Consider the following 72,089-nt stretch of genomic DNA (forward strand, 5'->3'; position numbering starts at 1 on the left):
GATGGATATGATGACCTTTGCTTAATAATATTGTATATTTATTTTAGGATTCATAAATACTTCTGTGCCTTTACCTATTGGAAGTGATCCAGTAATGAATTACAAACATAGTGGGGAAGGTTGTAATATTTCTATTTGAACAGTTCTATTTGAACACCTTAAATAATAAATATGGAACAATCTGAGAGGAGATGTAGTGTTCGGTTAAAGAGGTCAGAAGTCAGATATGTTCAACCTGAAGTGAGGTTCAAACAGAACAGTACGGTGGCTGGGAAGTGCAATGTAAATTTACAAAGGATGAAATACTTTTACAAAGTTGGAGACAAATTTACATTTTGGAAAACATTATTTAATTTTTTTAAAGTTGTGTTTTGGGGCTTTTTTGCCTTTATTGACAGGACAGCTGTGGAAAGACAGGACATGTGGGGAGTAGAGCGTAGGGAAAGACATGCAGGACATGGTCGCGGCCAGGAGTCAAACCAGCGACCTCTGCGACGAGGACTATAGCCTCTGTACGTGAGGCGCTTAGACAACTAGGCCCCCAGCGCCCCTTTGGAAAACATTTTTAACATTTTATAAAACAACATTACATTAACAAATCACTTTTACCAAAGCCGAAACAAATTTACATCAAAGAAAACCAATCTAAAAAATCAGGAACACTTTAACAAGCGGTGAGACAATTTTACAAGTGACGGCACCAATGATCAAATAAAAGACGTCTGTAATATGAAAATGTGCAACAGCCAAAGAATTTATTTATATTTGACATTGACAACCCTGTTTCCACTAAAATATTTTGATTCAGACTGATAAGAGAACACCTCAAAATGTGCTCCTGCCATTCATAGCTTTATCTGATTTGGAATTTCAAAATAAAAAACATTGGAAATATAGTATATACATAGAGTCTTATCCTGTCCTGATGTTGGGTCTTTGTTAATAGTTTAACATCGAGTGCGGTCTAGGCTTGCTATGTTTGTAAAAGTGTTTTGAGATAGTGTGATTGTTCTGATTTGGTTTCATAGAAATAAAGATAGATAGATAGATAGATAGATAGACAGATAGATAGATAGATAGATAGATAGATAGATAGATAGATAGATAGATAGATAGATAGATAGATAGATAGATAGATAGATATACAGTAGATAGATAGTTAGATAGTTAGATAGATAGATAGATAGATAGATAGATAGATAGATAGATAGATAGATAGATAGATAGATAGATAGATAGATAGATAGAAAAAGTAATGCTGGCTGAAGAGATTTTTTCAGAGATTACTTCACTGTCAAAAAGTCAATTGGTGTTAGTAAGGTTATTAAATGCAACACCTAAGTGCTCCTCGGCCTGCAGCGCACTGATCAGCTGTTTGGGTCTGCAGGCATCAAAAGGGACAAAAATACAACAAAACTATTAAACATTAGTGACGCTTACGGCAGCGTTTATTGTGGACAAACATGGACACCTTTGTGAGCCGGAGTTTACAGAGGGGGAACGAGTCTCAGTGGACTGAAGGAACTAACTGGAGAACAGGACAGATCCCAAGTTAACTGATGGTGCAGGTGTAAAAACTGTGAGCCCATGCCTACTGAGCGATGGAGCTACTTATGTCACAAGGGGGACTTGGTGACAGCAATATGTCAAGACCTTTCTGGATCAGAGAATATCAGCGTCTCACATATGGCTACAGTGTGCGTCACTCACCTTACTGAACGTTGCTGTTATACAGACTTTCAACACTTTTCAGAAGTTAAATTTAATAAACAGAAGAGCAGAATGGCAGAGTTTGTTGCATAAAATCATGACAAACTGTGAGGCACATATACTGTATCTCTATAACTTTTACATTATAACTTGTAGTATTCTAGTACTTGTAGTGTTGCTATTCTGAACATTTTTTTCCATCATCGCAATGGAGTGGAGCTCATGGCCAACACCTGCAGGTCAGAGCTACATAAAGGTATCAGGTGGGTTCTGAATGTCATTTGGGCTGATGTGTTTATGGCCTACGTTACTGTATCTGGACATTCATCAATCTGTATTGCATTATTGTTGGCTACGCAGAAGTGCCTTTGCTGCCTTCGTCGTCACTATCGTTGATTATTCATTCACACTTGCTAAAATACTTGTAGTGCATAAAGTTGTACAGAGAGATTAATTTTGTATAACACTTGCTCAAAGACATGAATACTGATCTTTATCCATGTAAAAGAGGCAACTCTGTTAGTGTGAAATAAGCCTCAGGTCACAGAGAGGATTGGATATTTTAGTGCAGGACTTGCTGTGATTGCAGTGTTGAGTGAAGCTTATGAAGGTCAGTGACCCCATCCAGCCTCCGTCCCTGCCTAATAGCTCCTCTGTAGGCCCTGCTGCTCTGCCTCTGGCTCATACAAGGGCTTCACACTGTAGCACTTTGCTTTCATCAGCAGAAAAAGCGTGGTTACTTGCTGTTCGAGCCACAGCAGGTCAGAGGTTGCAAAGTACAGCAGATGGGGGTAATACAATCAATAGTGCTGCGAGGCACTCAAAAAAACATGATACAGGAAAACTGCAATGATGAAGGTAAATTGAAAAGTATTTTTCAACATTTTATTTATTTATTCATTTATTTTTTTTTGCCTGCTGCGTTTCTGCTCCAGGTGCTAAACCAATAGTTGCAAGTTAAACCTTCATATTAGTTGATACTTTCAAATTGAAATTTTCGTGCAAAACAACAATATTCGGCAATTACATTAAGTGATGCTGTATTCAGTCAAAGTTTGTCTCTCCTTCATGAATTGTTTCTTTAAGTTCCAGTTCTCTCCATTTTACTCTTTGGAAAAGTGGGATGAAGATTTTTTTTAGATGTAACCTAAAGTCCTGTGCTATCTCCTGCTATTGTATCCTATTACCCATCTCTCTTACCGATCTTCCAGCTGTGTAGGATGCTTGATTCTGATTGGTCAAACATCTGTGGACAAACAGCATTTGCAGAAGCATGCGCAGGCTGTCTATTAGCATACTGTTCTTAATAAGAGACTCAGTGTCTTGCAAAAAAAAGTTACAAACTTGATGCGTATGACAATGTGATGCTGGTGTGAGTTCAATCAGGAGAGACACAGTTTGAATATTAAAGGTTATTTATTACAACTTAATGAATATTGCAACTTGACAGAAATCTTTGGCCTAAGGACTCTATGGGGATAATTTTGTGAGCGTAGGATGTGTAAATTTGGCAGCAAAGGAAATCCCCCTAGAGTCCAGACACTGGTGGTGGTGGTTGATAAATTCTAGGAATTGAAGACTTGCGGAGACCAGGTGGAGATGGGGAGGTGCGCACCTTCAATGCAAGGAGGAACAAGCTGGAGAGAGAGACACATTTAAAAAGAGAGCAGAAAGTTGATGGGCTGACAATAAGGGCGTGCCACTGAGCCATGCGATGACAGCCGCTGCTGATTAACCAATGACAGCTCCGGAGTGTGCAGCAGGAAGCAGTCGAGCTATTGAACAAGGGAGAGGAGAGTTAAACAACTGCTTTGATTGCTTTTATAGTCTACCTGTCTGAACTTTCGCTAGAGTTACATTTATTTATGATTCCTATACTGACGTGAAACTTCCCTGGATGCTCAACATTACTATTAGTCCATGTGGCTGGCTGCTCTTCTGATGCGTCTTGTTTAAAAGAACACACAGGCAGGTGAAATATGAAGGAGGAAATAGAAAAGGCAGTGGTCTAAGTTGGTGAGCGGATTAAAAACTTTGTTTCCCGTCAACAGATAGAGGCACAGTGCAGAGTCTGCAGTCAGACCTCTTGGTGTCCTCGGCTCTTGGTGTAATTACCTTACACAAGATCATCATTTTGTTGTCAAAGCCCAGGATGCCAGGATTACATCATATCTTGTGCCTGGGTAAGGCACATTCAATTTTCTCTGGCTGCAGTAGAATAACTCTGTCTGCTCACCAGGCTCCATTGGCTTACAAAGACTGCTGAGGCCTGCGCTGCCCCAGGAGGTCCACTATCACAGGAAACCCAGGGAGTCTCAGCAGGATTCTGCAGACTCAATGATCAGCACACCTGGAGCTCACCTGTCACAATGCTCTGAGTGTGTGTGTGTGTGTGTGTGTGTGTGTGTGTGTGTGTGTGTGTGTGTGTGTGTGTGTGTGTGTGTGTGTGTTCGAAAGAGTATGAGAAACACGTCGGATACAGTTGTTTGTTTTAAAATGTATCTGCAATAATAAACTACTTATATGACCAATATTATGAAGAGAGAGGGTTGCAGCTCTTGGTACACAAGGGCAGCGAGGAGAAGCAAATGTTTTCTTTGAAGAACTGTGGCTTAATGGGGCTGGTTTAAAAAAGTAAGGTATAAAACACAAAACAGCAGAACCCCCAGAGTCAATAAAAGTGAAGAAAATAAATAAAATAAATACGGAAGAACACATAAAATGTTCAGTGTATCTTTATTTTATTAAATGCTATGAAACAGCTTTGAACTTTGTTCAAGACAGCATGAAATGTTGCTCAGAGGGTGTGCAAAAGTTCACATTAGGAAATAGTGAGGTGTTTTTGCTGGTTGATGTAATAAGAGTTTATTTCTAGGGATAGAGATTACCTGATCAAGCCGAATTCAAACGGAAGACTCTTTTTGTAGCGAGATCTTATGTCCAGATGGAAAGCAGCCCTTTGCTTTACAGATCTTAACTGTATGAGCACAACAGGTTGAGTTGGTGTTGACTACAATCTTACCTGCATTCCTCAGGTTCCTAGAGTGGTACAGGTTATTGATAGATGGCATGTTGGAGCCAATCATCTTCCCTGCAGGGTGCCCTCATCCTTGGCAGTGGCAAGATCAGCAGACAGTGAGGTGATAATGGATGAATCTATGATGCCTTTGATTGACTTTTTTAAGGATGTTCATCTCCCATCTAATGCAATTAACCTATCAAGGGAGTGAAAGGGTGATAGGGACGTTCAGGTCTTGGTTTTTTCTGTAATCCTCTGAATTGGTCAATCTCCAAATTGTAGGTGAACTCACCCCCCCCCAAGAGATGAAGTCAAGGAAGGGTGCAAACTTCAGGAACTTCATAGACTGATAACTGGAGGTGCTGCTGAAAGTGTACACACAGAACAGTAGGGGACAGAGAATGCAGCCATGAAGGTATTACTGATGGCTGAGGAGTCGATGTTTCCTCCGTCTCTCTTGCTGCCTCCTGTCAAACATAAGGTCTGGATCACAGACTTCATGTTTGACAAGTTAAGATGGAAGAGCTTGTCCTGCAGCTGACTGTGCCACATCACATTATTACACTACTTCTCTTTCATATTGCTGTGTTAAATACTTGATTCTGATAGGTCAAAAAAAAGGAGTGAGGGATGTTAAGACACACAAAAAACTCAGTGAAAGAAATCAACCAAACTGAAAAAAAAAACACAAACCCCAAAAGGTTACGAGGAAGAGGACCTTGCACAGGTGTTGCCTATGTTTTCTGCATCCATCAAGAATGCCGACACAAAAACACATATTTTAAGACTTTTAACCATAAAGGGAAATGTTAATTTTAATCTGATTCATAATAGTACAGAAGTTTAGTATTAAGGCTTTAACATAAACAAAAATGGGATTTTCTATGTTTATTTGACCCTAAAGAAAGCGCTGCCCACTATACATTACCCCAAGGGTTCCCAAAGTCTGGGTCGGGACCCCCTGGGTGGTCGTAAGACACAAATAGGGGATGGTGAGATGTCTTCCAGATTTTTCTTTAGGTTATCTAAAATATTTTTAATTATTGTTATTATTATTATTATTATTATTATGTATTTTTGTTTATTTAACTTGTTTTCTTATGTTTATCTTACTTTTTATTTGTATTTCTAATTATTATTATTATTGTTTTTGTATTTTTTTTGTATTTTTTTTTTCTTTGTTGGTTTTGTATTACTTTGTATTACTTGATAACTTGTGGTGAAGTGGAAATACTAAAAAATTGCAAAAAAAAATAAGTTCAATGACAATAGTACATTTTACCCAATATAGTGAAAAATATCAACTAAAATAGTAGCTAACCTTGAAATAAAACCTTGAAAATAGAAAATGTAATGAGTTTTCTGCCTTTCTTTTTGACAGATGACTCCTAAGTTTAGGGTTAGTGAACAGTTAATTATCAAAAGCATCAGTAGCAGCAGGTTAATTCACAACGGAACAGGAAACAGCCACATGCTCATATAGGTAGGCTAATTTTGAACATAAAATCACTTTGAGGGAAAGTGGAGGTCGTGAGTCTTTGTCACCTATATTTTGGGGGTCCCGGGCTGAAAAGTTTGGGAGCCCCTGCATTACCCCATATGTATATGGCCACTTTTGCACATTAACTCCTTCATTGTTCAAAATTTACTTTCACAAACATCTCACACTGTGAGTCGCAAGGTCGGATCTGCGGTCACAACTCAAAACATTTAAGTGGGTTTAGCTGTGGAGGTTTCCCTGGGTAACCATATAAGAATGTGAGGAGTAGTAATCAGAATTCTCTGTTTCTCTGTTAATAACACTACAGCATGCACAATAGTAGGAAACCTAAAACAGGCAACTAAAACCAGAGTGTATGGCAACTAATCTCTGCTCAGAGATTACAGATGTATATTAGATTTAAGCTAACTCTTGTACAAGGCATCAAATGGAAACTTTTTCTTCAACATAGTCTCTTTATGAATAAACATGAACATCACCACCACACCCACTCACAGCAGTGATTTTTCCAGACTATTACCTGTTGCTTTTATACATCTGCTCACCCCTTATTGGACAAGAGATTTGGACATTTTTGTTTAGCATCAAAGGCCTTGAAATTTTCAGGAGGGCAGTGCAAGCATATGTAGAAAGCAAGACAATAATGCTGCACTTTAAATTGTGTTTTCTGTTTGAGGCTTCTTGCAGGGTAAGTTCATCAAATAAATAAAGAATATAAATTCCAATACAAGAGTGGTAACAAAGGAGGTATAACTGCAAGTTCTAATTAACCCTTGCTGCAGCATTTTGCTACAATCTCTGCTCCACATCACACCCCTCTCCTCTCATGTGTCTTCTCTTCCAATACCTGGATGAGAATCTTTAAGCATACCTGATCCATCCTTAGCTATCTTCTGCAGAAAAGTCCAAAGATCCAGCCTTATCCAAGGGGGGCATCTGAGCAAGAGGTTAACCCTCCTTTACCATGTGGAAAAGAATTCCTCCAAAGTGTTGAGGGATCAACGGTTAGACAGAGGGTACATCCAGTAAAAACCCCTCTGTCCAAAGGTAGAGAACAATGACCTGTCCCGTTTAATCCCAAAGCATTTCAGATTCCGAAACTTGCCCCCACAAAATTAAATCTACATAGCGGTTTAATTAGTTTTCTGTTAGTTTAGTACATCTTCTGCTGAGCAAATGATGGAGTTTTTTAAAAGTAGTAATTATCATGATTTATTTATCCTTGCTTGCTTGCCTTACTCGTTTTGCATATCACATTTTGTTGGTTCACTGCCTGGCTCTACTGTACCTGAACGTCAATGGAAGATTGGCCCCAGCAGCCAGCAGCTCCCTGTTTCCCCTCATCTTCATAATCATAAGGCATCCTGGGTGGGGTGCCGCAGCTGTACCACTATTGTGCAAATGGGGCTCCACATCAGTGTGTGAGGATAGCGGTCGGGCGGGACGGGTGGTAGGTGGGCGGTTGGCTGATTATATTACTCGGTAAGCCTTCTGTGCTCGAGCTTCCTATCGCAGACTGAAAAGGAGAGTGGAGGGACCTTTGAAAACAGCAGCCTTGAGAATTACAGAAATTGGATCAAATTTTGAAAAATTGCTCTGCATTCGAACGCCCCACAACCCCAACTCACCTTCCCCCACTTTTTCATTCACTACCCCCGACTATCAGCCCCACTGGTAAACAACCTAATAGAAAAAAGACTGAGGGAATATGAAATGCAGCTGCCCTCTGTACAAATACTTGCAAGCACATGTTCACACACTGTTGCACACCACAAAATACTCCACTGAAAATAAATAATGGAACTGGAAGCTGGATATTATGTATCTCTTCTAGTGAGAGCTGCAGGAAAACATTGATGTTTCTATCTTTCAATGCAGCCATAATTCTACAGCAGAACAATAAAGGTGATTTGAACAATCCTTGAAGATTAATCCTGTGATTGTTTTGATTTTCTCACTATGACCTACTTTGTTTAATGTCCCATTACGAACACAAAATAACAAACTTGGATTCAGACAGAATCTAGGTTGGTTATTTTCCGAATCACTCAGTTGGTTAGTAATGAAAGGTCAGTCTTTAACAACAACTGTAATCATTGAGAAAGTTGTTTCCTATAGCAGCAGGTCACTGGATGGTGACCTGACTCATAAGGGAGAAACTTGTACATTAGTTTCGTTCCATGGTGGATTGATACATGAATGCTTGGTTATGGACCTCTGAACCACTGCCCATTACTCCCATTTTTGAAGTTATAAGTTGTGTGATTCAGACCTATAAGTAGAGGAAATGCTTGTTTTTTGTGCTCAGGCTAACGAAAACATAAAATAATCAAGAAATGGAGACATTGGTGGGCGAAGTGGACACAGCAGCTAGTTGTATGTCCAAATTATCTTACAATCCTCTAAAAGAGGTCATATTCTCCTCATCAGTGTGGTACATGTTAAGTGAACCAATGCAAGCCACCAGCCAGTGGGTCACTTACAATTGGTTGGACCAGATCAGCCTCTTCCACACTGAATGGTCCAACAAGAACAAAATAATTGGTAATTGGAGGGAATATAGCAATAAAGTTATGATCCAAGGCCTCTTAACCTCACTGCTTTTCATTCAACCTTTGCTGTGTCTCTTCTGCTGCAGCCTTGACTCTGTGAGACTCTCATCTCTAGAAGAAGCAAGACAGAAACAGCATGTTTGGGGTATGGAGCTAAAATAAACAGCAGTGTGGGTGTTTATGTAAATGAGGGGACACGTCACCTGGTGCAAAAGTGACCCACAAGGAATGAAATGACCCTCTGTTTTAAAGTATACAAGTGGTATTTACTTGATTGAAATTGAAGTGTTATCTGTTTATCACTATGGTACAGGTCTGAAGTATTTACATTGATACCTTTTACAATACAAATAGTTCCAAGGGCAACTAAGAGTGCAAATAGTAGTAAGCATGTGCTTTAGTGATGGGAAGTTCAGCTCTTTTCAGAGAGCCGGCTCTTTTAACTCGGCTCCCAAAGAAGAGCAGGCTCTTTCAACCCCCGAACGGCTCTTAATCTAGGATCTTTGAGCCATATAGTTTTAGGGTTAGTGTTATGATTAGGGTTATGATTATGGTTAGGGTTAGGGTTAGGGTTAGGATTAGGGTTAGGGTTAGGATTAGGGTTAGGGTTAGGGTTAGGGTTAGCGGTTAGGGTTAGGATTGGGGTTAGGGTTAGGGTTATGATTATGGTTAGGGTTAGGGTTAGGATTAGGGTTAGGGTTAGGGTTAGGGTTGTGATTAGGGTTAGGGTTAGGGTTAGGGTTAGGGTTATGATTAGGGTTAGGGTTATGATTAAGGTTAGGGTTATGATTATGGTTAGGGTTAGGGTTAGGATTAGGGTTAGGGTTAGGGTTAGGGGTTAGGGTTAGGATTGGGGTTAGGGTTAGGGTTATGATTATGGTTAGGGTTAGGGTTAGGGTTAGGGTTGTGATTAGGGTTAGGATTAGGGTTAGGGTTATGATTAGGGTTAGGGTTATGATTAGGGTTAGGAGTAGGGTTAGGGTTAAGATTAGGGTTAGGGTTATGATTATGGTTAGGGTTAGGATTAGGGTTAGGGTTATGATTAGGGTTAGGGTTAGGGTTAGGGTTAGGGTTATGATTAGGGTTAGGGTTATGATTAAGGTTAGGGTTATGATTACGGTAAGGGTTAGGGTTATGATTAGGGTTAGGGTTAGGGTTATGATTAGGGTTAGGGTTATGATTAGGGTTAGGGTTATGATTAGGGTTAGGGTTATGATTACGGTTAGGGTTAGGGTTATGATTAGGGTTAGGGTTATGATTAGGGTTATGATTATGGTTAGGGTTAGGGTTAGGGTTATGATTAGGGTTAGGGTTATGATTAGGGTTAGGGTTATGATTAGGGTTAGGTTTATGATTAGGGTTAGGGTTATGATTAGGGTTAGGGTTATGATTACGGTTAGGGTTAGGGTTAGGGTTATGATTAGGGTTAGGGTTATGATTAGGGTTAGGGTTATGATTAGGGTTAGGATTAAGATTAGGATTAGGGTTGTGATTAGGGTTAGGGTTATGATTAGGGTTAGGGTTATTGTAGGATTAGGGTTATGATTAAGGTTAGGGTTAGAACCAGAACTAAATTTAAGGAAACAGCCAGAACCAAACTCAAGCAAACAGAACCAGAACTGAACCAGAACTGAACCAGAACCGAACTAGAACTGAACCAGAACTGAACTAGAACTGAACTCTACCAGAACCGAACCAGAACCAAACTCAGGCAAACAGAACCAGAACCAGAACCAAACTCAAGCAAACACAACCAGAACCAAACTCAAGCAAACAGAACCAGAACTGAACCAGAACCAAACCAGAACCGAACTAGAACCAAGCCAGAACCGAACTAGAACCAAACTAGAACCAAACCAGAACCAAACAGAACTGAACCAGAACCGAACTCAAGCAAACAGAACCAGAACCAAACTTAAGCAAACAGAACCAGAACAGAAACACAACCGAACCAAAACCAAACTAGAACCAAACAGGAGCTGAACCAGAACTGAACCAGAACCTAACCAGAACTGAAACAGAAACGAACCAGAACCGAACCAGAACCAAACTCAAGCAAACAGAACCAGAACCAAACTCAAGCAAACCAAACCAGAACCGATCCAGAACCGAACTAGAACCGAACCAGAACTGAGCCAGAATCGAACCAGAACCGAACTCAAGCAAACAGAACCAGAACCAGAACTAAACTCAAGCAAACAGAATCAGAACCAAACTCAAGCGAACAGAACCAGGACCAAGTCAAGCAAACAGAACCAAAACCAAACTGAAGCAAACAGAACCAACTCAAGCAAACAGAACCAAAACCTGAACCAAACTCAAGCAAACAGAACAAGAAACAAACTCAAGCAAACAGAACCAGAACCAGACTGAAGTAAACATTATTAATGTCCTCAGGTTGGCATTGAGAAAAATCAGATGCCTCAGCTTGGATGGGCTGATCCGATTTCTCCTCTCAGAATATGCTTTGTCTTTGAGAAGAAACCTAACCCTCTCAGAAGGAACAGATGAAGCCATGATACACAGCCTCCCCTCCATCACCTGTATCCTATATCCTCACATGTGATTGGCCGCATGGCCGCCATGCTGACCAATCAAAACAAAGTTCTGCTGTGAGCAGAGCTGGGGCTGAGCACTGTGAGAGCTAAGCAGCGAAACCAAAAATTCTGGGAGCTCTCCCTTGATGCGAGCCGGCTCTTCTGATTCACTATGATTAACCTGTGTTACAATTATGAGTGGGTCCTTGGACAATTTTCTCACCTGTAAGGGGTCCCTGGCTCCAAAAAGTTTGAGAACCCCTGATTTAGACAAAATAACCTGGTTTTGTAGCCTAGTTATTAATTAGGCATAATTATTGAGCATTGTTAATGCTTCCAGTGACATAAATGTAGGCACAGCTTCTAGGTGTTACTTTTACACAGCCTTGCAGTCATGAAACTATCCAAAAGCTATACCCTTACAGAAAACTTTTGAGGCTAGCTGTTAGCAGCCCATTAAAGCTATTAGCAGTTAGCTATTGTTACATTACCTCGATGTTTCAGTGTTATGTATAGCTTTTGGTTTCAAAACTTCATGGGAGCTCTTTACAGCACAAGGTTTCAGCAACAGTTGAGTGTGTTTTCAAATCCACCTTGTACCTACCCTTATTTAGCGTTGTCAGCAAACTGGCAAGTACGAATAGCTACGTTGTTGCCATTGTTGTCCCAAAACAAACAAAAAAAAAACTTCCCCCAGTTTTCTGTTGTCTTTATCCTTGGGAAAACAAAATAGCTGTGATTTTCCTTCAGAGCCACAACAACACTTTAGAGTGAATTTACGAGCCATACCGAATCAACAAAGTGCAGATTGGGTGAAAAAGCAGAGTGGTGAAAGCTGCCTGGAAGGCTAGTCTTTTAACACTGTTCTTACAGGAAAGCAGAGTGTGTTGTCAGGTTCAGACCGGGTCTTATGAAGTTCCCGAAACAAGCTGTTCAGAGACTCTGGAAAACACGTCCAGGGATTACGCCAACATCTGTGTATCTCTTGTAATGAAACTTTGCAGAGGTTTAGTAAGGACATCCAATATTGTAACTTTATATGTATCTATTAAAATAGCCTGATATGTCTCCTTTAAATTTCAGGTCAGAATATCACAAAATAAATATCATTGGTTATCAGTTGGTGAGTTTCTGTTGATGCATTAAAGCTGAACCTTCTGAACTCATTGACCTGTCAAGCATTTTGCGTGGGTAGAGAACATTTACAGTCTAAATTACTGCAACACACCCACAACTATTTTTACCAGCTCAATTGAAGAAAAGGTCATCACTGGTGGCCCAACCTGGTAAACAGGTTTGTTGGCCAACAAACAATAAGTACAGGTAGAAGTTCCCATAATAAATAACAATGCATAGTGACCTAAGTTGCTTTTGTACCAAACTCAAAAGACTGTCAACTTATAATACAATTCAACTCACTGATTCAGAGTAGTCAATCATTTCCCTTTCCTTATTTTGTAAATGACATGAGAAGCTGGAAGAAGTTATTTCACTGTGATGCCTTACCAGCATATTATAAAAGTATTAGAAGCAAAATAAACACTCATCACACATCAGGGAGAACATCAGCAGCAACATCAGAGAATCTGAGAATCACATTCACTTTAATACCGTGTCATTAGCTAAACAGCTTCCTATAAACTATCCGGCCTCTTGCAGTTTTTGCACATTGTGTTTATTATCTTTTATTGTACTAATTATCATTATGAGCTTATTATCCAAAGTAATGCCCTTCAAGCACCACTTTAAGTACAGTGTTACCAACATTTCTGTATGATGGCTGGATGCTAAGCCAAGGGTTATCAGTTAAGTTTTACAATAAGCTGCAGATGTAAAATACTTCTCATACTAAATTTTGAGGCCAAAGTCTCGGTAGTGTTCATCTTTTTACAAACATAACATGATCAGGAAATACAGATTACTCAAGCTTTGAAGTTGAGTTGACCAACCAAGGAGGAAACCTCACTTATATTCTTAACTGTAACTTGAATCTCTTTGTGAGGTGTCAGACTAGAGCTGTAAGTCCCTCAAATGATCAGATAATCTCGGCCTCACATCAGTATCAGTCATGGTTCCGGTCCAGAGGCTCATAGTGGCTGGAGTAGGGCAGTGAGGTTAAATTGGCTAAAAACTTCCACAGCCTGAGTCCAACCTTAGTCCTTGGTTTTAGTCTCCATCATCTCTTAAGAGAAATATATGCTTCATCAGCTACTAAATGCTCTGCTTTGTTCACTCTCAACTCAGAATCAATTTCAAAATCCTCCTCTACACATTCAAGGCCATCCACAACCTCTCCCCCCCGTATCTGTCTGATCTCCTCCACATTGTCACCCCCTCTCGCTCCCTCAGGTCGTCCTCCTCACTCACAGCTCTCTGTGCCCCCTGCCCGTCTCAGCACCATCGGGAGCAGAGCTTTCAGTCGCTCTGCTCCCCAACTCTGGAACTCACTCCCACCAGACATCCGTAACTCTGACTCACTACCACTGTTCAAATCCAAACTTAAAACCAGTCCCTCTAGGAAGTTGCGATTTCGCGATCGCAACTATCAACGCAAATTCAACCAATCAGCACGATTTTTTCGCGGCCTTGCAATTTTATACAATCACCGCAAGTTTCCAGCAAATTTGACCAATTACCTTAACCTCAGCCCCTGTACGTCAACGGTTTCATCATCAATTTCACTTCCTTGGAACATAAACGTAAGTCCTCACTACTGTGGGAAAAAGAAAAGAAAATCGCAACTTTCACCGCAATTTTTTCAAAAAGCTGTCGCAAATTCAGGCTTTTTGGGCCGCAACAATTACAAAAAAATCCCGCGAAATCCTGGAGGGACTGTAAAACCCACCTGTTTCAAATGGCATTCCCTGTCTAACTTCACTGCCTCATTTTAACTTGGTGTAACTCTGCTTTTTTTTTTTTTTTTTTTTTTTTTATCACTTTGTCTTTATTTATTGTGTTTTAATCTGCCTGTAAAGTGACCTTAAGTGTTTTCAAAGGCGCTTCTAAATAAAATGTATTATTATTATTATTACTCTGCTTGCCTTTGATGCAGAGCAGGTATAGTCCATTAGGTTTATCAGAGGTTATTTTTAAAAAGTTGCTGCCTTACAGACAGTGTTACTTATAAAAAACAAAACATAGATTTGGATATTCTATGTAGTAGAGGGATAGCTGCTGAAACAGGTCCCAAAGCTGCTCAATGCAGTGTGAATGAGCTAGATTTTGAAAAGATTGAATCAAAAAAAGCTCAACCCCCTCTGGCATTGTTCGAAAGCCACGCCTCCAAAAAAGACCCAGACGCACATTGGTAGACAACAGCTGGAGGTTGAGTTGAGAGGAGTTAACGATGGAAAGAGGGCTGTGTTTCATCATTCATATTATTTGTATCCAAAGAACTCTTTCTCAGGTGAGAAAACTCCTTATGTTACTTCAATGAAAGTAATCAACAAACAGGGCTTTGGTTAAAACCATAGACTGTTTTGAAGCCGATCGTCAGCGGGAGCCTTAGTGGAAATGTTGAACTCAACCTGACTTCTGTCGAGCTAGTGTGAGGTAAAGAGGCAGGCTTTGAGCCTCCTCGCAAACAGCTATAGTGTTCCTGCCTGTCAATCAAGTCAGTCATGTCCTTAGATGGGCAAAAATCCTAATCTTAATATCTTCTGAACTGTTGAGTTCTAAAAAAATTCACCCCCCGTACAGTGTGTGCCAATAGAGGAATTAGCTATTCAGACTAAAGCCGTTTTTTGAACCAGGCTGTAAACATGTTTATTATTGCTGCAAAGATCTTTTTTGAATTGGTGTGTATGTAGATTTGGGTGTTTCTGCAGCCAGCCTCAAGCGGATACTAAATGAATTGCAGTTTATAACACTTCTGAATGGGGTTCATATTCTGAGACAGGAGGTTGCTGCTTGGTATTCCTTTGGTAGAAAGAACTGATAGATTCATGCAGATATGTACAAATGGAATATCAGTCCCTCCAGGATTTTGCGGGATTTTTTGTAATTGTTGCGGCCCAAAAAGCCTAATTTTGCAACAGCTTTTTGAAAAAATTGCGGTGAAAGTTGCGATTTTCTTTTCTTTTTCCCACAGTAACATCTCAGGGGCAAGTAAATACGCTAAATTACAGTAGTTTTTAGAAAACATTCTTGATGTGGCCACTGACGGTATTTTGATTCTCCTGATTCACAGAAAAATGCCATGAAAGGACTGTATGGCACATTTACAATGGTCCCTGAATGCACCTCGCAGTGACAGAGGCACAGACAGTCAGTTCACGGCACTCTGAAATGAATCTGCATCTTTGATGACAAGGAGTTGATCCAAACTTACTAAATGTGTCTGATGTATCATCAAACTGGAATAAATCAAGCTATAGACGCTGAGCTTTTTACGGTAATGGCAGCAACAACGTCAAACGTAAAATATTAAAGAGACGTCCCCTGGTTGTGTCTTTGTCACTAACGCACACCGGGGGTAAAAATCGTCAATGAAGATGAGACAGATGCATGGAGGCGGGGAGAGCTGGTTCATAAAGCACACCTGCTACAGGTAGGTGACCAAGCGAACACTGTGCCCCTCAATATATAAATAACAACGTTGTCATCGTCACTTGTCCTGCCTGCTGTCCTCGCTCTTCACCCGTTCTCTCTGCATGTTTTGTTGTTTAGAAGTGCCGATCAAGTGAGGACTTACATTTATGTTCCAGGAAGTTTAATTGATGATGAAACCGTTGACATACAGGGGCTGAGGTTAAGGTAATTGGTCAAATTCACAGGAAAGTTGCAGTGATGTATAAAACTGCAAGGCCGCGAAAAAATCACGCTGATTGTTTGAATTTGCATGGATTGTTGCGATCGCGAAATCGCAACTTCCTGGAGGGACTGGAATATGTGTAGAGAAGTGGCTTGATTGGCTTAATTGTTTGAGCACTGTTGGTACTTCCTGCATTGGAAATGCAAAAGGATTGTCAACAATCATAACCAAAAGTGTTTCAACAATGGATAACCTACTCCAGCCAGTCTCATCTGACTTGACATTATGAGCACCATATTAGAAACAGTAATTTGAACCATTGTTGATATTGAAGTAATAGCTGATGCACAATTCATACTTCCGTTTACTTCTTTGTGCATTGTGTCACATACATGAGTAATAAAGAAGAAACTGTAGAAACAACCACATGCAGAGCATTAAACTCTTAAGAAGGGCTCTGCATACAGTCACAGTACAACTGCAGAGTCTCCTCCATAGTCCATTGGCCAGTGGATAGTCTAACGTCCCCACTGACAGCCACTCCTTGTGAAGACCACTGAAGAATGATGCCTCCAATCGAGCACCAAATTGGAAACAGAGCAGGAGAGAATATTGAAGCTATTGCCTGGATGGCAACACATTGATTCAGTACAGTGAGGAGGCAAAAGAGACAGCTCTCTCTGAGTCTCAGTCCCCACGGAGAGACAAGAGTACTTCTAAGCCATCCCATTGGAAATCAATACGTGTTTATTATCACGTGGAATGTAGGAGTTGTTTTAATATTGGGATATGGATGGGGGCTGTGGGGATATGATGTATGTAATTCCGTATTGAGTCCACATTATGCTGTTTGCACAACACATAGTTATGGAATCAAAACTGTTACTGTTGCGTGAAGCAGTCATTGTCCTGATCTCTGGCAGGATGTGTTTTTTTAGATGATCGTCATTAGCATGCCATAATCAAAAGACATAAGAACACAAATCTGCTTTTTATTTTTATTCCATGTCATGTGGTTAGGAATAAATCCACTTGATTATTTAACCGTGGCAGTGAAAAATCATCTGTATTACATACGAGTCAGCATATGCCTTTTAATAGAGGTCTAAGGTGGTCTAAAATGACAAACCTCAACCCTGATGCCCCGGTGCCCTCATGTCCGAAAGAAACTGCGCTATAAAGTGTCCTCTTGGATTCAGCTGTAGTCTATTAAATGTTAAAAAATGTCATCTCTGGTGCCCTTTCAGTGGAAAACGCATGACAAAGTGCCCTCTGGATGCCCCTCAAAAACATTAAAAAGTACCATTTGTTATGTTAATTATGTATTATAATCAATAATATAGAAATATATCAATAGTTTATTTTTTTTTTCCTTTTTTAGAATTCAATTTCCACTACAATTGGTCACAAAAATATTCACCACAATGCAGGGAACTAAGTGTTAGATATTCAAAATTGATTTGCGGAACACCCCCAGACCCTACTCATGTGACCGCTTCATCAATACATTGAAAGTTACTAACCATAGACCTTTCTGGAGTCCCTAGGTTCCTCTGAGTTGTTGCCATAGACGGCCTGCTTCTGTGGATGTTCCAGACTCCAGCTGATACGGATGCGCCGGACAACAGCGGCAACAGCTACTCCTACTACTACTGTCTTCGATCTCATCACTATCATTGCTCTCTCTTTCTCTCATTCTCCTCTATCCCTCTTTCCAACCACAATTCGGTCAAGGCATATGGCTGTCTAACATGAATCTTGTTCTTTTGAGGTTTCTGCCTGTTAAAAGGAAGTTTTTCCTTGCTGCTGTAACTTGCTAAATATTGCTGATACAACACAGTCTTATCCTGTCTTGATGTTGGGTCTTTGTTAATAATTTATAGAGTAAGGTCCAGACCTGCTATGTTTGTAAAGCGTCTTAAGATAACGTTTGTTATGATTTGGTGCTATACAAATTAAGATTGAGTGATTGATGGATTTAAGTTCACCCTAAATTGTAGGAGTACCAGGGATTTGAAAGGAGGTGCTATTTTTCCCTTTTTTGCCCCTGCTCAAACAGCCTGAGTACGCCTCTGATCCTGATAGATCTCAGCAATATATTTCAAGATCTGTTGGCTGCTGTAATGTCTTAGAAAAACATCAATCTGACCTGTTTACGCCAGATACAATACACACCAGGTCCATGATGCGTCCAAAAGGAGATAGACCTATGATATTCTGTGTCCGATTTATAAAATTGACCCAACAAATTTCAAATTTACTGCAAAAAATTTAAAAAAACCTATTCAGATGGACACACTGTTCCCTTCTTACTGGATTATAATATACCATATAGGGATTACTTATCCTGCTTTTCTTCAGTGTGAGGAAGGTATCCATCTTTTCTTTACTGGTGCTCAAGCTCAACATTTTTTTTATTCCAACTGCAAGCCTTTTTTAGCGGATCCTAAATCAGCATAAAAGCTGCACAGGGCGGATATGTTTTCACGTGTTGATTGTGATCAGAGATCTTTGTATTTACTCATTAAGACAAATAAAATAACAGGGCCATGGTAATTAAATGGAACCTCATATGACTTCAATAAAGCTGGATGCATATAGGACATATGAAACCCTCCTAAGATTTAATTAGGGTGTCATTAGTTTGTTCTATGTTGTTAATGGAAGTTTGCATTATTTCTTTGTAGGTTGATATTGACTGGCGTTCATTTTTTTTCTCAAGGCTAATTAATCATCTTATATTAAGACAGCTGATATTATTAAGCATAAGTTGCTTACGCCTCTGAAAAATAGTTGGCAGTGTCAGTCAAAGCACATGTCTGTAAGACTTAGTCTGAAAGCCTGCCCTGTCAAAATGAATGAGTGTGCATTGACAGTAACTTATGGATTTGATCAAATAAAGTGGGTGAGTCTGCTGCTGCATGCTCCCCGTATTCTACATAAAGTGCAGTTTTTGTGGCAGTCATTCAAGCAAACAGGTCAGTCCCACATCATTAGTTATTCAGAACAGTGTCAAAGCACATAATATTCACATTCTGCAATGCACCACAATTCATGAATGTTTGTGATATTCTACTGAATACATTTGCATAATGTCACAATGACATTCTTCCTACAGCTGTTGTCAGCAAATGATGGATTGCTCAAATGCATGTAGACATGGAGGATTAGGCTTTGAAAAGAGCATTTTGGAGTCAGTATTTTACATGTCTCCCTGGTGCCATCCTCAAAAATGTCTCAGCTGCAGAATGTCCACTGAGCAGGAGCAGTAAGGGAAGGGATCAAACATCGTGAAAGTGAAGTCTGCAATGGTAGTGGAGACATGTCTTCAAGGATGCCTGGTACAACTGCCAATCCCCCAATCACCAGAGGCTGTGATGGCATCCTGACATTTCTGACATTCCCTTTGTGTTGCCTTTTAGGATATGGGCAGCTTTTAGTATGTAACACACTTCAACACACACACACACACGCACAAACGTAGAGGCATGCATGCTGTCACTCTGACAGAAAACTGGAGAGAACAAAAGAGAGAAATCAAAATGTCAAGCTGGAGGGTCACTGTGAAACATGACAGGGAATACTGTCCCTTTAGCGCAGTGGGGCAGCGGCGCCATGATTTTAATAAATGGGTTCTTCGACCCTGCAGAAATATTTATTCTCAGACAAGATGACATTTTATCTCCCTGCCGGTTGCCATGACACAAATGACATTTGATGACATTACTGTTCTCTATTTAAATGTTTCAATTTCAAACGTGCAGGGTTAAATTACCAACCTGAATACCAACTGTGCATCAGCAATGATGGCTTACTCAGGGAGCTCCACTCTAGCCTTCTTTCCCCTCTTGTGTGTGTGTGTGTGTGTGTGTGTGTGTGTGTGTGTGTGTGTGTGTGCCTCCCTGTTTTGGCGAGGTATCATCAGCATATCAACTTACACTCAAAACTAATGTGGCTGATTAAATGATACTGGAGAAGACAGCAACTGGCACCCACCTCATACTTCTAGAGACACATTCAGCCCTGAACTATCACAGACAGCCCGGCCACACGGGAGTGCCCTCATCCTCGCAGGTCGCGCTGTGATGACATCACCTCCAACTGAGGCTGTCACAGTCCTCCTACCGTGATGCTTTCCCTGTGGCACCTCTGTCAACGAGGGATAAAAGCTGTGAATTCTGTATGTGATAGATACACACACAAAAAGTCTTTATACTCTTACATTCAAATAACCCTGTTATTGTTAAACGAGAGCAGGCATCAGACTAACTTTCAGACCATGCTTTGCCTGTAGTTTTTCTTGCTCAGCAACAGAAAATGTGTCCTAAATGGTCAAAAATTGTTGGATTGACACATTTTTGGGACATTTCCAAAGCATTAACTGTCTTTGCCCTGGGAATGACTCATATTTCTGCTGAGGTTTACAAGAGCTCCAGCACAATAACAACCTATAAGGGATGGAAAGAAGATAGAGTTCAGTCAGATATGAAATCACAATCAGAAGACAATTGGTATTCATACATGTTCATACAATTTGCTTATCGTAAGATATCATTTTAGGAAATAAACTATGATGGACATTCATCCACTACTGTCATCTTCCTCTAACCTAAATCAGAGTGGCTGTTTGGCTGAATAAAAATGCCTTGATGAATATTATCATAAGGTATGGGCTATTTGTTGGTCATCACAAAGAATCTAGACTACTGAGTCACCCATATTATTTGACTGTAACATATAATCCTGCTATTCTTCTACTTGAATTGTAACATTGTCATATTCTAAACCACAGATTAAGCACAACTCCCAAGTTGAAGCATTATTTCTACACCGTGTGACCATAGCATCCATATCTACTCTGGTGCCTTGTTTCCACTTATGTGTGTGTACGGAGTCAAGTCAACCAGAAGTCCATTCATTCCTGGAATCCCACTGATGTGTGACGTGCCAAAAAAATTACTTCCCTCCTCAATATTTTGGTCTGGAATTTGCCCTGAGTACATTAAAAAATTGAACTTTAGTCAGGAATCTCCTGGCTGGCTGCTAACTAGTTTACAGGGTATACCTTCAAGTTGGTTGCCAATGACTATTGTCCAGTGAGTTTGTATAGTTTGAAATAAGAAGTTAATCTAGTTTTAATCAATCAATCAATCAATCAATCAATCAATCAATCAATCAATCAATCAATCAATCAATCAATCAATTAATCTTTATTTGTATAGCGCCAAATCACAAAAAGCGTTATCTCCAGACACTTTTACAAACATAGCAGGTCTAGACCATACTCTATGTTAATTATTAACAAAGACCCAAACACCAAGACAGGATAAAACTTGGTCTTATCTCATCTTAATCCACAATAAGCATTGCACCTTGCAGTATTTAGCTAGTTACAGGAGCGAGGAAAAACTTCCTTTTGACAGGCAGAAACCTTGAGCAGAACCAGACTCATTTTAGACAGCCATCTGCCTAAATTGGGGTTGGAAAGAGGGATAGAGGACAATGAGAGAGAGAGAGAGAGAGAGAGAGAGAGAGAGAGAGAGAGAGAGAGAGAGAGAGAGAGAGAGAGAGAGAGAGAGAGAGAGAGAGAGAGAGGGAGTGATGACAGTGATGAGATGAATAGTAGTAGGAGTAATAGTGGTTGCCACTGGAGTCCAGCACATACATATCAGATGGAGTCTGGAACGTCCACAGCAGAAGGACGTCTACGGCAGAGACTCGGAGGAACCTACGAGACAATGGAGCTCAGGGACTCCAGAAAGACCCATGGTCAGTAACTCTCAATGGGAGAGGGAGAGTTAAAGTAAGATAGGATTCCAGTGTGTCAGTGCGCCAGTTCCACCGGCAGTCTAAGCCTATAGCAGCATAACTAAAAGCTGGTCAAAATCTGAGCCAGCTCTAACTATAAGCTTTATCAAAAAGGAAAGTTTTAAGCCTAATCTTAAAAGTAGAGAGGGTGTCGTGAGTACTGCTAAAATAGGGTTAGACTGTACATTATATACAGTCAGCTTGCCTTTGTCGGTTTACATTCAAATAAAGGCAACATCTTTATCAGCCTGATGTGAAACAGTTAGATCGTTCTGACCATGGCTTCAGTCTCAGGTTTCTATCCAGAAATGTGCTTCCTTGTGTCAGACACAAGAGGCATCCATATATATCTATGGACATACATAAGTGGAAACAAGGGGTTAGGTAGGAATGTTTAGCATGCAAACTCTCATTGGCATTCAGGGGTGTTATCCAAAGGCTATATGTAGAGCCCTGCCTCCTAGTGAGCTGAGATCACCAGATATCATCCATATGTAAGAAGGATGCACTGACATTTACATTTAGAAGCCAAAACCAAGATCATTTAATGATCATGCTGAGATTATTGGAATAGTGGTGCTGGAAAGACACAGCGCCTTACATTAAAAATGAAACCTGAGTTGTCTCCATTGAAGTAAATCATGTGTAAATTATGACTTAACTAGTTGTTTTGTGGTATTTTACCTCATGTTTAGATTTGTTTCTTTGTATGCTAATGTTCTGCCTTTGCTCTGCCTCCTCTGCCCTGCTGAAGGTGTGTTGATAACAGATGAATATGAACAGTAAGAGCAGCTCTGACAAATTCGAATGGCTGTGGTAAGAACTGATAACATGCCATTAAAAGGTCTGATAGCATTCGAGGTGGGTGACTAAGTTCAGTTACATTTCCGTTTCCTTCACTGCTTTCTTTAATTCTGTTTAGCGCTGACAATTTGAGTGGCACTCGTTACAAAATACACCAATTTCAAGTCTTAAAGTATGCCTTTGTCTGAAAAATATGTGTGCAGTGACTTAAGAGCTCATTTCAGCAACCTATTCCCCTACTTAGCTCGACCACATTGTTTGTGCCCATATCACATTTGACAGGCTTGTTTTTTTTGTCCTTCCCCCTTCTTGTTAATAACAATATGACTTGTATCCATGGTGCCATGCAGGATGTCAGTTCACTGTTATTTCCTGAGCAGCGAGCAGGACTGATAAACGGCAGTGGTTGCTGAGCGTTTGACAGTTTGCTTATTTTTCTTTTGCTCAGAGGGCCCCTCATCAGCTAATTTCAACATGGCAGCGTCAGAAGCACAAGTCTTTGGGGAAATGTCATTTTTAATTAAATCCCAGGTCCTTTAAGATAAGCAGTTAGGCGTTAATTTCACCTAGGGCGTGACGTTGTCAGGAGCCCAGGAGCATGACGTATGTCTGTCAAGATTAATCATTATGCAAAAACTGCCCTGTATTTTTTTCTCCTCTCCCCTTGTGAATTCAAAAGGAGTCCCTTACTGCCCATCTAACAAAAAAATAAATACAGAAATAAGTTGATTCAATGGCCCAATCAACAGTCCTTATTATGCATGGTTCCCCTGACATTCTGGAATGTTTCTAATGTCAGTCAGACATTTTCCTAAGGGTCTGAACACCTGGAAGACATGTCTAGAAGTGGTAATAGAGCTATAAGGCAATTGAAAACAGATATATGTTAAAGGGTTCTCTAGATAACCCAAAAGCATATATTCTCATGTCAAACAACTGTATTTATCTGTGTGGGCTTCAGTTCTGGCCATATAGATGCTCTTTGCCAAGCATCTTGATAACCTAAAGGCATAAGATGCTGGAAGAAGACCTGAGTTCCTTCATCGGTTTCCTATTTGGGAGTTGTAATATCCTTTCCTTTCAATCCTGTTTCTAGGTTGAAGCCCCTTGAGGGCCTTCTAGTTTGTGTTAATTTCTGCTCCCCTATTAAACAAAGCAGTACTCAAATCTATTTGCCAATCATGTGTAGTTAGGGTGTTCTAACCAAAATCTAATCCTCTGCCTATCCTGCTCAACTTTGAGCCAACAGTCATCCTGGTCAGGTGCAGGAGCCCAGCAAGGGCAGTTGCACCACCTTACCTGGGGCTTTTTCTGCTATGGTCCCAGTTCAGGGGGAATTAACTAAGAATGGATTGTGGCTGCTGATTACACCAAGAATTGCACATAATTTGCCATTGTCCCATGGTCTAATTTACAAAGAATATTATGCTAATGATATACAAGTGGAAATATGGCCACCAAGTTTATATATATAATATACATTCTGAAGATATATACATATATTTTTAGAATGTATATATCTGTAGAATATATATTTCTAGAGAATATACAGTATATTACTATAATAGGCCACCGAGAATTGTACTTCATTTGCCCTCTATAACTGCTCCGTCACAAGGTCTTATTTATAAAGAATAGCTTATTACACTCAATCGATCAATCAAGCTTTATTTATATAGCACCCTTCATTCAAATCCAATGCAATTCAAAGTGCTCTACAGCGATTAAAAACAAGAAAGATTCATTCATTTATTTATTTTAATTTATCTACTCTGTTTTATTGAAATTTTTAGCCTTAGTTTTATTTTCAACTCTTATCCTTTCCCCTTTTTAAATTTATCCATTTGAACTATTCATATTATTAATATTAATCTGATGCTTTAACTTATTTTAATTACACATTGTTGTCAGTGTGCATTATTCTCTATTTTAAAATCCATTTTTATTTTTTAATATGTCTTGCCATTATTTTATTTCTGCTTCTTTGTTTTCAATCACTGTAAAGCACTTTGGGTTGCATTTGACTTGTATGAAAGGTGCTATATAAATAAAGCTTGATTGACTGATATAGTAGGCCTACATATACAGTATAGGCTACATTTGTTGAAATACTGTATGTTGTATCCTGTATTTATTTACATAAAGATTAGACAGAGAAAGGGGGGGAGGTTATTATGTCTAACAAATTGTTGCATATTGTAGGTCTACTAGTCTGAAGAATCATAGACTGAATGATACAGGCAGGGGCGTCGTAGTGGGGGGAAAAGTGGGACTGACTACCTAGGGCCCAAGTGGGGAGGGGGGGCCTTAATGGCCTGAAATAAAATGTGTTTTCTTCTACACTTTTCTTTTGTTTTTTTTATAACTGCAATAAGATAACTAAAATTGTCTGAATAAATGAACAAATATTCAGAATTCCTTTCTGGTATTTCTTTCCGGCTCCATAAGATGTGCGTCTCACACCTAAAGTGGGGAATTGTCATATTTTATAGCATCAAGTGTGGCTAAAACTGATTGGGAGTAAACTGTAGGTTTTTAGAGCTTTATTTGACTTCATGAGGTTAGATTATACCAAATAATTCCCTCTTGTTGTTATTCAACAAGTCACTTGGCTTCAAATAATCTTGTTAACAGAAGTGGACAGTCTAAAGGTCAATATTTTTGCGGTTCCATTTGGAGAAATTGTAAAAAAATATATATATATATTTGTATATACAGATTTGAGTCAGTTAACCAGGATAGTTTTAAGCATATATTTTTGTTTAATGCAAATAAACCAGTGTTATAGCAGCATTATATTTTGTAGGGTTGGCTGTGGTGATGGGGCCCACTGAGATATCTTTTCAGGGGGCCCAGAATTGCTGGCGACGCCTCTGTCTCCAGCTAATGATATAAGTGCAAAAATGGTCCCCAAGTTTACATACATACTTATATTTCATATATAATATATTGATGTGGAATATTACTATAATAGGCCTACATATAGGCAACAATTTTTTTAAATACTGAATGTTGTATCCTGTATTTATTTACATAAAGGGTAGACAGAGAAAGGGGGTTTCATATGTCTAACAAATTGTTGCATATGGTAGGTCAACTAGTCTGAATCATAGACTGAATGATACAGCTCTGAATTAATTTGCTACATGTTGTTCCAGTTCATTTCGCCGAGGCACCGTGCTGAATAGCTTCGGCACTTTTCGCTCATTTCCGCCATTGCATCGTCTTGCATCTTCACATTGCCTCCATTTTGCTCTCATGTGTATAGGTGCGTGCGCAGTGTCAGTGTAAACTGGAAGAGACAACAGGACTGAAAGCGGAGAGACACTGAGAAATCCTTCAGAAATGGACGGGTAAATCTCTCTCTACGATGCTTTTACATTATATTCATCGTTTGTTATTTTAGGCACAGCAGAGCACAGGGTCCGTGAATGCGTCTTGTGTTGTATGGTGTTGTCTGGTTCTGTTCACGGGTTTCCATAGCCACGCGCTCCCTTTCATCAAGGAAGTGTTAGCATGTTAGCATAACTTAGCAGCCGACTGATGTTTATTTCAGTGTCTGCATTGAAGCTGAGCGTTCAGGAAACAACACGCTTACTGTACGCGATGTTTTCCCGAAGAGGCATGTTGTATAATGTCCCATAATGCACTCTTCTTCTCCCCGAGAGTATTCTGCAACAGGAGCTAATGCAGGCTAGTGAAGTTTAGCACACCGTTATGCTAACAAGTGATACAGTAAGGTGGATCCTTTGTGTTGATGTGGAAGAGAACCGGACTCAACTGACCAGACGGGTCACCTACAGGGTCTTAGGATAAGACTTCCCCTCGTTTCAGTAATTGCTCGAACAAAACACTTTGCCCATTCTGAAAGGCTCTGCTGTGATGAATGGCGTCTCGTGTTCCCATTCATAGACGGTGTAAAGTTTAGACTGTGTGCTCGTGTCATCAAAGACTGGCAGGTTGGGTTGACATTGATGAGAAGTAACATGACCTCAACGCTTCCTTGTAGATGTAATGAATCATAAACGAGCCCTTTATGTAGTACACTGTTGGAACAATGTAACAGCACATTATATTCGTGTTGCTCAGTATTGCAAGGAAGGTAACAGACATTAACACATAATGATGTGTTCAACATATTATTAAAATCACAATATACACATTTCAGAATATGTTATTATGATAAAAGTCAAGTGTTGCAGTATAATAAAGCCCTGTAGTGCTTTACACCAGTGGTTCTCAAAGGGGGGTACGTGTACCCCTAGGGGTACGTGACAAATGTAAAAAATAAGTTGCATCACAACAGATTAAAAAATCTGATTTAAAAACTTCATCAACAGCATTTAATTTTTATTTCAATGCAACTTTAAATAGGGCACTATTTCCAAATTGAGCATATTCATTCATAAAATATGTTATTTGCAAAACCGCTTGGACCAGACTGCCTCCACCTTTTGACATCAATTGTTCAGCGAGCGATCACGTACATTTGCATGCTAGTAGAAATTAGGCATGCACCAATCCGATCCTGGTATCAGATATCGGCCAGATCGGACTCGAAAAGCTACATCGGATATCAGGGACAAGTGGCCGATATATAGTGCCGATCCATATGGCAGATCTATTCATCTAAGTTCTATACTTTTATGTGTTTACAACAGCCATGTGCGTCTCCTAGGTCATCAGCGCCGGCCGGTCTGTGCATTTTTGCCTAGTTGAATTGTAATTGTGATATCTGTTGGTTGTGAAGATTAACTCACCAAACTTCTGGTACACATTTATAATCTCTTGAATAATGATACTGTCAGTTTAAAAATGTTTATTTTATTTTGGTTTACAAAGTCAGAAAAGCCTAAAATTGCCAAAACATGATTCTATCCTCACATTAAGGAAAAGAGATTATTAAATCAATACCGAGATCGGATCGGCTAGTATTGGTATCAGCAGATTCCAAAGCCCAGGTATCAGTATCGGTATCGGCACCTAAAAAGTAGGATCGGTGCATCCCTAGTAGAAATGCGGCCAGGAGGATAACAATGGACAGGTGGTTAAAATGCTTCTTGTTACACAGAAATACATCAGTGTGCTCCTTGGGCCATCAGAGGTACTAGCTGCCTCACTCTTGAAAAATATTGAGTAGAGTGGACTAAAAAAGTATTGAACTTGTGTCATCTTTCATTTCAATGTTATTATGACACTGTAAAGCCACATGCATACATTTATTCATATTATTTTCCCATATCCTGAAATTTTTTCTTACCCATACAAGGGGGTAGGCTACTTGGCTGAAATTGTTTTTGAAAGGGGGGTACACAAGCCAAACAAGTTTGAGAACCCCTGCTTTAGACTGTACGATCCAAAATGTATATAATGTATCCATTATGTGGAGTAGTGTTTAATGCCATTGACTTTTCAGTGTCTGCCTTTAGTTTCTACAAATTCTGTGTGTTGTTAAACATGTGATGCATCAGAACACACTAAAAGAGGAGTGTACATGTCAGACAAGGAATGTAACAATACACTCAGCTAAGTACTATTCACAATGATGAGGTTGTAACAGGATTTGTTCACAATTCTGTTCCGATTTTCTCACAGGGATGATTTTGAAGTCATAATGTTTGCCAGGAAAACTGCATATATATTTTTTGACATATGTTATCCTTATTCAATCAATGTAGTATACACTTCCTATTTTGACGTTGTGCACTTACTATGAAAAAACAACATTATGAAGCAAGAAATATCACAAAGCACCCTTCTTTGATGTAATTAAAACAAAAAAGTATGTTTTTCAAGACATAAAATATAATAAAAATGTGTAGTATTTATAAAGAAAATATAAGAATTAACAAATTAGCAGCCTTACATTTTAACCCCCCCCCCCCAGACTGATCTGTAACTATGTCTCTTCTTAAGCATTATCTGTAATCGATCTTTGGAAATGCTAATGGTCAATAAATCAATAAAAAAACATTGTTATTCTAATGTAAAAAAAATGCCAAATACGTTGTTTTTCCCCTAGATTATATTTTCCACAGAAATGAAATGCATATTAGTGACAGTATTGAATTTGGGTATATGTTAATGCGCTGATTATCAACGATCAGGCTCAGAAAAATATTCTGCGTGGACATAGCCTCACAAAGTGAAGACTCATACCGCTAACAGAAAAGTACTTCAGACTCAGTGTGTCCAGTATTCTGTCTACTCGTTCTTATTTAGAAAAAATTGCATGTGTATTCGATCAGGTGTAAGCCGGGAGCGCAACCAGGTCATAATCAATCCAGCAGTAGAAAAGCTCAGACGGCTCTGATGTTGCTGGTCTTCAAACACAGTGTACTAACAATGCCCACCAATCTGTTGGCTTTGTATCCAAAGGTGGGGAAATGTCCTGTTTAAAGCTGTCAACCTTTGTGTCTGTGTGGTTGTTGGCAATAGTAGCATATTGATCCTCTTTAAAAAAGAGCTGGAGACCACCTTTAACAGCCGATTCACATCGAAACATGCTTTAAACCTAAAACACCTCCCTGATACCTGAGTGTAATATGAGACCACGTGATGTTTGTAACACGTGAGGTACAGAAAATGAAAACAAAAATGTACCTACCTTGGACAAAAGAAACACATGGGAGATAGTAGGGGTGGGCAATGAGTTTCGAATATTCTAATATTCGTTCACTTGGTAAAAAACGAAGAGTCGCTGCAAACATTTTCTCATTTTAAAAGTACAATTTTTCAGCGTTTTCACTGGTGCCTGGTTGTAATACAGTATTCCCGCCAGACGTTGGTTATAGAGTGTCTTCAAGCTGTTTGCTAACTACATTGAGCATAAAATGTAAATTGAAAAATACGCGCCACACCGCAGAGTCACAGAAACACCGACAGAAAGATCGAGACAAACGCTGTCACTGCCCTCTACTAGCAGCACCTCGTCCTGCTGCTGGTTAACGCGACTGCCACTCAAACAGGCCATTAACGGGAAAGGCGTGTGTGTGTGTGTGTGTGTGTGTGTGTGTGTCATGATTTGTTTTTTATCTTACAGATTGAACTTGCTTAATACTATAGCAGTTTTGCAACATCCATATGTCTGCTTCTTGTGTATTGGACAGCCTAAATGTAAAGTTATTAAATCTTCCTATTTGAAGCCTTTATATTGACCAAATCAAAATGCTTTGTCTTTCAGCATCAGTGATGTTGCAGTTGGCGTGAAGGTGAGTTTACTGCCTGGATTTTCACTATCTTCTCTGCAGATATGCAAAAGCTTACCCAATATTGGGGTTTTTTGTAGCATGATTTAATTTAAAAAATATTTTTCATGTACACTTATTTAATGGTCAAACTTGGTATTAGAGGCCAGACAGATAAAATATCTTACTTGGTCCTTGAACGCAGCATTCAAAGAATCAAGGACATTACTTTTGAGATTCCATTGTGAAAATAATTTGACATGTTCAGGGTTGTGCTCTCTCAGCTGATCACCAAACAAACCTGTTTCCTTGTGTAAGCACATTGTTGTTCCTGCTACCTAACCGGGTTTGCTTAGTGCCAGCTGCATTCCCATCCGCACATAACAAAGTTAAAGTCCTCTTTCAAAGGGAAACAAAACAGTCATAAAATACTGTTTTTTTTATACGGCGGGTCATTCCACTCTTGTTTATTTCATCAATATTTCAGTGTCATCGACAAAACAGAGAGGGCTGCCAGCTGTTGGAAGAAAAAAAAAAAACTTTGTGAATTTCTTCAGCTTGTGCTCACATTTTGGCCTCACTCAGACAACTTTATTACCCGTTGAATTTATCTGTGTCATGTCGCTGTAGCAGCGTCTGCAGCACCTAGTTTATAGTTACCATAAAGAATGTTAGTGACAAAAGAACAATTGATTCGAAATTCACTTGGTCAGATTCAAAAAAACATGTGTATGAAGCTATTACAAAGTTGTGTGTGTAATGGGTCCCCAGCCAGGTTCCTCTTCATCCCATCAGTCAGGTTTAAGAGCTCAGGGCGCCCGTCAGCTCCAGCATGCCCCACTGGGACCTCGTACAGCTCAGGAGAAAATGACACATCTTGACATCTTAAATTCAGTGAGATTAAGCCACACCAAAAAGAGGAGGAGTCAGACCTTTCCTCTGCGGTTTTATGTCCCCATGCAACCACTCTTCTATCTTCCTTTCCTCCCTTTAAACACTCCACTGAGACCTTTTGTTTTATTGTCGTCTTCGAGGACCTGTCTGGAAAATCGTCACAGCTGTGCCCTTCTGTCTCACTCATGTGTCTCTCTTTTCACTCCACAGAGAGGATCAGACGAGCTGAGTATGTACAACAGTCCCAACTCTGGCATGAGCAGTATCAGTGGTGAGTTCGTTCCGACCACCCCGGAAGAGGGAGGGGGCTTGGCAGAATATGCATGACGCCGTTTCATAGGTCAAGAGATGTATATGTTTAAAAAATTTGAACAGGCCAGTGTGAGTTGAAAACGTTCCCTCATGGGAGCTGTTAAGTATCTGAATAACATCACGCTCCTCAGTAGGTGGGCACCCACACACAGCAGCATGTGACTGGAACAGACGTAGTGGGTACCGCTGCATTTTAATGCCTCCTCACAGGCAGAGTGAAATCAGACATCTCAAAGACCTGCTGCTGCAAAAACACGACAAAGTTAAACATTAGAAAAATATAACACTGTAAAGCCTACAGTCAATAATTATTTCACAACACCCCCATCTAAGCCAGCGTCACTAAGGGGACTTGTCTTATAGAGTTAAAGTGAAGAATCTCAGACTCTGTCTTATGTTAGGTTCACATTATCAACCATTGGTGATCTTAAACCACCAGCTCTGCAGACATAGAAGGTTCTTTTGTAGCGCTTTTACCCGTACTGCATCACAGAGACTATTTACCTACGCTCATTATTTCTGTCCATAAGCAAGCCAGAGGTGTATACCACTAGGTATGAGTCACGATTTTTCGAATATTCTTTAATTTATTATAAATCAGAGTTAATCTGAATACTATCTCATCTTAAAAATTACTATTTTACATCATTTTTAGGTTGTAATGTGGTACTCCCTCCAAGACCGCAACTGTAACATGTCTGAAAGCTGTTTGCTAACCGCATTAAGTAACAGAAGAAGAAGAATGCTAAATGCATTAAACAGCAAAAACTCGCCCCTCTTTATAGTCTCGACATCGTCCTAAACTTCTAGATTTTACTCCATCAGCATAAGAAGTCTTTATTATCTAAACTTTGTCAAATAATTCATAGCTAGTATTTATTTATTTTGAAGTCAGGGTGCCTTCTGGACCAGTTTGATTTACCATTTTCACCGTGACAATATGCAAGTTCATGTTAGTCCATATAAGACTAATGTGTATCAAATACCCTGTTGAAATCTTGTGCCTGCTTTAAAGCAAAAGAAGAAGAAAAGATTAGGAAAATACGCATGTAGTAAGAAAAAAGAGAACATTGCAGAGACTACTAATGCCACTCAAACAGACTGTTAACAGGATTTGTGTTTACTTTAATGTCCACAGCAGTGCTGTGTGAGTCGCTGTTGTCTCTATTTTTGCTATCAAACCCGCGGTCAGAGAGCTGGATCTGATAAAGACAGACTCAAGATAAAAGCACACTGCATTAAACCCCTGGTCTGTAGTTCTGTATTTATTTATATATACAATAGTTGAATATATTAACCAACATAATTGCAAAACCAGTTTTATATAATATTGTTGTCTGCTTGAGTAAGCTTGCTTCAGGCCCTGTGTACGCTCACGTGAAAGTGCAGGTTATTTGACGCGATCACCGTCTGTCTGCTTTAGTCAGACTGATGATATGAGAAAAGATGATGACTGTATGAAAGTTAAAGCAGTAAAAAGAAAGAACGGCACTTCTTCTGCAAGTAAGGAAAGAGAGGAATCCTGCAGAACATATCGGGTTATTTGTAAGTAAATATAGCAACCTGATCTGAGTGCCACTCTTTATTTCTAATGTTAGGACTACTCACAGTACAACTCTAAACTTAAACAATGTTACAAAAGATTTCAGCCATACATGCGAAACTGCATTTTGAAATTGTGGGCGCTCCACCTGCTTTTTAATTTGACGTGTGGAAGCGTTTTGTTTAGTCAAGAAGTGAGAAAGGAGAGTACGTTAAGGACAAACAAAGACAAAGACAAACCATCATTGATCTGATCAGCACTTCACACGATTCATTCATGATTTTGTCAATGTTTCAGATGGCACCTCTAACGGTAGCGACAGCAAAAAGCTTCGGGTGGAGGAGGCCCCGCCGTCCCGCGTGCTCCACATCAGGAAACTGCCGAACGAGGCCTCAGAGACCGAAGTCATCGCCCTCGGTTTACCTTTCGGCAAAGTCACGAATATCCTCACGCTGAAGGGGAAGAACCAGGTGAGCAAGAACCTAAAATCCCAGCGTTAGGTTTCAGTTTCAGTCATCTGAAACCTACAGCTCACCACGGAGGCTTTCATCCATCAGCTGAGGAGACTCTTTGGATGTGCCAGGCAGTGCTCTCTTAGATTACTGTCAAGTACAGCTGGTTTGTTCTCTTCGAGTACCAGTGTCAGTGTGTCAGCCGGTCACAATCGATTGGAAGCTGACTCATTTCACCACTGAGACTTTATCTGTGTTGCCTTCACAGATCGGAACTACTTTGTAATTCACTCTAATGATCGTCAGAGTAAAAGTTTAGTGCAGTGAGGCTTGTTTATGTGCTCAGTGACAATCATAGGATACTCATTTCGAACTCACTTCCTGTCTTCCAGGCATTCTTGGAGATGGGCACAGAAGAGGCGGCCATCACAATGGTCAACTACTACACCACCGTAACCCCTCATGTGCGCAATGTTCCTGTCTTTATTCAGTACTCCAATCACAAGGAGCTGAAAACTGATGCTGGCAACCAGGTGAGTAGATTTAAGGACAACTGGTGTAAAGGAAACTCCGCCAATCATTCAAGTTTTAATTAAAGTACTCTTGTCATGAAATAGCACTTACTGTTTCAGAAAAGCTTCTTATGCAAAAGTACTAATTCCTGTGCCTTGTTGGTTTTGGGTTGAGAGCTTGAGTTGTTGGTTTGGCCGTGTAAATACTTTTAGATTTTGATAAAACCTTTGAAATATAAATTTCCAGAATGACTTCACAAGTTTGTGCCATGCCATAGTTACGATCAGCCAATCAATCAATCAATCAATCAATCAATCAATCAATCAATCAATCTTTATTTATATAGCACCAAATCACAACAAACGTTCTCTCAAACCAAGCAGGTCTAGACCGTACCCTATGTTAAATTATTTACAAAGACCCAACATCAAGACAGGATACGATCCAGACTCATCTTAATCCACCATGAGCAGAGCACTTTGCAGCTTTTAGCAAGTTGTAATGGCAAGGTCAAACTTCCTTTAACAGGCAGAAACTTTGAGCAGAACCAGAATCATATTAGACATACATCTGCCTCGACTGAATCAGGGTTTGAAAGAGGGAAAGAGGAGATGAAAAGAGAGTGACTCAGGAACCTACGAGACGAGGGAGCTCAAGGACTCAGGTCTATGGTTAGTAACTGTAATGGGACAGGGAGTGTTAAAGTAAGTGATAGGCAGAGAGGGGGGATCCCAGTGTGTCAGTTCCTCCAGCAGTCTAAGCCTATATCAGCATAACTAAGATCTGGTCCAAGCCAGAACCAGCTCTATAAGCTTTATCAAAAAAGGAAAGTGTTCAGCCTTCCCTTAAAAGCAGCGAGGGTGTCTGCCTCCAGGACTCTGACTTGTAGATGAATCCAAAGGAGAGGGGCCTGATAACTGACAACTTGACCCCCCCATACTTTTTTTAGTACGAGGAGCAGAGCTCAACGGACAAGATGTTGACCCGTTTTTTTTTTAAATTATTTATTTTTTCTTTCTTTCTTTCTTTTTTTTCTTTTTTTTCTCTCTTGTCTGCATATATATTTCTGGTTTCTGGACCCGTTTTGTGAAGATTGTGACAAGTCTTGCAACCTGTGTTTGTTCATAGCGGACCCAGGCAGTCCTCCAGGCAGTGTCGGCGGTCCAATCCGGCGGGTCACCAAGCTCAGACGTTCAGGAGGCTCTTGCCGCAGCCTCAAGTCCTGTCTTGAGGATCATCATCGACAACATGTTCTACCCTGTAACGCTGGATGTACTGCAACAGGTAGGCGCGAACTGTGTGATTTTACACAGCAGAATATCTGTAGTGCTTTTTTTACTCATGTTTGTGTCTTTGGGGTTTTTTTTGGCAGATTTTCTCGAAGTTCGGCACAGTCATGAAGATAATCACATTCACAAAGAACAATCAGTTCCAGGCGCTTCTGCAGTTCAGTGATCCTGTGAACGCACAGCAGGCCAAACTGGTAAGAAGTAGTCCTCTACTTACCTTCTTTCTTTGAACTGCCACTGCTCTGAACATCAAGTGTGATGATATATTTGTTTTCCCTCGCCAGGCACTGGATGGCCAGAACATCTACAATTCATGTTGCACACTGCGTATTGACTTCTCTAAGCTGGTCAACCTAAATGTCAAGTACAACAATGATAAGAGCCGTGACTACACGCGACCTGAGCTGCCTGCTGGTGACGGCCAGCCGAGCATTGACCCTACGGTGGCCGCTGCTTTCAGCAAAGACTCCAACTCCCTCCTCGGTAAGATTCCAGGTAGATCACATTTTTCCTTTACTTTCATACATCCATACATGTTATTTGTACACACTGGATAAATGCTGTAAACATGTAGTCTTAATGTAAATTGCAATACTCCATAAGTGTGATGGTTGTTAGAGTTGGGACAGCCCATCAGTCATCGTAGCCGCTTGTATCCCCGCTCGGTCTTGTAATGCTGTTCCCTCAAAGTGCTGCTCTCCATGCCATGATTGTATTGTCCTCTCCCTGCCAGGAGCCCTGAACCCCCTGAGTGCGGCAGCTGCAGCAGCAGCTGCAGCAGGAAGGGTGGCCCTAGCTGGACAGGCGGGGTCCAGCGGGGTTCTGCTGGTCAGCAACCTCAACGAGGAGGTCAGTAACACAACAAGGCACACACACCCCCGTCAGGTGGACTATCTAAGGCTTTAAACCCTCTACTCCTACCAACCACCTTCATCCTTCTGTGTTTTCTCCCTTTTTTTATTTTCAGTTTTTTTTCATCTGGTTGTGACCAGTTGTCCTCTTGTGCTACTGTTTCCATTGTCATTGTCTTGAAAGTGTACTCAAGGAGTCTTTGATCATATATGACGTGAGAACTGAACTGTTTTGATTGGCTTACTGACCTTACAACACTTTTGTGTTCTTGGACACTAGCGTCAGTGTGTTTTAAAGCTTTAAAGAAGATTCTGTTATGCTTAAGAGGGACATTTTTGGGCACCCACAATTAAAATTTGTGGTGCATCAGAGCTAGAATACTTAAAGAAAAAAACTCCTGTATCGCTCTTCTGACACACTAGCAGAGTATTTGTAACCTCAGGGAAGTTATCTCTTACAGTCACTCATCAGCTATACCAAAGAATACTTGAAACAGCACCTTAGGAACCCAAACTTTCCTCTCAGTGACGGACCACACCTCTCGTTATTCCAATCAGTCTGGATTTGGGGACAGAACATTTTGTCTAACCTTTTTCTTTGCTGTATCTTCTAGTGTCCTTTTCATTGCCCAGGGCCTTTCTGTTTTTTTCCCCTCCTTTTGGTCAAGAGTCATTCTGCCCCCCCCCCTGCTGCCCCTAAACGAGAGGGGGTGGCTTTGCTGTGTCTGTCACTGCACCAGAACCCACCACCCCCACCCTGTTTTCCTCCTGCAATGTTCTGCCCTTCCCTTCTCTTGTCAAACTGTATCTAATTCAGCTAACTGTCTCTCTTCTGTTTTTCTTTCTAAGCTCTCCTCACCTATCTTCAGCTCATATGAAAGCTCATATGAAATCATTCTGTGGTCCTCCTAACCTGTTTCTCAGTCCTGGGAGCAAACACCTTTGCCTCTCTGAAACACTTGCTAGCTGTCTTTTCTCCCTCTTTTTCTCTCTCTCGTTTTTATTTCCATTTATATTTATCATCATGTTTTTTTAACTGCGACTTACAAGCAACTTATTTGTTTGAGCTATGGTTCTGCCACTTTCCTCATCCTCTCTCTGGCTATAATGAATGTGTCATAGCGGAGCCTCTGACAGTATCTGAACCCCCTGATGTTAAGATACTGTGCTTCAGCTTTTAGCCTCTTGGACTTGTGTGAATGCCATTTTTTTGTTCTACCAAAGTGGTGTCCACAACAACTCCAGCATGCTTACTGTCACTGCTAACCCAACCTTTTTTAACTGCATGCTCTTTTAACTAATTTTCCCCCTCTCAGCTCACATTTATAGAACCATCCTCCCCCCGCTGAAAGATTGTAGATCTTCCGGTGTTCAACCTGCTGCATGTTGTTTTGAGCCCATGGTTATGACTTTATATTGCTGGTTTTATTATGATTTTGACATGAATGTACCTTTTACCCCATGCTTGTCCAGGGTGAAAGACATTTTGGCGCAAGTTATTTGCTGTATTTTGACTAAAGAAAACATTGATCCAAGCCATTATCTCTGACCAAACTACCTGCATTATTCCAGTGTACTGACCTATATTTTATTTTTTGTCCCTCCCCCCTCCTCACTTTTTATTTTTAATCTTTCCCCAATTTGCATTTGCCTCCCTGTTCACCCCCCCCCCCCATTCCCCCCCCCCCCCCCCCCCCCCCCCCCCTCTCTCTCTCTCTCTCTCTCTCTCTCTCTCTCTCTCTCTCTCTCTCTCTCACTCTCTCTTTCTCTATCTCCTCCCCTCCCTGCCTTCCCCCTCCACTCAATGTACTGGTGGGGGACTTTTTAACCCCTCAAATCATCCCCTTCACCTCCTTCCCTCATATTAACCACCCACAACCCTCCTCCCAAAAAATCCCCTCCATGACTCCTCCTCCTCCTCCTCCTCCTCCTCCTCCTCCTCCTCCTCCTCCGCCGCCTGCTCCCTTCCTCCATGACCCACCACCTCCATCACTCTCCGGGGGGAAAACAAAAACCACCATTCCTCCTACCTACCTCCGCTCTGGATCGATCTGTCCATCTCTACCTCCGCTCCGCTCCGACTCTTCTACCTCTCTACCTGTCTCACGCTGCTTGTTGCTCTTCTCTCCCTCTAAAGATGGTTACGCCCCAAAGTCTGTTTACCCTCTTCGGTATGTTATCGTTAGCTCTCTCTCTCTCTCTCTCTCTCTCTCTCTCTCTCTCTCTCTATCTCTATCTCTATCTCTCTTTCTCTCTCTCTCTCTCTCCTCATTCTCTCTCACTCTCTCTAAATCTCTCTAAATCTCTTATACCTTCTCCTTCTGGTAAACCGTATTCCGCATCACTTTTATTATTTATATTATCATTATTATTTCATTTATTATTGTAATTATTGTTACTATTTTTATTACTGCCATTATTTATATTATGACTGATATTATTTATATTATTTTTTTATTTATTATTATAATTATAATAATTATTACTACTCTTATTATTTATATTATTACTAATTATTTTATTTATTATTATAATAATTATTACTACTATTATTATTTATATTATTATTCTATTTATTATTATAATAATATAAATACTACTATTATTATTTATATCGTTACTGTTATTTATTTTATTATTATTATTGTTATTATTATTATGTTAAAACCCTTATGTGTGTATTGGTTTGCACAGACTAGGTTGTTTGATCATTTCTAGCACACTCCCCTCATGTTGATTGGTTTGGGTTAATGTTAATTCAAGTATTCTAAACCTACATAGTAATCTGTGAATGCTGGATTAGCTCATTTAGTTAAGCATGCTGTATTTATTTAATTTTTTATAGAGCCATCTGACAGCTTGATAACTCCTCTGTTTGGAGGGTGTCTCTCCTCTTCTCTTCTTTCCTCTCCTCTCCTCTCTCTTCTTTCTTCTACACACCTCTCTCACTCTATAATTCCACTGTAAATTTCTTGTGTGTAGTCTGCTTTTTTTTCTCTCTCTTCTTTGTTTCTTGTTCTTATATATCCTTGTTTCCGATGCTAACTTTGTGTTTTCCTAACTGTCTGCTTTTTCTCCACCTCACCTCTTCTTCTCCTGCCTGCCTGTGGCTCTAATGCAGGAGTGTACGGCGATGTCCAGAGGGTGAAAATCTTGTACAATAAGAAAGACAGCGCTCTCATTCAGATGTCGGACGCCAACCAGGCCCAGCTAGGTAAAGGGGAGGCCATTAGTACCATGCTCTAATTGTCCCCCAATTCTAGTGGCAGTGATTTTCCTGACAAGATCTTCTGCAGCCTTTTCAAATTAAGAGGTTTTTTTTATTATAAACCCAACAAGTGAATGTGCCAGTTAAGTCAGAGAGGACTGCTATTACGTAGCTATATAGTATTACTATCAGAAATACAATCTCTTATTCATGGAGCACGGTCAAGTACTCTTATTTCGTATGTCATCATTGTTACTATTATTGGCCAATGATTTCATCACCCCAGATGTCCTCATCTTCACCCTCTACCCTCCTTCCTCTCCAAAGCAATGAGCCACTTGAATGGCCAAAAGATGTACGGGAAGATCATCCGGGTGACACTGTCCAAGCACCAGACGGTGGCGCTGCCTCGTGACGGCCTAGACGATCAGGGCCTGACCAAGGACTATGCAAACTCCCCGCTCCATCGCTTTAAGAAACCGGGCTCTAAGAACTTTCAGAACATATTCCCGCCTTCTGCCACCCTCCACCTCTCCAACATCCCGTAAGTACCAGGGCTGTTAGTCCAGGATTAGTCACTTTTAGAGCCCGTATTCCATTTTTTTCCATTTTCAAACTCTGTGTTTTATGATGCAACCACATGCAACCTGAAGCCTGTCTAACCATGTGATGGATGATTAAAATGTTAACAATTAGTGATATTTATAAGTTTTGAGAACAATTCCCTCTAAATGTGTTTCAAAAGTATTATCCAACATTAGTGCTGTGAATTGTTTCCAACTGGACTCCCTCACCAATCATGATGTTCCAGACGCCACAGTCTCTTGTGTCAGTTTGTTTTGTCCACAACTACTGACATTTTTTCCCACGCGTCCCACACAGGATAGCCTCTATATGCAGCTTGAACACTCTGGGTTAAGTGGGTCTGATGGAGGCTGCTCTCATGCCTTAGCAAAGCTCCCCTTTGTTTACAATGCTTCTCTAGAAACAGATGAAGCCCTTTTCATTTTTTCCCAGTGTCTGATTCTGATTCTGCTTCTACAGCCACAGAGTCGTCAAAGAAATTACATTTACGTTTGCATGAAGGGCGAGTTTGCTGAAGTGATGAGCTCTTGGTAGCAACCTGCCTTTTTTTTAATACGAATTTTTGAATGTAGTTGGTCATTCGACTTTGAGTATCAAGAAAAGCGCTATATAAATCCTATGAATCATTATTATTATTCATTTGTGGAATCTTTTTATACAAACTATCAGGGGTCACACATTTCTTAAATGATCACCCAGTTTTAAGGAATCAATGTCACGTAGAATAGGCTGATTTTTAGTATGTTTTCGGTGCATCTTCTTGCTATGACATGCTAAAATATTGGCTGTAAACTAAGAAATGGAATCAGCTGCTTTGTTTAGTTTTATAGTTATTACATTGATTAGTGGTCTTTTTTTTTTTTAGCATATGGTACTTCTCATTTTCTCTGCTGCACTTGATTTACATTTCAAAAAATGTTTACCCCTCAGTTGACAATGAGGGGTGAGTATGAGCATAATGTCCAGCAGGAGATACTACACAGCTACAGTTGTAGCAGACAGGGATCGAGCGATATCAATTTTTCTTTTTTTTATGACTTAAGTTTAAAGTCATGGATTTAAAATTTTCAACAGCATATATCCACAACATACAGGACCAAATAGTGCCAGGCCGAAGAGTGAAAATAAATAAAAATAACGATAAAATGTATGAGTTTGACCGGCATGAAAAATAATAAAAAACAAACAGACAAATAGACAAAACAACAAACAGAGAAGAAAAATAATGTATCAGACAATGAAAAAAATAAAATAAAATAATGCACAAATAATGAAAATAACATAATACCAGTATTAACAAGACATTGTGGGCGAGTTAACAAGATGTCCATCGTACCACTGTCAGATGCCCTCTATCCATACTTCACATATAGATATTTAATCAATGTCCATCCAACAGTGTCCACAATGCTTGCTTTCACCATGCAATCGCCACACCTCCTGCATTCAGTTCAGAGTCCCAACAACCACACCACAAAGAAAATGTCTCTGTGTTAACAAATGCAAACAACTTGTTGAACAATGTATACATTATATAGTCTGGCATTCAACAAAAACAGTCAACTGGTGCCAGTAAGGTTAGATATCAGTTTTTCAATGGCTGATGCCGATAAATATTGACGATATATGACACCAATATCACATTGTTGCATTTGATAAAAAACATAATTTTAATAATTATAAAATCTATTATTCCATGTATATTAATATGTACATACATCATTATCTTAGTCGGTAATATGTTTTAGATGTGATTTCATACAGCAAATGAATGGGTCTATTCTATTCTTTTCTAACTATCCTGGCAATGCAGCAACAATCAAGTGCTAAGTTCAATGCAAGTAGGCAATGTTATGCGAGTATGAAAAAAAGACTCTAGACAGCTGAGTTTCATTTCATTTATTCGGATCTCATTTAGCTGTGGCCAAAGCAACAGCTGTTCTTCCTCAAGTCCGCCCAAGTAACAAAACTTAAAGGTGACATATCATGCAAAATCGATTTATGTGTCCCTGGCATGTCTACAAACCCCCCGAAAATGAAAAAAATGGATTTTGCCCCTGTTTTGATTTCTCCACCTTTCTGTAAATGTGTGCTGAAACGAGCCATTTCAGTTTTCAGTGTTTTTCATACGTCACATCCGGTCTGTAACGCAAGTCAGAGCTCGGAGTTTGTTCAGCCCATAGACTGTATAAAATACAACTCAACCCCTCCTCCGTTTTTCATAACTTGCACAAATGTGTGCTAACAAGGAGTTTAGGAGGGAGGCATGCTAGTTGTAGGTCGGTTTTACTCCACACGTCTGCAGATTTGAAGATCTAGTGGATGATTTTTATTTATCATGGATAAGTGCTAGCGCTAGTTAGCATAGCCACATAGCTACATGTTAGTAGCTGTGTTCCAAGACACATATCAACATACTGACAAATAAAACAACAAGAAACACTAAATCTGTGACCGATCGTTCAGAAAGGTCCTGCTGCAGGCGCCTCTACGTCAGGATCAGATTCTGGATCAAATTCAGAGGGTTGAAGTGACGCGGGTCTGTGAGCAGCCGTGTATATTCAGCCAACATGTAAACATTAGATCAACGTGCTGGACAGCCGAGGGCACATCCACATCCTGAGGGGGCGTGGTCAGAGAGCTCATTCTCATTTAAAGGCACAGACACAGAAAACAACCTGTTCTGAGCAGGGCTGAAAAAGAGGGGTTTACAGGCATGCCAAAATCTGATTTCAAAGTGTTTTTTTGAGCAATAAACTTCAAAGACATGTTTTCGGGACCTCTTAGACCAATATATTTTGATGAAAAAGAGCGTAATATGTCACCTTTAATACTCAGACACATAACTCCCAAAACAGGACCTGGTTCAGATAATACTATTCACAAAACATAGAGGTCAATATGAGCGTCTGATGGTCAGATCAGAGCCTGTCGCATTAAGTCAGAATGTCATACCTGACTCTAACCTCTGAACTCTCTTTCTCCAATAGACAAGATGTGTCAGAAGAAGACCTGCGGCTGCTCTTCTCCAACACTGGAGGCACTGTGAAAGCATTCAAGTTTTTCCAGTACGTAGATCTAATCTTTTGTAATAATTGACATGAACCCAACAAACAGGACCTGACAACACTTTGTCAGCGTTGTAAATATTGACCCAGTTCAGTATTTGCGTTTCTTTGTGTTTCCTTTGGCTCTAACCAATGTTTGAATCTTCCAGGGATCGTAAAATGGCTCTCATCCAGATGTCGACAGTGGAGGAAGCCACCCAGGGTTTAATCGAACTTCACAACTACAACATGGGAGGCAGCCAGCACCTGAGAGTCTCCTTCTCCAAGTCCACCATCTAAGAAACCTGATCCACAAACTCCTGACAGTACCAGGGTTCACCACCTCTACGCTGGCTGTCGGCTACCTTTCAGACTCTGTCTGGACACTGTGGGGCACATTGATTGAATTAGTTTTGTTGTTGGGGTTTTCGTTGATCCTGTCATTCCTTGAGACTGAAACCTTTGACTTGCATCATTTTTTAAAGAGAACAATTGAGTACATTGCAGATACTGGATCCTCCGGGATATTCTTTACTGTACCTCTGTATTTTTATGTCTAGCAAAAGATTGAAGATGTTCCCCCTACGATAGTTTGATGTTGATCAGTGTTTTTATTCTTGATTTAGTTGAACAGATACAGTAATGTGCCTTACTTGACAGTATCAACAGTTTCTACAGCTGGTCATGTTTATTAACTACCCTATGCTTTTGAGGCACATTGGTGTTCACTATTTCCGAAGGTTAGCGAGACTGCAAGCTGTTTTATCATCCTCTGGACTTCATCTTTTTTTTGAAAGCTCTGCCACAAACCAGGCGTAGCTTTTTGGTTTTGTTCCAGAGTTGTAGATGCACAACCCTTTCCTTCTCAGTTTAGCATTCGGTGAGGATAGTCCTGGGGCAACTTGTTTGAGTTTTTACTCCAGCCTGTTTCAGGCAGTTGAACTTGAATTCCATTATTTCTTTTTATTACTTTCAGTTCAAGATTGTTCTCCACTTTTGAAGTGACATGGCGTCACATATCATAACGTGGCTCATGGCGAAGTATTTCTTTGTGTTTTTCAAGCCTTCAATGCTTCTTTTTCCCTAGCAGTGAGGTGTAATCGTCAGTGACAATGGTTTTCTAAGCATGTATAGTCATGATAGGATCTTACATCAGAAAGTGTTGCATGCTGTGAAAACAGTTAGAAGATGAATCCACTGTGAATTCATTGTCATGTGACAGTTTACTCGAGAGGGCTACTCAGTTGGACCAAAGTTTCTGTGCCTTTAGAGTTCCTTTAATTCATTTTAACAAAAAAGAAGAAAGCATTTGAAAACACTGAAATTTTGCATTTCAGGGAAGAAATGCGACAACATTTAGCGGTGACCTTTTCCCCACTTTTTTTTTTAATACCCAACAGGACCTCTTGACTGAAGGTGTTTGCTCAGAAATAATACTTATGTATATTTTTTCTTCCAAGTCCAATTTTATACAGTTCAAAATGTAAGGATTTGGTATAGTTTTAAAGAGGCACAATTAAAGGATGAATTATTTTCTAACAAGGAGAGGTGCGCCTTGGTTTCCTGCTTTTTGAGTTTTCCCTCTCATGGTCTCTCGTGTATTCTGCATTACGTCTGTAGCATGCCTAATAAAACTATTCTGTAGCTCTGCATTCACCTCCTCTGTCTCTCTTCTCTGCTCTGTCTGCTCCGCTCACTTCTGAAACCATCTTCAGTCCCAGGGTGGGAAGGAAGCCCAAATTCATTTTGGAGCCACTTGAAAACAAGCGCTAATAAGCCAGATTGAGCCCTCTGATGGTACTAATTCACAAGACAAGTAGTACATTTTGTTGATGCGTTTCCCACCCTGCCAACTGACATAATCTATATCTTTGATGTCTTGCTTTCCTCTCCTCTGGTAGTTGCCTATTTTCTAATCAGTCTCTCAGGGCCTCTGCTATCTGCTAACAATCTATCTGATCTATCTACTTGTTCTCACACCTTTATCAATTACTGAATGGCCTCAGTTGTAATATTTCCAAGCTTTGCTGCCAGCTTTGGAGCCTGTGTGAGTGAAATTACATCAGGCACAAGCATGGATAATGAGATGTGCTGAGCTAATTGAAGTCACATTATAAAGGTGCAGATTCCTGGGATAAGATAATGTACAGGATTGTGTTTGGTCGACATTTCTTACCGCAAAGAATTTAGAACTACTCTACAAAAAAGACCTTTCCACTGCACTGGGGAAGAAGAAAAACCTATTACAACAACTAAAGTATATCCTCACTTCTGCTAATACCATTATATCTGAAAATAACTGGGCCTTTTAACTTCGTCACCACAGCTAGGAGCTTATTTTGTGTTGAAGCTGAGATTTAAAAGAACTCTGTACTAATGACCCACCATTGCTTTTCTGAAAAATCCATTTAAAGAAAGGTCACAGTGACAAAACGTTTTTGGTTTTTTTTTTGGTAATGTTTTCCCCACCCTTGCTCTTGTGTAACACTGAGGACACTGAGTTCATGTCCTTCGTAATGTCTTGGGGATCAGAGAAGTGTGTGCAGGAGTTTCAATCTTTAAGTATATATGTTTTTGTCCCTCAACTCCAGAGCATTTCAGTCTCAGCATTTTTTTTCTTTTATAGTCTACAGCCTACTACACTGTAACTGTCCTGATGCTGTAAATTCTCTCCACCTGGTTTTCAGCTGCAAGTAGCAGTAAATAAAAAAGGTAGATACATACAATGAAAGAATAGCCGGACAATATTAAGTTATGAGATGGTGGAGAACAAACCAGAGTTCACAAAAAGTAAAACATTTATTTAAATTCATTGAATGCATCAAATATCGACATCCAGTGAATGCAGGACATTATGGTACAGCTTTGGAATACACGGTATCTTCACACAGGACACAAACAGCTGTTTCTAGGGTGAAAGAACAAGAATGGCTTGTTCCAGAGGAAATCTAGAGTTGTCATCTGGTAATCTAGGTGATGTAGTTAACCAGGTTTGCATACAAAAATGTGTTGAACCTACTTTTTTGTTATAACAACAGTAGTGCAATGGTTGTTAGTTCTATGTTATGGTTGATCTTCCTCCCTGGGTTCCTTTCCTAGTGATTTAATTCTTATTTAAGTCTGGATTTGATAATCGGTAAGTAAGAAATATATGACACGGAACACAACATTTATAACAAAAGCGCTTCTATACATTTGGTGACTGGTCAAAACTCTTCCTGGGAACCTCAGAAGTAGCTTTACAAAAGTAGCACAGGTTTACAACTAGATTTTGGACTGTCACATAAATTATTCTGTGCCCATTCTACTTTTTAGAATGTATTTTGCCATCCACAATGTATTTCAAGCTTTGCAAGTGTGGTATGTGGCAAAAAACAACTACCGCCTCGATTCCAGAGAAGTTGAGATGCTGTGTAAAATGTTAATACAAACACAATTTAATGGCTTGCTAATTAGTTACACCTTAGATTTAATTTAAAAATGTGCAATAACAACATATATGTTGAAAGTGTTTTTTTTTTTTACTATTGAAATAATACACAATAACATCTGGAGGAACATGTTCCAAGTAATTAGGGTAATTTGCAACAGGTTGGTAACATGACGTGGTATTAAAAGGGTATTCCCAAGAGACTGAGTCTCTTAGAAGTAAAGATGGGAAGAGGTTTAGAAAAAATGTTCCTTAGTGTAAAATAGCACAGAATTTGGGGATTTCATCATCTTACAGTTCATAATATCAAAAGATAAAGATAATCTGCTCAAAATCCTACAAAAGAGACCAGGCTGAAAACCAACACTGGATTGCTGTGACTTCAGACATTCAGGCAGCACCATTAAAAACAGACGTGGCTCTGCAGTAGAACTCACTGCATGGACTCGAAATCCCTTCCAAAAAAACATAGTCTTTGATCACAGTTTATCGCTAAGCCCACAAATGCAGGTTAGAAATTGAACGATGTAAAGAGGAAACCATAGTATAAACATGATCCAGAAGCACAGTGGACTGAAGGACAGTGGATTACTGTCCTGGGGTCTGACAAAATCAGAATGTGACATTTTCATGAAAGCCACGTCCTCCGCTGTAAGAGGAGAGGGTCCACTTGGCTTATTATCATTGCACTGTTCAAAAGGAAGATCTTGCATACTACAGAAAGAGATGGCCACACCCCATTCTGCATGTTTTACAACAGTATGGCTCTGTAGTAGAAGAGTTCCAGCCGATGCTACCTGATGTAAAATAATGAGTAAGTATTCCTTTTAAATGTCTTTAATTTTGACCGCATCATTCAGGAAGAAAGTAGATACACTATTAGTTGCCGCAAATAGCAGTGGAGTTACAGTTACCAGTCCCTTAGTTATGCGTTACTGTATCCACTACACAGGTCATAAATAGATATTCAGCATCTGGTAGATGGAAGTTGTACTGTAATAAAATCTCCCTGTATATCTGAGTCCCTGCTGACTACAGTCAACCACTGAGGTCAATTTGAGTCCAGATCTAAATGACCCAACATGATAAAGTTGCTGCCGATGTGTTGATGTAAGCAGGTGTGTTGCTCCATCAGATACCAGGCCCATCGGCATGACTTTGTGATGATGGACGTCCTGTCAGGCGCTGTCTGATGAAGATGACGCTCCACAGTCAGGCCCTGGGACCAAGCAGATGACCTGATCCATCATCACGCAGACACACCACTGCTTACGACCAATGGAGAGGGCTTTTATTTTGCAAGCTTTCAGTGGAAGTGCTTGCGTCCTGGATCCCACTCTCTAAACACAGATGACATGATGTATCAAGGCAGAAGGGCAGAGCCAATCAATAGCAAGTCTGGCCAATGCATCACCGGGGCAGGACACTGTGATCCTACTCTCCATCACTCTGCTCATAAACGACCGCTTCTCCCTCATGTTTAACTCCCTCATGGCTTTGAACCAGCTCCCTCTCTATTAAAACATTTCACTGACGCTGGCTTTTTGAGTGACTGATGGCTTCTGTTTGCATTTGGACGTAAATAGTGCATCAAGAGACAGGAAACACTCCCAATTCCTCCACAAGTATCGTGTTAATTTCCTGTGTGACAATTCAAGCAAATTATCTGATTATATTCAATCAGTCTCAAGCATTTCCAAGCAATCTGGCCACATGATGTCCTGACGAAGGCCTCTGCAACATTTAATAGAGCTGTGAGTCATCATTGTGGATTGTTCCGTCCTCTCCTGACCCATTTGTCTGATCAGTGGTGAGACACACCGTCTAGCTTTGTACCAGTGTTACCGGCATCCACAGGCAGAAAGAAACAACTACTCTGCTTTAGTGATTCAGTACAGCTTTAGATTGCTGATTATTTATTTGTATATTCAATGGTATACTGCATTAGTAGTTCAGTTATATTATAGAGGAAAACACTGTACAGACATAGGTAAAAAATCAACCAGTGGTATGCAACCTCTCTGGCTTGTGGTTTGATGATTTAGCACCTCCAATTTAAGAATCATACTCCTCTAAGCATCTCTCATGTTTACATTTTAATGAATTTGAGGCCTAAGTAGGTAAAGTAAATCAAAATTTGATGGAAAACCAAATTAGAGAGAGATGGGTAGATTTTAGAGCTTTAAGTGCCTTTTTTTTCTTCTCCCAATACTCAATTTATGATCCCTCAGATTTATCTGGTTACTCATATGAGGCGTACAACTCCTAGAATGAAAATTACTGGACTTAACTATCCACCTGTATAAAAAGTAGATCATTTTTATCAGATGTGGGTACACTCAATCCATAATTTAACTCTGTTAAAGCTAGGGTTGGTAGACACTGAAAACTAGCATGAATTTGAATGTGGTATTTCCTCAGGACTCAGAGCTCCTCCAAAACGACTCCGCTCACCTGCCTGAGCACAGCTGATTCGCGACCATATGATTGTGACTGATTCAAAACCAGTCCTTCGGTCCCAGCACATCGTTTGTGTTTTGCACTACGTCAACTCATGTCCCACTCAGCAGTAAGAAAACACCAAAACATTATCAAAGTGAAAGTTAAAAACACAACCAGCAGGCGGGCAGAGCGGCAGGACAGGATTTGATTGGTTTCACAATTTTGCTCCTGATGACAGGGATTGGTTGTTGTTTTCCCAGGTTTACTCCGGCTGTAGATAGCAGCTTTTTTTTCGCTCTTTTTAAAGAACACATTATGTATTGATTGCCATCAGGACATAAAGATCATTTTAACCAGTATAACAAAAGTGTTTCTAAATCTGACTACCAACCCCAGCTTTAACCGCTAATATGCTAACCAAGACTTTAACTCTGATAACAGTTAATCTGTTAATTCTGTTTAAAATAAAGGAAGTTAATGTTGAATTTGAGGGTAAAACATTGTGAAAGTATGACAGTCTTCCCGCCTCTTGCTGCAATAGAGAGGGTTGCCATGTTCCAAGTCCAGGATAAGATTTAAAGGCCCTGTGAGGAGTTTTGAACTGGCTGAGAAACAGACTGAAAATGATACTGATGCCTCTTTATGACCTTCAATAGCAAACAAGGCCATCAGCAGCAATACTGACACCTTTTCTGTTGTCATTTTTAATGCCTGAAACCGCCCTGAGGGGGTAGGTGTCAGACCAGATGATGGACATCTCGCTTCAGAAACAGCCTTTATTTGACTGTTTTCATGGAAAATAATCACATTGCCTGATAAAATTAACTGTTGAAGACAACAGGATGAGGCTTTTGTTGAAAACACTACTTTTGCATGTGTAGGACAAGAGATAAGAAGTATCGCTTTGTCCACAAGGGGTGCCAGAATTGATACAAAACAAAAGTTCCTCACAGCAGCTTTAAAGCAAACACATTATATCCATAAAGATTACACATTTCTTAAAATCTACAAAGGCTGTATGCTCTTCCTCAAGTTGTTTAAAGTCCATGTAAGAGCAGGGTTCGGATCCTCCTTCTTTCTTAGGTAAACAGACTCAACATATAGACCTATGCCCCTCTTGCCTTCCTATCTTAGCTTATTTTAACTCACTTTAAATGCAAATCTTAATTTTATTTTTAACATATTTCTAATTTTCCTTTTCTTTTCTGTTTTATTATATTTGTCATTTTAATTGTGCTCTTTTATGCTTTTCTGAATGTTTCCAATGCTTTTAATGTTTTAATGTAAAGCCCATTGAGTTGCCCTCATGTATGAAATGCACTATACAAATAAAGTTGCCTTGCCTTGCCGTGTCTTGCCTTGATGGGAATTCAGGCTCTTTTTAATGGTCAAGATAATTTGGGTCTGCAAGAACCGGCTCTTTAGGCTCCCAAATGGCTCTTCATGTTCATCCATGTACAATGACTGGCATTTCGAGGCGAGTCCTTTGCGACTGACATGTCAGTAGGCTTCCCCGCAGTGGGATTGTCAGTGGGAACGAAAACTGACAATGTTAAAGAAATGAATTTAACAGACATCAAAAGTTTCAATAACCGTTTTTAAAAATCGTTCGCTTTAAATGCTAATAAAAAAGAAGCGATGATAACAGATGTGTACATAGCTTTGATTTTGATTCTCCTCAAACTACTACAAAAAAGTAACGGAGTCATTGTTGCACCTTTATAACCAATAGGATCGTATTTAGTATCCTAAAAGGCAGGGACGGGTCAAAACCAGGTGCACTGTCAGATCAGGAAACAAACCCAACACAAAACTTTGCAAAGAATCATCAAACTGTGGGTCACCCAGGCAGAATCAGGTGGATATGAGAGTGATGTTATGTCATATGCTTGGCAAGTGAAGGAATTTTAGTTTGTTGTTATGACATTATCCGTCAAAGGGAACCCTTTTCTGTTTAAAAAGTACATTGTAATTTTTCTTTAAGGGCCTTTCACTGATGATACTTGAATATGCTGGTTTATATGGTTATATGGTTTTTACATTTTGTAAATGTAACTCAGGATACTTTCACACCAGTAGCTTGTTTGCTTTTTTGGTTGATGGATGAATAAAATGGTACATTGTTCCCATTTCCCCCCTGGGTCTTTTTGTGTTCATACTTTGATATTGTAAAGCAGGTCAAAGCTAACAACCATTGTATGGCTGTCCTTGTGTCATTACATCAAGGCCTCTGTTTCGCACTGCACAAGTAAACAAATGTCATGCCTACTGGTTGCACTTTGCATTGTTGCATTGTGGGAAGCCTGGTCCAACACACCAACTAGTGTTAGCCAGTTGACCTACCGACAACATGAGTCGTGGGTTGACTTTGAGCAGCAGATGTCAAATGCTTCAACATTTGGACGGGTGAGCTTTTTATGGCTATTTTTGGATGTCACTTGAAATTATAGAACTTGTGAGTCAGCACATGAACGAGAGGGGCTTTCATCACCTTGCTGAGTGGTGTCGTGTGAAAGCCAAGAAAGTCCAGCAGCAGTATGTAAAGGTGCGAGACCAGTTTGCCGAAGAGGAGGTTCCAGTTATGACAAGGACAAATCCCCCTGGTTTGACAAGCTGGATAAAAATGATGCCATAGACGTAGTAGTTGTCTTTGAGTCCTGTGAAGATGCACTAGCTCTTCTACTTGATGTTGAATTGGATGCAGACAGACAGTAATGTTAGCCTATTGCTATTTTTATGCTAATACCTCACCTGCTACTGCAGTGTGATGAGCCAAGCAGGTATTTGTCCTGGTTCTTGGGTTGACTGTGTTGTCACTTCCAACAAACCGCTCTAGGGTTTGATTTGAAGCAAGCCGAGACCAGCTCTTCTCAGATCGATCTCAGCTTGCTGTAGTTTGTGAGTGCTACTGCTGTGTTTACATATGTTTAAATGTACAGAGCAACAGGGGAGACACCCCCTGTTTCAGAATAACTTATCCAAACACCTTCAGATTATGTGGATTTACTGGGCTGGCAGTTTCCTTAAGTACAAGTGAGAGATAAGTATAAGATCTGCATACTTCATGAATCACTGTTGACAGCAATAGAAGGAGTTGTACAAATTTCTCACTAGCTGCTAGAGCCAATGTCCTGAGGCCATTGGTACACCTTCTAAGTGACACAAGATATCAGGGCCAAGACTACCGTTTCCATTGACAGGTCACTTCTTTCAAGTCTGACTATCAATTTTAGACATAAAATGTTGAAATACAGTATCTACTGTATTTACAGAGACAGTGGCTAATGGTTTCTGGGATTGCATTTTAGTCAACTTTTGCTGTTTGTACTGTTTTCTTTCATTCAACCAGATTGTGAGGGGCACTCAATTTTGCCAGTCTCTGAGTTTGGTGATCTGATCATCACAGTGCAGGGTCAGGTGTGTGTGCCTGATAGCCCCTGATCTGGAGCAGGTGTGGGAAGTGTATATGTACTCCTTGGCTCTAGTTCCCTGTGTTAACTCATTAGCTCACCTTCATAGTTAGGGAGAGGAGCGCTTCTGTGATCTCTGCATTGTATAGTTTGCCTAAGCAATATAAAACCTATCTGGCAAATTTTCCCTCTCTGTTTATGTCTATAAGAAAGTACTTCTTTGAAGTTGGGTGGGTCTTAACCCCAGTCTTTAGTTTTTTTTTCCCTAGCAGCCCTTTAGTTTTGTAAAAGGCTTTTCCTGGGTCTTCGTCATACCTTGGTTTGCAGTCAGTTGCTCTGCAGCGGTGGTTTAGTTTCTCTTATCATTGTAAAGCTTTGTTAAGGTTTTGGAGTTTCTTTGTTTCAGCCTTCTTTATTTTGGTTTTACCCTCTCCCTTTGATCCCTTGCAATTTTTGTGGTTATTCTTTTTAAAAAACTTTAAGAAACCATGTGGTTCACACTTGTGTCCCCCACTCATCCTGACAGAGTCCTATAATAATAAAAATGTCCATCCATCCATCTTCTTCCGGGTCCAGGTCCGGGTTGCGGGGGCAGCAGCCTCAGCAGGGAAGCCCGGACACTCCGCTCCCCGGCCACTTCCATCAGCTCTTCTGGGAGGATACAGAGGCGCTCCCAGGCCTTCCCCTTGGCCTCCTCCCAGTCGGACATGCCCAAAACACCTCCCCAGGGAGACGTCCGGGAGGCATCCTGACCAGATGCCCGAACCACCTCACCTGGCTCCTCTCGATCCGGAGCAGCGGCTCTACTTTGAGCCTCTCCCAGACATCTGAGCTCCTAACCCTATCTCTAAGGCCGATCCCAGCCACCCTGCGGAGAAAGCTCATTTCTTAGAGACAATAAAAGAAGCGTGAGGAAGACAATGACTAAAAGTTTAAGGTAAAAAAAACTGCAGGTAGTTTAGAGTAAAAGAATTTACAGAGATACAAAGGAAAATAAAAAGGCAGATAAATAAACAGAAATAAAAAAAAGTTGGAAGAATAAAAACAATACAAGATAATAGATAAAAAGAAACAAAAGACCAGAAATATAAATAATAAAATATAAATGTATAAAATCCATTGTCAATATTGTTAGTGTAATTATTACTGTCATTATTATCACAATTCTTATTTTATTATATTAATCTTGTTGTATTTTATTTTACTTCATTTATTTTATTTACTTTACTTATATTCTTTATTTACTCTTCTTTTGGTCTTGTCTCTTGTCTTATATGACTGTTCCTTGAAGTGAAATTTTAAAGAGGGGCCAGTTGATTTATATGACTGAAAAAAAGAAAAGTGATTTTAGAATTGAGATATTTGGATATATATTTTCATAAAAGTAAATTCTCACTAGATGTGTTAACGACACCCTATTATCAGGGTTGTTTTTTTTTGTTTTTGTTCGTCTGTTTTGTTTTTACTTCATACGTATTCGGTTTTATTAAAAAAGAAAGTTGAAACATGTTATAATGACAAGATATCTCAATAAAATGAGGATTACAAAAAATTTTTTTTTAATTATAATCCTGCCAATGATACTGCCTGAAAAAAAGATGCAGGATTGTTCAATACTGCTTTAAGTACAAGCAAAAACCAGAATCTTTCTACCAGTAACCTTGTACACAACCAAGAGTTTTGCATTTGTAAACAGGTTTGTGTTTCAGATTGTGATACACTGACTCATCTCAGACTGCAGGTGAGGCAAAGAGGGTTAGCTGTTGATTTAAAGGTGGGTACTGTTTGTATATTTTCAGTTGTTACATATTAAAAAAAAGGCAAAGGGGTTTGACTCAAACAACACAGCAGGATCAGTCACGATATTCGTTAAATCCTAAAATAAAATATGACATTCCTGGAGTTTACTGCAGCAGAAAAAAACAGACAGTTGACTTCTACTGACAAATAAAATTAGAATTTCCAAATGATGAGTAGGCCCACTGTCAGTATCACAACAAGGCAGGCAGGTGTGAAACTATGGGATACATTCTTGTATATGAATCTCCCGCATGAGTTTTAGAGACAACAAAATATGATGCTCTGGATCGACTTTAAAAAGCCAAATGAGAAAACAGAGCGATAAACAGTAAAAGCAAACAGAAGTGAAAGTGATGAGAGTGGATTAGAAACACTGTGTCATCTCTTCTGTGTTCCTCAGACGGTGCCATGTGTCTGCGCTCCCTCCAGGCATTTTCTCAAAGTAGATGCACATTTTTTTTCACACATTCCACCAAATGTTAACACGTCTGAATTCAGTCGGTACATTTGGCCTCATGGGCTTCATGCTACAGTATGTTGCAGGGATGTTAGGTTCTCTTTCCTCAAGCTCTTCATCTTATAACGCTCATAAAAGCAAACGTCTGCTGCTTCCCTCAGAGAAAGAATCAAAAAAGCCAGCAGTTTTCTGTCAGTGTGTAACATCCTGAAATATTAAAAGCAACACTGAAAATACAGAATGTCTTTTACCTTTGTGGAAAATGCATGGTGTGATTTCATTTGTGGATTTTACTTACCTCCATGTCTATTCTTCAGGAAGCTCCTCGGGGCAAAATAAGGTGTTAAGAGGATTTTTCCTCTCATCTTCAACATGTTTAATGGTAGGAATTGAAAATCTACATACACAGCTCTACAAATAGAGACTTTGGTTGTTTAACTATATTTTTTAGAAGCTTGGTGGTAGCGCTACTGTTGTCTGAATCAAATACACTTGTAGAAGCTTAGCCATTTCACTGATCAAGGAGTAAGGCAGCATCCATGGGAGCAACAAACATTACATTTTGGGCATTTTTTGAGCATCTTTATTGATAGGACCACTGAAGAGAGATCGGAACTGTGGGGAGGAGAAGGTTGAGACATGCCGCAAAGAGTCGTGGCTGAGAGTTGAACTAGCAACTGCTGCAACAACGACTACAGCCTCTGATGTGCGCTTGAACCGCTAGGCCAATTTCTCAGCGCTCCTTTGCAGTCTGAAATCAAACTGCTATGGATCAGGAAATGACACCAGCCAATACCAAGTGGCAACCTACAGCCTTGAGAATGAAGCTGACACGGAAGTGCCAAAAAAAACTGCAGTTCCTCTAGTGTCCACTTGAAGCTGGCTCTTGAAGTACCTGAAACCACATACACACCAATTTTAAAAAAAAGCTGATCTTTACAGCAGATATAATCATGTTCACAGCCTGGTTCAAAAACCGGTTTAGGTCTGAGTTTCTCTATCATCACATCGTTGTCGGATAACATTTTTCATTTATATACATATATTTAATCGTCGAATTGATGCCAATGATTATCAAGATAAGATCAGATAAGATACTCCTTTATTTGTCCAACAACAGGGAAATTCATGGAGTTACAGCAGCAAAAAAAAGGTGTACAGTAGAATATATATAGAAAAGAAATGTTCATCAGAGACGACAGCTTGGCCATAATTCTCCTGTCAGCCACCATCTCCACAGGGTCCAGGACTGAGCTGGCCTTCTTGACCAGTTAGTTCAGTCTTGCTCTCCTGTATCCTGTCCGCCCACAGCAGGTGAAACCCTTCCAATGTGGCGTTCGTGTCCGGTGTTAGCTCTGTTAGCATGATGTCTCCTGGTGCTGGGTTAGCTCGTCCACCTTATCGTAGATAGATCTTACATTCCCCATAACGGTGGGTGGAAGGACAGGTCGATGTCATCTTTTTTAGCTTGCACCTCAGTAACAGCATGTCGTCCTTGCCTCCTTCTCCTCAGCTCGCAGGGAACATCGGGGCCTAGCATAATTTAGCATCGACATGCTACGGGCTGCTAACAGCTGATCTCGTATGTAAACAATGTTACCATGGATACACGCTGGATCTCTGGACACACACAAAAACAAAAATAGTAAAAACACCACTGCAAACGTAGCCAGTTTGGTGTCCGTGGCCAACAAATGAGTCATTAAAAGACATGACAGGCTCCAAGTACAAAGATAAGTAAACAGATATGAAAAAAAAGTATAGGATAGTATTTTGGCTTGAAAGGCCAATACATAATAGAAAGTACTGTAAAGCACTTTAATTGCATTTGATTTTTACAAAAGTTGCTCTATAAGTAAAGCTTGATTGATTGATTGATTGATTGATTGATTGATTGATTGATTGATTGATTGATTGATTGATTGATGATTGATTGATTGATTGATTGATTGATGATTGCCACCAACGAGAAGCCTCAAAACTCCACTTCAGAAACACATGGATGACATCACTGAGACCACGTCCATGTGTTCTACAGTCTATGGCCATGGATGTGTATTTAGAGCAGCCTATCAATCTTCATGTGAGGTCAACATCACTTCCTCAACCTTAAAATGATGCTAATAACCTCTCAGCTGCTAGCGATTGGGTGCACAATCAAGCGTGGGTTCACCTAACAGAGGAAGACACATGCCAGTGCGGTTTGCAAATGACAACTATAGCAACCTGTCAACAGCTAACTGCAGAATAGACTTCCATATTCAATTATAAGTTGAAACTTTAACAAACTAAGTACTAGACCACTGTGCAAAAGATAACGAATAAATGATACTAGTAAACAACAACAAACAGATGTTGATGTCCAGTGAGTTAGTATGAAAAAAGAACTGTTTGGTAGAAAATAGTGCCTTGGCAACCCTGTTCTTCAATCAATTAATCAATTAAGCTTTATTTATACAGCATCTTTCATACGAATCAAATGCAACCCAAAGTGCTTTACAGCGATTGAAAAACAAGAAAGAAGCAGAAATAAAATAATGGCAAGACATATTAGGGGAAATAATAATAATAATAATAATAATAATAATAATAAGAAGAAGAAGAAGAAGAAGAAGAAGAAGAAGAAGAAGAATAAAAAAAAACTTAAAATAACATAAAATGAAATAGAGACTAATGGACACCAAAAATAAAATATTTGTAATTAAAATAAATAAATGGATGAATAGATACATACAAATTGAATAAGATAACAGTTAAAATTAATAAAATAATAAAGCAACATTTAAATCAATATTACAGTTAAAGGTAAGTAATGAAATTGTTAAACCCTACATAAAAGCCAGACTGAATAAATACGTTTTTAGTTTACGTTTAAAAGTCTCAATATCTCTGTCAGCTCCTCTCAGATCCTCCGGCAGACTGTTCCATAGTTTAGGAGCGTAGTGGCTGAAAGCAGCGTCACCAAATGTTTTTGTTCTGCTCTTAAGAACTGAATAAGTAACTTTGAATTCTCATCTGCATTTTTACAGAAACATATTCCTGCCTGCAAGTATTCACTGAGATCTTTTTAATCCGTCAGAGAAAAGCAGATTCTATACCAAGCTGAAGTTGGATGGAGACTTTCAAGGGTGTGTGTGGGCATATAAAATAGTCAATGATGATTATTTTGTTATGTAACCAAGATCAACAGCACTTTGATTCCCAAACACTGCTATGACTGCATGAATTATGCTGTATTAGAAATGAGCTGGTGTAGGAAAATGGTCAAACGTAGCGTTGTCCTGTTGTATTCAGGATGAGTGTTTCCTAACTTTGCAGATACATTCATCAAACTAACATTTCTCCTTGTGTTGATGTAGAGACAAAAGAGGAAGCAAAAGAAGCGGACTTATATGTAAACCATGCCCCTGAAACAGTGAGGGACATGCCAAGCTCTTGAAGACAACTCCCTTTCACTTGAATAACATGACAACAAAAAAAAGGAAAATATGTCATCAGTTTGCCACATAAGATTTAAAGTCTTAAGGAGTTTTATTCGCTAAATTATTTTGAGTCATTGATGAAAGTGGAAAGCTAACAGGAAGTCAGCTGGCTCATCAGTGAAAGTCTATAAATGCTCCAAACAGCTCGGCCGGTGTGGAGGCACAACGTGTGGAGACGCTACTAAAGTGTATTTTCGCCTCCTGAGCAATTATAGAAATGAGTGGGGGTCCATCTTGGAACTAGGTATCAAGATCTCCCTATATAATTTTGGTTTCAATGAGTAGTATCTCAAAATGCAAATCCCATCAGGTGGTTATGGACGTAAGCAGACCTATAACTTACTTCCTTTAAAAGAAAAGAAACAATAGAATAAGGCGTTAACTTAAGGGGGCTGTAAGTAATTACCAAAGTGGGGTGACTCAAGGAAATGTCAACTATTTTCATAACTGTTGAACTCAAAGAAGTTTATAAAGGTATACACAGGCTGGTATAATTTATCATTACTTCATAAGGTGGCAGTTGTCTTTCTCATAACAATTAGAAATGTCTATTTAAAACAGCAAAGATTTAAAGGTCACTTATAATTATTTTTCTAACTGTTTCAAGCAAGAGCTTGTTTGAATTAAATTGCAAAAAGCATCACAAGATCAGTCTCTGTGGAGGATCTGCAGCCGCTCAGTTTGTCACCTCGTCATCCATGTAGTGACCTGAGTAGGCGTGGATTGGACTGCACTGATTGGCTGCCTGAAAGTTGTCTGAGGGAAGAGGTTGCAGACAAATGTAAAGCAGAAAAGTTTGTAGAACTCTGCATACCGACCAATCAGTTTGCTTGAATGTGAAGCTCTGAGCTGATGGAGAGGGGGGGAGTAAGGAACTGGTAGAACACTCTCCATACCTGTGGAAAATATTAATAAAAGTTATTCTCTGTGCCTACCTGGCATCATAACTCAACAGTGACTACAATAGGTTAACACCAGAGTATTTAAACTGCTGCACTTATTAGATGTAAAATTATGTGAGCTTATTGCTTCAAATATAATTCTTTATAACCATACTGTCGGGGCTTCAGCTGAAATATTACGTATAAAATGTTATACACGCCACAGGAATAAACCAGAGTGAAAATGTAGTTTCAGGGAATACACTGGAGCACTAATGATGGGGAAGTGATACAATAAGTCTTCATTTGCATCGACTACTTTTTTATCTCTTATCTTCCAGTTCTTCTATCATTCTGCAAACATAGCTCTGTTTATTTTAATCTTTCTTATGTGTTTAAGTTTATATTTTTTAATATCATAGTCTGCTCTGAGTTTGTAGAATATGACGAGTCTGCTGATGTTTGCGGTTTATCATATGTTGTTACACGCCTCGTTCATATGAGGTGTTGCAGCAGTTGTAACAACAGCAGCTGAACCAGCAACCTCTGCAAAGATGACTAGGTTGCACCGCTATGCCAACTTGCACACCAGGAGCAAAATTGCAGCTCCCGTTTGCAGTAAGAAATCAAACTGTTTCGGATCAGCATATGATACCAGCCAATACCAAGTGGCAACCTCCAGCCGTGGGAAATTAAGATGATACTAAAGTGCTAAAAACTGGAGTTCCTTGAGTGTCCATTTGAGGCTGGCTCTGAAAGTACCAGAAACCACAGATTATCTGAGTGGTAGGTTAAAAAATGTTATGGTTTCTCACAATCAAACAAATTAGCAACCACTGTTTTCTTTGGTCCACCAGTGATGGGACAGAACATAGACATTTGTTTTGGATGTGTTTGGATGGGACCTTTATCCAGACCTAAAATAATTATTAGAGAAAGCAACAGAGCAAACAAGAAACAAAAAAGGCCACAGAACAACAAAATACAAGTTAAGATTAATATAAAAGGGGTCCACTGGTGGCCTAGCGGTCTAAGCGCGCCACATACAGAGGCTACAGTCCTTGCCGCAGGGGTCGCCGGCTCAATTCCCGGCCGGTCGACCATTTCCTGCATGTCCTCCTCCACCCTCTACTCCCCACACTTCCTGACTCTCTTTAGCTGTCCTATGGAATAAAGGCAAAAAGGCCACAAAATATAACTTAAAAAAAAAGCATTAATATAAAAAAACATGTAAAGCAAAATCTAAACAAAGGTCTGTGATATCTTTTTTTTATATTGTGAGATTAAGAATTTATGGTCGATCCTGGAAACTGCATTTATGCTAAGGTAGTATTCATCCCCATCTATTCTCTGACCAAGAGCCACATCTGATTGTAGGAGCTGAAAGAACCAATAGATTAATGAGAGACATTGGAAGCTGTTTGATGAAGGTTATGACAGGCTAGAGAAAGAGCAGCACTAAGACAATTTAGGTTCAATGTCACGTTTTACTCATGGTCAAGTGTAAAAAATCTCTGTTGGTACAGTGTTCAATTAGAACTGTATGCTATTCTCCTCAGCTGATTGTTAAAACTAGCCTGATTGAAGCTCAACTTGTGGTCTGTGCATGTGTCCAGTATCTCGTCTCTCAGTCACAAAGTCGTCACCATCAAAGAGAGGCAGTAGAAGATCTAAGACTTTGGACTGGGTCACTGAAATATGAAGATCCTTAATCATGTAAACCCTAAGAGAGTTTAAATAAATTCTGAAAGACCGGTAGTAAGAGGATTAATGCAGCTCAGGTTTGTGGATGAGGATGTTGTAGATCACAGCACTGTGTCTAGATGTGTGTGCAAACAACCAAAAGCCTACTTGAAACATGCTTGAAGGAGGCAACAGCACTGTGGCACATATGCACATACACATTTATACATTTTCACAGCACAAATAAACACACACCCAAACACAAAGCTGTATCCATCTCACAGCACTCTTAATGTTCAGATATGTCAAATCCCCTCTTTAACCTCCAGGCTGTATGACATCTAATTCAGTCTTACACAAGGCTGATAATGACAGTATTGATTTGGCTTTTGTTCTCTGGTCTTTTTCTCTCTTTCTATCTGAGCTGAGCACAGACAGGACCGTGTCTCCCTATCACATGGCTGGCCTGGCGGCCTTTACATCCCCTCTTCTTCTCCCCCCTCCTTGTTGACTGGCACCAATCTGCCACCACTCTCACCAGTAGCTGTCACCACATGTGGGCTGGAGGAGGAGATGAGAGGACAGTATGTGTGTCAGACCGCAACAGCTACGCACAAATTTGTCAGAATTGAAAAGGCCTTGTTCTCTCAAATTACAACAAACACATTTTTTTGTCTAACTGTTAGTACACTGGTTCACGAAATGGGTTCATCCACTACGATGCAAATAGGTTGGACAAATTATAAAACACAGGGTTCCCACGCGTCCTTGAAAACCTGGAAAACCTGGTAAACAGTTTTCCAGTACTGGAAAACACCTGGAAAATGGGAGAAAAAGTAGAAAGTCCTGGAAAATCACAGATTGTCCTGGAAAATTATTCCAACATGACTACGTGCGACCTGACAAGGTTAAAAAAACACATCCCCATTCAACATTTGTGGCCATTTTTGTCATTCAGTTCTATTTAGGTCAATTTATGCACTGATCCTCTGATTATTATTATTATTTATTTATTTATTTCAGTAAGGCAGCTTCCAGAGTCCTTTGCTGGCTCTTTTGTTTTTTACTTAGCTCATTTTATATTTTTTGAGAAAAGAGAAAGCTGAGATGAGAGTTGCCCATCATTGTTACTTAGTTGCACTAATAAAGTGCTGTACATCTGTGGTTGCATTATTCTATAATCAATTTGCCATAATTTTTAAGCATGTAAGAGATGATTTCATGGATAGCCATAGACTACATGTCTTTCAATGTAGACTTCCAGTGAAAGGAACATATTAGACTATTTAGGAACTAAATTAGGAACTCATTTTAGACTGTCATACCAGCTTGATCATCACTGAAAATGTCCGGGAAATGTCCTGGAAAATGATCTCTGGAAAAGAGTGGGAACCCTGAAAACACCACTCAGGAAAATGCAAAATAATTCAACCATGAATTACTACAGCCCTCAAAATGACCAGCACTCCAACCATTGAATCAGCATATCACTTATACAGTTTTAACAGGGTTGTTGTTAGACTGCATTAGCTTTGGCTGGGTTTCCAAAATAAACTGGCAGCTGAGTGTGTTGTTCTCTAGATCATCAGTACTGGCTTGGTCATGGGTTCAACATACTGTAAAAATATCATCTACATGCTCTTGGTCTATTTTAAAGAAGTCACATTACATACTTTCCTTATCAGCTGAGGCTAAGGCTAACATTAAGCTAACATTCATGACGTTTTTATATTCTTTTTATGACGTCACACAGTATTGTGGCTCTATCTTTTGATGCATTTCCACCAAAATGATGGTGGAAAAAACTGGAATCAGTTTGGTTGGGTACAGTTTTATTGGTAAGGTTTCCACAGCCAACTGTACCCTTAGGCACTTCACATATGAAGTTGAAAGATGACTTTGTGATGTCTCCAGAACAGCTTGATTTTAATTTTGGTGTGCATTTTAACTGATCAGTACTTTTTTTTATTTTCTATAGATAATAGTTGAGCTACTTATCTTATTTAACTAAATATTATTGCTCTATGTCAGCAGAAAGATGACAAACAATTTTCTACTAGAGCCGGTTGATGGCGCATCATCCATTCCTCAACATTTGTTGCAAAAACTGAAGCTCTGAAAAACATCAAGCCATTTTAACCAACAACTCAACGACCTTTTAAGAAACTTGGAACATTTTACCACAGGTGTTCATCATCCTGAATGACGTGAACCCTCTGTCTGGTTCCTTGCTCTAAAATGGGTGATTCAGACAACATGCCATTTACAGAACCAGCTTTTGTGATATGAAACCTGCTCCTACTGCTGACATTAGTCCTGCTACCTCATAGATCAAATACCAGCTGCTATGAGCTCTGTTGATTGGAAACTACTCCAAAACACAATTTTAATGCCTCTGCAGACTAAAAGCAGAAGTTTGTAGAAGTACATCCACCTAAAAAACTTTAGATTACACACGATGTTATTACATCAACAGAAGAATTGGCAGCAAATGGGCGACTGTTTGCATTTATTAGAGGTGGTTGCATCTGTCTGCATGTCAAGTATATTATCTGCCGGAGCAGAGGCCAGCTCAGTGATTAAGTCAGACCACCGTACTCACAGCAAAGGAATGAGCCAAACTTAATGCAGATGGCTCTCTTTTATGTTCCCATCGATCTACATTATCAAATCAACAGAATAAGATGTCCACTAGACATAACATCAGCGCACTTCCATCTTTACATGCCACATTACTAATTGGATTTGTCACAGATGGGAAAATATAATGGTCTTTTTTCCCACAGTCTGGCACCATTAAGCTGCCAATGCTCTTTTTTGTGCGAGACACCCCACCTTCAGAGGTAAAAATTTTATTACATGGTAATTTAAGACATGGTTCGTTCATCTCAAGTGTCGCCGCTGGACATACAAATCAAAAAGGGGCCCGCTGATATTTTCATTCCTCATCTTCCAAAGCCCACACATTATCCTTTTTTATAATCTGTATTTTATTTGCATTTTTCGCCCCCGAGGTGAGGAGAGGAATCCGGCAATAGCCATGAAAACCCACAGCCGCATGCTTTTATGTGCCTTGCTTCACTGAGGACCTGAGAGATTTATCACTTCTTTATGTCACTGTGCCTTTTATGACTTACATTGATCATCAAGGTGTACAACCATTATCGTGCTGAGTACATTATCGTCGAGACATCTTTCACCCCCCTCCAACACACACACATATGCACACACTACTGCCACAGGACATAGATAGAGAGATATCTGATTCACATCTCCACTACCTTTTTTCCATGGATCCACTGAAGAAAATCTGATAAAGAAGGACAGGACAGTGAGGAGTCATGTGGGGAGGTAAGAAAAAAAAATGCACTTCAATTCCTGAACTTTTTTCACAATTGATCCATCAGAAAGAAGGATATTGTTATCAGTACTTTAGTCATTCTTTCCCCTTGCCAAAAACCTTCACATATCACCTGCAAACCAACAGTTCAACTTGTAGCTTGAGTTTGAGATGAACAGAAAAGCTTCAAAAGTTACAAATCTGACCCTTTTTAAGGAAGCGCTAACAGCCCAAATCCACCAGATCCATCTCCATCCATAACAGCACTGGATCTGAAAGGTTTCTATTCTAGTCAATGTGTTAACTTCCGCTGGATCCGCTCCTTTGCTTTCTGGATCTGGGAGGGTGGAGACCTCCAGATCAGATACGCAAGACTTCCACTTTTGCCAGATGACAGAGCACGAAGCATCAACCTCAACAAAGCAGATTGAGCGGGACAGGAAGTCAGGCACCAAAACAAAATTAAAACATCTGGTTTAATTTTCAGAATAAAATACTCTGTGTTATTGCTGGATCGTTTTTCACTAAACTACAAGTAACCCTCATAATGAGCGGAGCCAGACCTGGAGTCAACAGGTCAGAGGTTTTCAGAGGTCAATAGAGACAACATGGATGAGGGGAGGAGTCGGATTATTGCTGATTCACTAATTACTACGGGAAAACCTTGGTCACATGACTGACTTTCTCAAAATGATCTAAATGACGTGGCAGAACCGGCCCCATCTGCAGTAAACTGCAGCCTAGCTTGCATGCTGGTTCTCGGGGCAGTTTCTTATTACGGGGGCTGAGCTGAGCAGCAGCCATTGTTGCTAGTACAATTACTGGTGACATGTAACTCATACAACCCCTAACTTTTTAACTTCAGTTTTTTTTTTTCTTCCCATTTTCAAAATCGGACTCTCCAGCCACAGCCAAGGCTTTGTCAAATCATATCTCTTGAGGACATTTATGGAGCTATGCAACGCCAATATTGCTTTTTCACACATGCATGCACCATGCACTTAGATTCTCGCTACTATGTGCAAAGTTTCCCTTTGAGGGTTTTTAGAAACCAGTTGTTCTTTTTAGCATGGTTGACGGCACTTGAAGGGAGAAAGATGGGCATCAATGGTTGAAGACAGTGTTACAATGAACACACTAAATACACTCTGAACACTAAAGCTGTGTGCACATTATTCAAGTTGAGTGAGTGATTCTTTAATAGCAAATTTTCAAATTGATGAGATACAAATATGGTTCATGCCATGCTTCCTGGCTGCACTAGCTATAATTAAATAGTAATATCACATCTGAAGATATCTATGCAATAACAATCCATTTGGCGTTATTTATCCCAAGAGAAACAAACAAAATCAAAGTGAGTCTCCATTCCTGACAGTTTTATTTTGGCAGAATGGAGATAGAAACCTTTCTTCCTGTTCAAAGATGGTCTCTGGTATCTGAGCTGTCATACTCCTTTTATATTTTCTTCCCCACTTTTCCCTGACCCCAGTGGAAAACGTCATGGGGTTAGGACAGGTGTGAGGCAGAAGATAGGAAAAGGAAGCTGACCTGACTACACTTACACTGAAAAAAGTAGATGTTTCTGATGTCACATGGATCTGCTTTGTAAAAACTACAATCTCCCAAAGATGGACTACAAAAGCAGCCACATAACTGTAAAACTCTGTGTGATCTCATTGATTTTACAGGTTATGAATCAGAACAGTCAGATGAGACATCTACTTTTTGGGCTTTCCTACCACAGCTTTGATCATTCTTTGGTTGTCCAATGACTCCAAATTGATGACCTTTGACCTTTCCCTCGTATGGATCTTGTCTTAAAGATGTAGCAGCATGGATCTTAAGGTGTACAAATATTTGTAGTTAGAGCTAACTCTTTGAAACTTGCAGACTTTGACTAGATATTTTCACAGTGAAGGTATGTAAGAGTGTCCCGCTGGGATGCTTCTGCTGGTGTCCGTTCTGGTTCATGCTTCTTCCTCTCTCTGTCCTCCTCCTCATTGATAAGATATTCTGCTCTGTGTAGGAGGCTCCTCAACACTGATCTTTTGATGGTTAGAGTTAAAATTTAGATTCTGGTTACATAATAAATAGGCAAGGATTTGAATGTAATTTACCTTTTAAATAAATAATTACTTAAATGCACTGACGATCAGAGCTGAGAGAAAATGTGAAAATCAAGATTTACAATGCATTGGATGGATTGATTAAGAATTTGAAAACAGTGTTTGAAAGATATGTGAGAAGTTCATTATATGTAGTTAAGGCATCCAGGTTTTCAAGACAGACAAACAATACTGAATAAACATATTAGTGTGTCAATTTCTCAGCCATTAACAATCTATTTAGTTTTCTGTTTGTACAACCCAATTCCTAAAGAGTTGAGATGCTGTGTTAAACATTGATAAAAACAGACATTGATAGTTGAAGCAACATTTTAGAGAGGCTGAATCTCTCAGAGGTGAAGATGGGAAGAGGTTCAGCACTCTGTGAAAGACTATGTGAGCAAATAGTTCAGCAATTACACAATAACATCCCTCAGCATAAAATTGCAAAGAATATGTCGATTTTATCATCTGCAGTATTTATATCAAAAGATTCACATAATCTTGAGATATCTCTGCACAAAAGGGACAAAGCCAAAAAACAATACCGGATGGCTGTGATCTTTCTGGCCCTCAGACAAAAAATGTTCAAAGGTAGACGTGACTGTAGTGGCAACCACTGCATGGGCTCAAAATCACTGTCAAAAACCACTGTCTGTGAACACAGTTCACTTCTGCATCCACAAATGAAGGGTTGAAACTTTACCCGAAGATGCAGTGTCCTCCTCTCTAGAGAGTTATCAGCGCACAACTCCTCCAAAACATTTACACAGTGCAGAGGTCCTTGTTGGAACAGCAGGTGCCCCACGTACAGGGGCTACAGTCCTCGTTGCCCTAGTTTTAGGATCTATAGTCCCAGTATACCAACAGGATTAGCTGCATGTTATTCCCTTTCTCTCTCTCCCTACATTTACTTTCTGTTTTAAAGCTGTCCTATTAAATAAAGGTAAAAAGCTCAAACATATTACAACTAAATCCTTGAAACACAACAAAACAAACAAAATAAAAAGTGATGTAACACCATGCTTACTTTGTGTTTATAAATTATACAGTACTAAATTTTGAGAAACATGTAGCTGGCATCAAGTTTGAAGTGTGTATATGTTTTCATTAAACATTTAATATATTGTCTTAACATTTTTTATTTCAACGTAGCATTTAAATTATTTGCAAACAATCAAATTCTCTTTTAATTCACATTTGAAACAGCATCCCAACCTTTTTTGGGTTGAATTCCACAGAATCACTGAACAACTGAATCAAACCTGTGAAGCCAGCAGAGATTCCACTCTTTTATTATCCTCAGCATTAGCATCATGTATTTATCTAGCAGCTAAAGACAATTTGCAGAATAGTAACCCGAGGGTAACAATTTCCAACATCCATCAAAACTGTATGAGAATTGTTCAGTGTTCAGGAGTCAAGGACGTGTGGTTTGATTTGAATTAAATGAATTCAGTGTTTCCAGGCAACAAATGATTTATTCAGAGGGATTGTTCACTGATTCACATGCACCTGTTATTCAATGATACAATCTATGTCATCCTATTCCCTTTATCTTTACATGTAAATAGCTAGATGGACATGCACACAGATTCCTTATTGTTGGAGCCTGATGAAGCATTACATAACTGACTCCCCTTGGGTTTAAAGAAACAGAAGAATGGTATCTGCTGCAGTTCAGTTTGACTCTGTATGGTGAGACCAACATTCAGCATGGCAGATGGTTCAATAGAAATGGATTACTGGGCTGTGTCTGACTATGTAGATTGCGCACAAACATATCAAAAAGTAAAACAGATACTTCTTTTCTTGACGTTTTCACCTGCTAGAATAGAGAAGCTGCTGTGTAATGGGGTGGCACCATCTGGGTTGAGAACCAGGATCTCAATTTTGAAAGCCAAAAAACAAAAAAATCAAGCATTTCAGGAAATAGAAGGACGTAGAGGGTATGCACTGATGTTACATTCCAAATGGAATTTCTGCAACATCGCTGCCTTCAGTAGGGAAACAATGAAAGTTGGATCAAAGCAGACCACATATCTGCTTAACCCTCCTGTTATGTTGCGGGTCAAATTGACCCTTTTTAAAGTCTATTTTAGGCAATATATGCCTTCCAAACCAACTAAATGCAGCGTAAAAATCTGGGCAGCTTATGACAGAGGAGGTGCCGTGTTAATTTATCAACGTCACTTCATAAAAAAAAAAAAAGAAACCAAAATGTAAAATAAAATAAACAAAAATCAATGTCATGTAAAACTGTTGTATTTATATTTAGGTCTTTCCAATGTATATTTAAAAAAGTTTTAACATTAATTTTAATGAAAACAAGTGAGTTATCCTCATTGAACCATGATCTGTGAGAATTAAAGAACCCTAATGGACTAAATCTTGATTTAAATGGTTAGTAATGGAGTTAAAAATTAGATTTAAAAAAATGTGTTTTAAGTTTTTGAAGTGGAATTTTCAAGCCTATTGTCTACAACTGTCATATTGAAAAATTTGACTAACTCTCAGATGAATCTAGAGGCACAAAAGTAGTGTTCAAATATGGTTTTCAGCCTCCTCACTTAACAGCTTTGTTGTTGACAAAAATAGATACATAAAAGTAACTCAAAATAATCCCACAGGGCAGACATTATTGGCAAGATCGGCTCAAAAAAAACCAAACGCTCAACTTGTATAACTTAACAGACTCTGTACATGACACCACACAGGTGGAAACAATGAGGGGCAGGGATGACAATCACCACAGAGGAGAAACACCAGGGCAGGGAGTGAAGTTGCCTAAAACGAGAGGAGAGACGTGACTACAAAATAAAAGCGGACATGACAAACATGAAAGACAGGACTGAGGTAAAAGGTGCAACTTGACACAAACGACGAGACATGACAATTATTGCTTGCAGGCCAGCTTTGGACCAAGAGCCACCAGTTTATGACCCAGATGATGTGATGATTGGTCATCACTGTGGAGGCAAGAAAGACGATGGTATTGGAACATTTCTTTAAATTTCATCTTTAATTCTTCTCTCTACTACCTCAGTGACTTTTCATGTGATCCACCAAGTGTGACTCTATCTCTGTCTCCCAGCAAAGCCTGAACATGCAGGCTGTTATCCTTGTATTCAAATGAATCTGACTTTCAGAAGTATTCAAGCCTCAGTACTCCTGCTTTCTCATCAAGCCTCATTGCTTGTACTCGTCCACCACATTTACTTCTCAATCCCCCCTTCATCCACCATTCATCAACCCCCACAAGCTATGTCTGATATATATATCTATACGTGTCTGTTTGATGTGTGTGTGTGTGTGTGTGTGTGTGTGTGTGTGTGTGTGTGTATGTGTGTATGTGTGTGTGTGTGTGTGTGTGTGAGACTCCATGTGTGTATTAGGGGTTGCTGGGCAGCAGAGAGAGAGGTCACAGTGGTAATAGGAAGCTCTGAGAGAGACTGACAGGAGTGTGCATGTGTACATAATCTATTAATTAAAGGCGAGGCAGCAAAACGAATGGGGAACCTTTTCTGTGTGATATCTCCATCCCCCAACTCATCTCCTCCTCCACCCTCCTCCCACTGCTCCTCCTCCTCACCCACTCACACACTCCAGGTAGGCAGAGAAAACACACAGCGAGACATTTATTGGGAGATTAAAACCAAATCTTTCAGATTGCCATATAAAAAGGTAATTTACAATATTAAACAGACTTTTATCTATATGCAAATGTCTCCCCCCTCCTACAACCTATTTGAATAATTTATGTGAAGGTTTTTTCTTTTTTGGGGAGGGAAAAGTCAAGTGAGTGTCTTTTCCCCTCCGTCTAAACTAACTCAGTTATGCTATAAAGGAGACTATTAACTTCCTTTCCCTTTTACCTCAATCTTCCATTTCATTTTTTCCCAGAGTATATTTCTCTCAATCACTCCAATAGCTTTCGCTTCAGGTAGTGCATTGATGGGAGCTAACACAGCTTATTGCGCTGCCTCCTGATTTTTCTTCACCCCTTGAGCCTCCCCCTCCTAGTTTCTTTCCTTTTTCGCCGTCAAGTGCAGAGACGATTAGGTGCAGCAGGTTCCTCCGGGCTCCGTCGCCACTGAATGTCATATATTCAGACGTCAGGCTGCTCTTGGTAATTTCATCTCCTTCACTGCCCTGTTTGTTGTCATTTCTTGCTTCTTATCAGCTATGACTTGCGTCTTTAATACCTAAGCTGTCAGTCAGCTGTTGGCTGATCTGAATGAGAGAAACTCCCTTGTCTAGGGATTACAATCTCATGTCTTTGTCGTCCCTGCAAACACATAACGATGAATGCCACCGAACGGGCCCAACCGTCCTGGATAACCTGGAAAAAAAACTGTCTTTAGTTGAGCTTACTGTGTCGAGCTTTAAAAGTGAGTGCAGGCTGATGGGACAACTGTGGGTTCAGAGTAACTTGGAAGAAAAGATGGTATTGCTTCAGACATCACATGCACAGCTTCTAAAACCCCAAACTGCAACTGAGAAACCAGGAGTTCATAAGAGTAAAATAAATCAGAGCATCTTAAAAATCCTTTTAAAGCTCTTACTTTGCTGCTCAAATGGAGTTCTCTCCCTCGCCGACCTCCATCTTTCCTGCCACAGAACACAACATAAAGCAGTCGTGGCTAAATGGCATTACAAGGACAAACTCCATCAGATTTTCTGTACACATCAAGCTTATCTCTGGTACACACAAAGAAAGTGATCTGAATGGGCCCGTAGAATGACGGACCTGTGATGCTGATGCTAAACTATGCATGGTGCATGAGCTGAGTCTGTAAATGTTCAGCATCTTGTGAAAACAGGCTTTGGGTTGAGAAGAAAATGAATAATGATCTCTGTATTTATCTCTGAATATAAATCTCTTCCAGTGGAGTTTTCATGCACTTAAAAAACAGACTAAACAGTTTGGTGTATGACTGTTACAGGTCAGCAACCTGTGGCCCCAAACTATAGATTATGGTCTGACTTAGAACATAAATAGTGAGCAGTCCAAACAGTCCTCCTCAGAATGCTGTATCTAAACCTGGGCTTTATACGTTAACATATTTATAGAAATGCAATTTAGATCCTAAATGAATGCACTTTTTTTTAAAAAGATGCCTTTTTTGCCCCTTTTCAGTTAAGCTAGCGTTCCTGTTGCTGCTGTGATATGAAATAATGACACCAATGTGCTTTTGAACGGCACACTTAATTTAAAAAAAACTCACATACGCTGAGTTGACAATTCAAAAGTAATTTGCACTTTGTGTGAAATAGAATTAGAAATATCACCCAAGTATTTACAGTTTGAGCTACCATCGACAAGCTAGGCATACAAGGTGCAGCTAATAAGACTGATGTCAGCAGGCAACCACATCACAAACGCAGAGTACTATTTTTGCAGAAATAGAAGTCTGACACGAATCTGCTGAAATTTGACGGTTACAAAGACTCGGGGGAAGTCCTCGGGTTGTCATGTTGTGAGCAGTCATATAGCTAACCATCGTTGGGGACAATAGTTCCAAGAACACAGGAACTGTATGAAACAGAGAAAGTAGCCACACTGGAACTCCTGAAAAGTGCAAATGCTGTTGCATTAACCAGGGATCCCTGGACATGACTGGGTTATACAAATGATCTTGCAATAACTGCCCAACATATTGACACTGATTGGACTTTTTGTACATATTTTTATATGTAACAGTGTTACCCTTTAAAAAACAGAAATAACATTGTACATTTTAATATGGACTTTAAAATGTTTTTCAAATGTCAAGTATTGTAATTTCAAACATGCAATTAAGACTGCAACATTGGGAGATGTTGAACTAGTTTGTGAATACAGTATAAGTTATGTATTATCAATACATGTTGAATATACTTTGTTGCATAAATGTAGCAGATGGAAATATGGGTAGAAGGTAGGTATAATAAAACAGGTTATCATAATTTCATAATTTCATCAAATTTGTCATAATGTATTTTCATACTGCTGTAGTATTGGTTGGGAGTGGTGCTGTATCCTGCTCACAGGTGGTGGCGACAAAGGCACCATTTAAGCCAAGCTTCTGCAACCAGCTTTATCTGTCTGCATTAAGTTTGAGTTTGATAATGGCTATCTATGCTATGCTTGAGATAAGAAATAATGTATAGTGAACAAGTGGTGTTGCATATCATAATCCTGACAGAGTGAGCAGGACAAGGGGTCTTTGCTCACTCCGAGGAACTCCCTTTCAGCACTGCGTCCTCTCAGAGCTTTGCGGTTGACACACCCATAACTATATGATGGAAATGTCACAGCTTTTAACACTGTTGCTGTTATTTCTTGCTCTTACAGGAGTAACAATCAGCAGCTTAGCGATGTATTCACCAGCTCTGCTTTCGGCGCCTGAATTGGACAGGATTCTTGCTCCACTTTTTCCTGTCAGAGATGTTTGGGATCCAGAAGCTCCTCAAACTGCCTCACATCTGTTCACAATAATTGTTATTTC

At 39.7% G+C, this 72,089-nt stretch overlaps 1 protein-coding gene across 3 annotated transcripts; it reads left to right on the forward strand.

Moving 5' to 3' along the window:
- The first annotated feature begins 25,889 nt into the window (after positions 1-25,889).
- On the forward strand, positions 25,890-44,712 carry LOC117828898 (polypyrimidine tract-binding protein 2-like). Of its 3 annotated transcripts, none has more exons than XM_034706294.1 (14): positions 25,890-26,037; positions 29,868-29,895; positions 30,976-30,994; positions 32,918-33,090; positions 33,465-33,605; positions 34,714-34,869; positions 34,958-35,068; positions 35,159-35,369; positions 35,608-35,723; positions 37,863-37,896; positions 38,847-38,939; positions 39,261-39,477; positions 42,509-42,586; positions 42,736-44,712. In XM_034706294.1, the coding sequence occupies exons 1-14, from the start codon at positions 26,030-26,032 to the stop codon at positions 42,863-42,865; spliced, it is 1,515 nt and encodes a 504-aa protein (XP_034562185.1). In that variant the 5' UTR covers positions 25,890-26,029; the 3' UTR covers positions 42,866-44,712. The 3 variants fall into 3 exon arrangements, with proteins under 3 accessions (XP_034562185.1, XP_034562183.1, XP_034562184.1); XM_034706292.1 differs by having other exon boundaries at positions 25,891-26,037; positions 30,976-31,036; XM_034706293.1 differs by having other exon boundaries at positions 25,891-26,037; positions 30,976-31,036; positions 35,159-35,357.
- The last annotated feature ends 27,377 nt before the right edge of the window (positions 44,713-72,089 follow it).

Source organism: Notolabrus celidotus, chromosome 17 (genome assembly GCF_009762535.1).
Source record: "Notolabrus celidotus isolate fNotCel1 chromosome 17, fNotCel1.pri, whole genome shotgun sequence".
NCBI classification, from domain to species: domain Eukaryota; kingdom Metazoa; phylum Chordata; class Actinopteri; order Labriformes; family Labridae; genus Notolabrus; species Notolabrus celidotus.

Coding starts and splice junctions, on each gene's coding strand:
- LOC117828898 (XM_034706292.1), top strand. Junction 29,896..30,975: donor ATGTTGCAGTTGGCGTGAAG/GTGAGTTTACTG, acceptor TTCACTCCACAG/AGAGGATCAGACGAGCTGAG. Junction 35,370..35,607: donor CCTCCTCGGTAAGATTCCAG/GTAGATCACATT, acceptor TCTCCCTGCCAG/GAGCCCTGAACCCCCTGAGT.